Source organism: Mesoplodon bidens (assembly GCF_964165515.1).
Source record: "Mesoplodon bidens genome assembly, chromosome: 1".
Lineage (NCBI taxonomy): Eukaryota > Metazoa > Chordata > Mammalia > Artiodactyla > Ziphiidae > Mesoplodon > Mesoplodon bidens.
The window spans coordinates 199,628,862-199,700,950 of record NC_138176.1 but is presented as its reverse complement, the minus strand read 5'-3'; positions in this window follow the sequence as shown (position 1 = coordinate 199,700,950).

The window sequence follows — 72,089 nt, the reverse complement described above, 5'->3', positions numbered from 1 at the left end:
CTCCAGATTGGACCTCTCCTTAACTCCAGATTAGAATACTGTATACAACTCTCCATTTGCCATTTTTGTCCCGATGATAAGATATATTTCAAACCCAATGTACTTAAAATGACTCTCCTGATTTCCCCTCTCACTACAGTCTTTTACATCTCAATGAATGTCAAGTTCAGTCTTCTGGGCGCTCAGGCCAAACTCCTTGGAGATGTATTCTCTCCCGCACCAAAATTTCAATCTAAAAGCAAATCATCTTGGTTCTAGATGCAAAACATATCAGGAATCTGACCATTTCTCTGCATTGTTACTGCTACCATTCTAGTCAAAAGCACCTTCATCTCTCCTGTAGATTATTGCAACAGCCTCCATACTGGTTTCCCTACCTTCATCTTTGTCCCTTCAATATCTATTCTCAAAACAAGAGGCAGAGTGATTATCTCAATATGTATGAAACTCATACCATATCACACGCAGCTTAAAACCTCCCCATACCTTTCCACCCAACTCAGAGTAAATGCCAAAACCCTCTCACCAGCTACCTATGAGACCACTTCCCCTCCTACCAGCCCCTCACTCATTCTACAACACTTCACTGGCCTTACTGCTGTTCTTACACAAGTACATTGCTGTACTCTCCAAACTCAAGGAATTGCCCTTGCTCCAACCTCTGCCTAGAATTCTCTTCCCCCAGATATTTCCCTACTTCTTTCTCAAGAGAGTCTTTACTCAGCCATCACTATTTCAGGAAACCTTCCTGACAATTCTGCTTAAAATTGCAACACATCCTATTAGCATTCTCTGTCTCCTTCACTGCCTCATTTTACTCATAATATTTTTCTTCTGATATACTACACAATTTATTGGTCTCATGTATCGTCTCTGATCACCCACCAGAATGTCAGCTTACTGAAGGCAGGGATTATTGACTCTATAACACAAAGATTCATTTCCAACTCTTGAAAAGCATTTAATATATAGCTGTTGAATAAAGTATGAATATTTTAGGATGATAAAAGATTATCAAGCTGAATACTATATAAAAAGAGTAGGAGGGAGGAGAAAGGGTGAAAAGGGGATTGACTATCCCAAAGCAACAGTATAAAAGAGGAAGCCCCAAACCATCCTGTAGTTGCAAGTTCTGAAAGGGAATCTATGGTGCCACCTCAAATGTGTGCCCCATATGTGAATAGTAGAAATATTTCCAGCAAAGTGTTCATTTTGGGTAACCTAATTATATTTTAAATTTATTTCCTCATCAGGTTAATACAGAGCATGATGGCTGTTTTGTACAAATTTTACAGCTTCATAAGCTGAAGCACATATAAAGGCTGCATGTCTTATCTAGAATCCCAAAGCAAGTCAATGATTGAGCCAGAAAAATTAATTATGACATCCACATTCCTCGACACTATTTGAAATTACTAAGTGTTACTTTATAAGACAAATAGATTTTTAAAATATAGAGCATTTTGTAGTCATATAGTATTTTCCTTAGAGAATAATGGCATAAGGTTTTTGATATTATTACTTCTACACTGTGACTCACAGGCAGAAAGAAAATTATTCTTAGCTAGGCCAAGAGAAGAATCTGTGTTCATGCCAAATTGCAGCCATTTACAAGGATGGATTCACATGTAACATATGGTCCAAGTCCTATTGATTTTGCTTATGACTATTAAGTTTCCAAAGTGTTAGATGTTAAAACATCTTGTTCCCATTTGTGCTAGCTTAGTTATTCCAATTAACATTGATAGGAGTTCTAGGATGCATTCAGAATACGTGGTATTTCATAGAATTTTATTACCAATTACTTTATGGCCACTTATGATATTTCCAGTCATATTTACTAAGATGTAACACAAGCATATTTCCCTGAGAAAAATTTCAAGTGATCATCAAAGGGCTGTGGCATATTTTAAATAGAATTACTATTGTGACATGATTAACTTTTCATTTGTGAGTGTTAAAAGCATCATCAGTCATTTCTCTTATGTTTAGACCAGGATATCACTACAGTATATCACCTAAATGAAGGCTAAGGAGCAGAACAATAAGATGTAAATACCCCACCTTTTATGGCTCGCCGTCTTTGAAATGTATACCCAAAAGGGATGTCCGGCTTCTGGGCTTTAAATTAATTTATTCAACTATTTCAGAGGCTGTCAATGGAGGTAATAATTTCTCTTATGTTAACCAGTTCATTGTTAAGGTTTTTACAAAGTGCATCTATATAGTCTGAAAATTAGTTCTTCAGTAGCTGAGGTGGTCTTTGCACTTTGCATGTACATAATATACAAATGCTGCAGTTCTACAGTCCTGGCAGTTATGAAAACATCGCAAATATAAAATAACGAGGCTAGAGGAAAGCTAGCCAGTTGCTGCTTTGTCTGACTTTCCTTCCTGCAGAGTGTGAAAAATGGGGCTCACAGGTACCTGTAGGTCCAGAAAGTAGTTTCCTCTTATTTCCTGGAAAGTCCAAATTATTTTCTATCCATTCTGCCTTCTCTAGTGTCAAAGCAGGGGAACAAACCTTTATTTTCTCTCTATTTTTTTCACTCTGACTCACACATTCCACTTTCTTTTGGAGTCATAATTCACTAGGTTAGGACATATAGTAAGTATGTAACCTTTTGACTTTTACATCTTCTCTTTGACTTGTTTCTTAATATTTTCTTTTGTTTTCACTGCTGTCAAAAGGGAAGGATCAATAAAACCCGCAACAAATAAGCCATAAAGAAGCAAACCACACTATTTATTGGACTAGACTTATTCTAACACAGCATATCAGCTGAATGTTAAAAATGTTCAATTGTCTGTATCAGAGCAAAGTGAATTACTAACAGACTCATTTATCCTGCAAAGAAACTTGAAACCCTCATGTGTATGTCTATTCCCATTTATATGTGTATACCTCTGTGTGTGTTTATGTTCGGTGTGTGTGTGTGTGTGTTTGTGTGTGTAGACAATGGGCTATCAATTTTAAACATTTTAGGCTTTATAAACATGTATTATTTTAACTAAAATGCATCAGAACCACGTCTCATTCATTTTTGATCTTGTATTCTGACAAAAGTTCACCAAATTTAGCAATTAACTAGAAACAATATATAGCTTTCCATCTTTTCCCATTCTCTTTCATTAAATTCAGCTGAGATTAGATAAAATCTTCTATCTTATATTTTCCTTCAAGTTCTCTGAACACAGGTTTGTGTTTACATAGTGTGGCTGTTTCTGCTTGGGTTTCTCCATTCTCCATAATGAAGATGAAAAACCAAAGATGTTATCTTGTGTTTCTAAACTATTAAAAGTTTTAATTTACCTTGACACCTAAAATGAACTATTTCCTACTTCATTAGTTTATTCATTTCCATATTCATTGTTTCATTCAACATTTATTGAGTGCCTACTTAAGGCATTAGCCTCGAGTTTACAGTTTAGTGAGAAAAAGTAACACATAAATAAAATACATTGTGATAAAGGCCATAAGAAAGGTATGAATAGGTGCTATGTGAATACAAAGGAATGAAATAATTCTGCCTGGGGAATTAAAGAAAGCTGTACATGTGGTAATATAAATTGAATTTTAAGATATAGAGATTTCATAGGCTGCTTTCCCTGTCTCAAATGGGGTGTAGGAATGCCTTTATACTTCAAAATTACCTGGAGGCATTCAAGATCACGACTCCTAAGAAAATTGCAAATTGATCTATGAGTGGAATGTATAATGTAGACAGAAGGGTATGGCAGGAAATAAACCTACTAAGAACTAAGGAAATTTATTAAGGAAGTTTTATGACATATTAAAGCTTTTAACTTTACTATGTTGCTAATTAGGAATTTATGAATGATAGTGGCCTGATTAAACAGGAATTGTTCAAAAGAGTAACCTTGTGGTATTAAGTCAGATGAACCAGTTAGGAGGGCCTCCAGACACCATTTTTTCAGGATGAAGATGAGTCTTAACAAAAAAAATTGGTTCTAATGTTGGCACCAGTTGGAGTTATTTTAGAAAATGGCATTCACAGTGACCTAGAAATACGACTTAAATTGGAGAGTCCAGAGAGTGTTAGAGTTTAGGGGGAACATATCAATTATTTATTTACACTCTACTTTATATCCCAAAAGGTTTTTATAATGGCTTAGAGAAATATAAACATTTCAATAAGATTATAAAAGATAAAAAATTCAGTGTAAAGAATAAAGGAAAGTCAAAATGTGGGGTAAAATCAGAGAGAATAAACCATGTATATCCAGGCAATGAGACTACACATCCTTTTCAGTACATTCTATTTAAACATTAATCAATCCACTTTTATTGTTCATCTTTGGAGAAAACAATTCTAATAAAAACAAATGTGTTTAAACTCCATAGATTTAAAAACAAACATATGAAGGACTGGGTAGTAAGATAAATAACTGGAGAGTAGAAGTTCAGGATAGATAACAATGAAGTGAAACTTAAGAAAAGGAAGTAAAATATTTATTAAGTACCACTTGGTTGCAGGCACCATTATAAGAACATGCACATGAGCATTACAATTCTCAGGTGCCTTGGATTCATTCTCTATATTTCTTTCCATGGCTATATTACAGTGGGGTAAGTGTGGATACGTGGAATCTAAAAAAAACAATAGAAATGAACTTATTTACAAAACAAAAGTAGACCCACAGGCATAGAAAACACACTTTTGGTTACCAAAGAGGACAGGGGTGTGGGCAGGGATAAATTGGGAGACTGGGATTAACATATACACACTAGTATATATAAAATAGATAACCAACAAGGACCTACTGTATATCACAGGGAACTCTACTCAGTGTCTTGTAATAGCTTATAAGGGAAAAGAATCTAAACAAGAATAGATACAACATTGTAAATCAACTATATTTCAATGATTTTTTTTAAAAAAAAGCAAAGGAAGGGCTTCCCTGGTGGCGCAGTGATTGAGAGTACGCCTGCCGATGCAGGGGACACGGGTTCGTGCACCGGTCTGGGAAGATCTCACATGCCACGGAGCGGCTGGGCCAGTGAGCCATGGCCGCTGAGCCTGTGCGTCCGGAGCCTGTGCTCCTCAACGGGAGAGGCCACAACAGTGAGAGGCCCGTGTACCGCAAAAAAAAAAAAAAAAAGCAAAGGAAGTGTGGATAATTTTTATCTTCTAAGTTGTCTGTGTTTATGTTAAATATACTAAGCCTATTTTAAATCCATATTATTTTTAATGAAATAATAAACCATAAAATGCTAAATTTGAAAGGAATCAGAATCATAGTCTCACATACCTCTTTTACATCTGGGGAATCAGAATCTCAAAGATGAGAAATAGTGTGTGCAAAGTCTTACTGCTTGTTAGTGCTGAGCTTACCAAACCTGAAACCTCAATCTCAGCATTAAGCTAAGTACTATGAGCTGATCACACTTGGATTCCTCTGGCTTTGGTAGAAGGAGTTATATAGTAATTTTTGCCTAGCATGATTTTCCACTTGAAATTCAAACATATAAGAACAGATGAGTGTCTACTACTCCATCAATATACAGTTTGCGAATACAGTGCTCATACTGAGCACAATTTGAAAGAGCAGTAATACTCTTCCAGGAATATAAGGTGAAATAAGGTAGAAAAGAGCGAGAATAAAGGATTTTTCAACAGAATGTGGGAGAGATAAGGGAAACTAAGGAAACATAAACTTAGGCCTACTTTCCCATTTAAGTTAGAAAAGAGATCGTTGGAATATGTGTCAGTCACTTTGTCATATGTACTATAACATGATTTATTTTACATGAACAAGATGAAGGCTGTTGTTGTATATCAGGGAGAGATGCCAGTGTAGCTCTGAACAGTAGATCAGAGAGAGTTTATTCAGCATTTTCCAACTAAAAAGCCCATCCTACTCTGAGACCACAGTGAAGAAGGGTCAAACACCAGGAAGCCATTGGATATTTGAATACACAAAATCGCCTTACCCAAAAAGTCTGGTATTAAACATCTTCAGTAATTCACAGCAAAGTCAAACCCATTTACAAACAATAATATGGGTCGTGTGAAGTTTCTATCACAGAGAAGATGATGATAAACTATACAATATCTACTAGTATGATTATAAGATACAGAAATGTAATTGATATATTTTATGAACTGTGTTTATTGCTTTATTTTTTGTGAAAGCAAAACAATTGTTTTCAGGATTTCATAGGTGCCCTAAATCCTATCCTTTCTCTCTTTCCCAATCCACTCAACCCCTCCCCCATGTTAAAATTGAACCAAAAATTGTCCTGACCCTGCACAATGAACAGCATGAAATGAGAACTCAAAATGAATCCCCCAATTTTGGATGGAATGCTAAGGATATTATGGTTATCACCTTTCATTCAACCCTCACTTATTTCAGATTTTGATCTTCATTTAAAATATGCATCTCCTCAATGGTGAGAGGGCCGCGTACTGAAAAAAAAAAATGCATCTCCTGAATTCTTCTTATGCCTTCTGAATAAATGAATATGTGATCAGAACAAACAAATGCATATTTTCCTCTCCTGTCAACTAATAACTGGCTATCAGAATTGGGTGAATTCGGGTCTCTGTTAAGATACTATCCTATGCTCAAAACATCAGCTGAATTTGGGTTTTTGATACAGAGTTCTATATTAAGTTAGAAATATCTACTAGAAAACCAACCAAGAAATCAGGAGGGACCATCATAAATGAATGACAGGTTACAATACATAGATTCCAAATCAGTTCAAAATAGGACTAAGGAGCATTGAGAAAATGGTAATAAAAGTAACAAGAGGGGCTTCCCTGGTAGCGCAGTGGTTGAGAGTCCGCCTGCCGATGCAGGGGACACGGATTCGTGCCTCGGTCCGGGAGGATCCCACATGCCGCAGAGCGGCTGGGCCCGTGAGCCATGGCCGCTGAGCCTGCGCATCCAGAGCCTGTGCTCTGCAACGGGAGAGGCCACGGCAGTGAGAGATCTGCGTACCAAAAAAAAAAAAAAAAAAGTAACAAGAGAAATTACTCCTACTTCAACCATATTACTATTTTATTCTAAAACTTAGTAGTTTGTTCTGCCTTCTTGAGATTTTCCTGATTCTCAAATTTTCAGCCACCAGAGAGCAAGTCTACAAATCAATCAGGAAGTTCAAACTCTGAAATCAGTAAGATCACACTTCTAAAGCATGTTTCAACTTTGCAAAGGAGATAGTGACATAGCCTATGACCCTATGGCTAGCCTAAAGTGAAAAAAAAAAAGGGCTTTTTCTTTATTCTGAGAATTTCCACCTTTATGATGGCTGTAGAAACCTTAGCAAAGCATATGACCATTAAATTTAAGTTTCTCTGCAGACTTACTAAATTTCAGAACTGAATGGGACTTGAAAAGTCGTCCCATGGCTAATTCATTCTCATTTTACACAAGAGAAGGTTATACATTTGAATTTCTATTTCCATTTCTCTGAGTATAAAATTAAAGGAAATGGGCACTCTTATTGAATGATATCTTAATTCGAATGACACCTCTTTAGCTTCAAAAGCAGGGCTAATATCCATTTGTTCATCTTTAGAAAAGTTGTAACTATAGAGCATTAAGGAGCACTTTGTTTTGTTTTTGTTTTCCTGTAAATTTATTTATTTATTTACTTATTTACTTATTTACTTATTTATCTTTGGCTGCGTTGAGTCCTCGTTGCTGTGCGCGGGCTTTCTCTAGTTGAGGCGAGCAGGGGCTACTCACCACTGCAGTGCATGGGCTTCTCATTGTAGTGGCTTCTCTTGTGGCAGAGCATGGGCTCTAGGTGTGCGGGCTTCAGTAGTTGTGGCTCATATACTCTAGAGCGCAGGCTCAGTAGTTGAGCATGAGCTTAGTTGCTCCGCTGCATGTGGGATCTTCCCGGACCGGGGCATGAACCCGTGTCCCCTGCATTAGCAGGCGGACTCTTCTTAGCCAAGAAGCACCTTAGGAGATACAATGGATAGGCAGGTAGACTGCCTATTTCCTCTTCATTTGTTTGTTCTGGTGGGTTTTGGCCTTGCTCCTTCATCTGCTGTGCATTTCTGTTTCTTCTCATTTTGCTTAATTTACCATGTTTGGGGTCTGCTTTTCACAGGCTGCCGGTTCATAGTTCCCATTGTTTTTGGTGTCTGCCCCCAGTGGCTAAGTTTGCTTCAGTGGGTTTTGTAGGTTTCCTGGTGGAGTGGACTGGTTCCTGTGTTCTGGTGGATTCGGCTGGATCTTGTCTTTCTGGTGGGAAGGACTGCATCCAGTGGTGTGGTTTGGGGTGTCTGTGACCTTATTATGGTTTTAGGCAGCCTCTCTGCTAATGAGTGAGGTTGTGTTTCTGTCTTGCTAGTTGTTTTGCATAGCGTGTCCAGCACTGTAGCTTGCTGGTCGTTGAGTTGGGCTTGGTCTTCACTTTGAGATGGAGATCTCTGGGAGAGCCTTCACCACTTGATATTACATGGAGCCGGGAGGTCTCTGGTGCACCTGTCCTAAATTTGGCTCTCCTGCCTCAGTGGCACAAGCCTGACACCCAGCCGGAGCAACAAGACCCTTTCAGCTACATGGCTCGGAAGAAAAGGGAGAAAAAACGAAAGAAAGAAAGAAAAAAATAAAATAAAATAAATTATTAGAATCAGAAATTTTAAAAATTATTAACAATAAAAAAATTTTAATTAATAATTTAAAAAAGGGATAAAGAAAGAATGAAGAGAGCAACCGAGCCAAAAAACAAATCCAGCAATGATAACAAGTGCTAAAAACTATACTAAAAGAAAAAAAAATTGGACAGACTGAGACCTAGGACAAATGGTAAAAACAATGCTATAGAAACAAAATCACACAAAGAAGCATACACATACACACTCACAGAAAGTGAAGAAGTATATATATATTTATATATTTTAAAAAAGGAGGAGAGCAACCAAATTAATGATCAAATCTACCAATGGTAATAAACTCTGGATACTAAACTAACATAAAACCAGTAACAAATTAGATGCAGAAAGCAAACCCCAAGTCTACCATTGCCCCCAAAGTTCACCGCCTCAATTTTGGGCTGATTCGTTGTCTATTCAGGTATTCCACAGATGCAGGGTCCATCAAGTTGATTGTGGAGATTTAATCCACTGTTTCTGAGGCTGCTGGGAGAAATTTCCCTTTCTCTTCTTTGTTCACACAGCTGCTGGTGTTCACCTTTGGATTTGGCCCTGGCTCTGTGACTCTGCGTGTATGTCGCCTGAAGGTGTCTGTTTTTTGCTCAGACAGGATGGGGTTAAAGGAGCAGCTGATTAGGGGGTTCTGGCTCACTCAGGTTGTAGGGAGGGAGGGGTACAGAATGTGAGGCGAGCCTGTGCCAGCAGAGGCCAGCATGACATTGCAACAGCCTGGGACATGCCGTGTGTTCTCCCAGAGAAGTTGTCCCTGGATCACAGGACCCTGTCAGTGCTGGACTGCACAGGTTCCCAGGAGGGGAGGTGTGGATAGTGACCTGTGCTTGCACACAGGCTTCCAGTGGCGGCAGCAGCAGCCTTAGTGTTTCATACCCATCTCTGGTGTTTGTGCTGATAGCCACAGCTCGCACCCTTCTCTGGAGCTCATTTAGATGATGCTCTGAATCTCCTCTCATAATGCACCCCAAAACAATTGTCTCTTGCCTCAGGCAGGTCCAGACTTTTTCCTGGACACCCTCCTAGCTAGCTGTTGTGCACTAGCCCCCTTCAGGCTGTGTTCACACAGCCAACCCCAGTCCTCTCCCTGGGATCTGACCTCCAAAGACGGAGTTTCAGCTCCGAGCTCCCACCCATCCTGGCGGGTGAGCAGACAAGCCTCTCAGGCTGCTGAGTGCTGTTCGGCACCGATCCTCTGTGTGGGAATCTCTCCACTTTGCCCTCTATCCAGACTTCTTGTCTTTGGGGAGGTCTGAGGTCTTCTGCCAGCGTTCAGTAGGTGTTCTGTAGGAGTTGTTCCACATGCAGATGTATTTCTGATGTATCTGTGGGGAGGAAGGTGATCTCCATGTCTTACTCTTCCACCATCTTGAAGGTCTCCACCTGTGTCTTTTTGAATTATGGTTTTCTCTGGGTATATCCCCAGTAGTGGGATTGCTGGGTCATAAGATAATTCTATTTTTAGTTTTAGTTCCATACTGTTCTCCATAGTGGCTGTATCAATTTACATTCCCACCAACAGTGCAAGAGGGTTCCCTTTTCTCCATACCCTCTCCAGCATTCGTTATTTGTAGGCTTTCTGATGATGCCCATTCTAACTGGTGTGGGGTGATACCCCATTGTGGTTTTGATTTGCATTTCTCTAACAATTAGTGATGTTGAGCATCTTTTCATGTGCTTCTTTGCCATCTGTATGTCTTCTTTGGAGAAATGTCTATTTAGGTTCTGCCTACTTTTTGATTGGGTTGTTTGTTTTTTTAATATTGAGCTGCATGAGCTGTTTATATATTTTGGAGATTAATCCTTTGTCTGTTGATTCATTTGCAAATATCTTCTCCCATTCTGAGGGTTGTCTTTTCGTGTTGTTTGTAGTTTCCTTTGCTTTGCAAAAGCTTTTAAGTTTCATTAGGTCCCATTTATTTATTTTTGTTTTTATTTCCATTACTCCAGAAGGCCTTTTATCCACTAGTCTGTAGTTTTGCAAGCGGTAGACAAAACAGCTAGGGTCAGTAAAAATGTAACAATATTTTTTAAGGGGAGCATTAGCAAGAACTATGAGAATTACTGTCAGTACTGACCACTAAGTGGAGTAGCCATAACTATTTTTAATTTTGCAATTGGTGCTGTTGTTGAATACTGCCCAATCCAAAGGATACCATCAACTTCCAGCTTAGCTAAACCATCAGTGAATCAGGTCCAGACAGTCAGCAGAACCTCTGTGAATCTGAGACAGCAGCTTTGCTTCAGAAAGCAAAGTGGGGGTAAAGTTTCCACTAAAGGATTAGCTGCCACTTTTTCATATAAAGCATATATATATATATAATGGAATATTATTCAGCCATGAGAAAAAAAGGAAATCCTGTTATTTGTAACAACATGGATACATCTTGAGGACATTATGTTAAGCGATGATTTAATATGTGTATCTGTGTCCCTTTTTTGGTGTCTTGTAATAACTTTATTTATCTTTTTATAATTTCTATATTTTTTTAGTGCAAGCTATGTACTACATATTGTAATACACAATCCAACAATGATGACAATGAAATAAAACCCCTTTTCCTGAAGATAAGGCACACGTACAATAATTACAAAATAATAATAAAAAGCTATCAGGGCAAATTATTTCCAAAAGCAAGAGAAGAATAAGTAGAATTATTGATAAGAGCATATACATTGATCAGGGCATATACATTCCATACATATTCTGCAGCTTTATAAGTGTATATATTCAATGACATATTATTCTTTTATGCCTTTTTTCAAAAACAATAGTGTAAAATAGGCAGATATCCAGAACAAAAATATTTTTCTTTGGCATCACATTTTAGTCAATAATTCGTATATGAGTAAGTATTATCTTTTGGCCATATCCATTAACAAAAAGAAATGCAATGTTGACAGACTCTCTGTAGCATGATTTCTTTTATCTGTGTTTGGGAGCATCATGCCTTACTCCCTTGTGCTTATAAGAAAAATTCAAATGAATACTAGAACGAAACTCAACTACTGTTCTTTGGGGGAATCACAAAATTAACTTATAGCATGAGTACTTCTCTCTCCAATAAAGGATTGGAGTCCTAATTTCATTACTGAAATGGAACTTTCTTTTTCCAGCTGGCAGGGAAGATACATTACAGGAAAACAGTGAAGCCTGTTTCTGTTCTTGCTGTTGTCATTTGACAGTAATAAAGATGAATATAAAATTGCAAATATGGTATAAATATTAGATGGGAAATAATGATGTTACCATAATTCAAATTATCTTTCATTATTTTCAATTCACTAATTTTTTATAGTCCATGCTTGAAATAGCATTATGCAATCTACAATATACACTAATGGAAACTGTGTCAGCAGTTAGCATTCTATTAACTAGTCTAACTTTCAGAGGTTTCATTTTAGCTACCACAATCTTTTTGTATCAATACTTTTCCTATGAGCTCTTAATTGTGTGCTCAGTGCGGTTTATGAGTTCTATTACTCTTATTTTGGGGGGGTCATAGGGCAGACAAAAGAGAAAGATTGTGCTTTTTGATATTTGTTTGTTTTCTGTTACCAATATTTGACATCATTACACTAGTCTGCAGTGTGTTGAAGCTAAGGATAAGAAGTTATTTTAACATAATTTAAAAATTAATTTCTTTTACTTTTTTGATAACAGAGTATTTAATTCTCAGTGGCCCTGAATTTACTATAACTCTCAATATAAGGTAAGGTGAGACTTGCTTTCCATAAATCTTTGCTTTTCTTGCTTTCTCTTCTGTCATTGCTTTAAGAATGGAAATTAAACACAGATCAACTTAATGCTATTCAGTGAGATACCTAGTCACCTAAGTAATGTTACACAAGTCAAAGATAAAGGTATTTCTAAGATCACTCAAAACAGATATGTTTTCTTAGGAAAACATACTTTGCCAGAGTCTCTTTTTATTTGTACCTCAAATTAGCTTATATATAAAAAATGTAAATCACAATATTGATAAAGTTTCCCCAACATGTTGAACCCTTTTGTGTCACACTACAAAGTTAATAAAAAAAAAAGACAACCAAAACACCAACAAAACAATGTCCTATTTAAAATAATACACATGTTATCATCCAATCTTCACAAGGTATGGGAGAATCCAACCTATTCCGTAATCAAGATGTCAACCCTTTTTCAAATGATCCACAAACCCTACCTCTGCTCAGGACATATTTTAGGATCCTTAAACTAATAATTTCATTGTTCCGCATCTGATCAATGTTACCTGTGATTATACCAAGACTCAATTTCTAGTTACTATGTCCCCTTATTCTTACCCCTGTGACTCCATCCTTACAGATATTAGCTTTACAGATATTTAGATTGTTGCTTTTTAACGACCAGATCTTTCATTTATTTATTAATCCTGTTATTTCTTCTATTTCTTAAATCATGTATTCTTTTTGTTCCTTTTATTTTACAAGCTTATACCACTTTTCTAGTTGGATAGCTCTCATTTAATGGAAAATGACCCACAGAATGCACATGAAGAACAAGTCATTTATCCCTATGAGAAGTTCCTCTGAGTAACCAGAGATAGCCTCCTTTTGAAGAGATCTCTACGGTCATCTGATAGCTACATGATCTACTGGATTCATTTCCTTCATCACTTGAATGTCTCTTATGATCCACTCTTAATGCAGGTTACTCTGTTTTAGGGAGAAGGCAAGTTTCACTTGCCTGTATCCTGTACAACAAGTGTATCTCAGGGATGCACATCTTGCCCTTGGAAAGAAGCTATTGTTAAAGTTGCTTGGCCCTCTCAAGAAGGGTCTACCACAGTCACTGAAGTCAGACTGATAGCGCATCCAGTGTGGACTTAGGGTTCCCATTTCAGTTAACTAATTGGTTCTGGTTTTTGTTTTTGGAGGGACTATTTGAGGGCAGCAGTCCAACATGATGTTTTTCTACCTCATGGCATTATTTTACCCTACAGAATGGCTGAGCAGCAACTGTGGGAATGGAGCGGGGAAGACATCCAAAAGTGTTAACGAATGTTTGCATAGAAGGTCGAGGAACTCCATCATAAATTGTTGCTAGTAGATTTCTTGGTGAGGTTAATGGGAATAGTCAGAACAGTCTGAAAGGGACATGGCAGACTCAACAGTGATTTAAATTTATAGTGTTTGCAACAGTCGAAGAGAAGTGCACCAAGGTATCTTCCTTCATGAGGAAGGCTCCAGGGGTGACAATGGAAGAGATAACAAGTCGTTCTTTCCTCACCTGTACTTTTAAGGGTCTGAGATCTTCCCTCCCCAGGCACCAACATTGTTGTTATCTCACTGCTGTGACAAAATTCAGGTGTACAATTCTGGTAGCTATAAATTCAACTTTTTCCCAATCATCTCTTGCTCAAACCCAGATTTTTCATTAGATATCGGTTTTAAGAAGATGATCATGTTTAGATAACATATAGAAACCCATTATGTCCTTCACTTTGGCTCATATGTTCCACTGTAGAAAGAATTGGCAAGTAATATATTCAACCAAATGGTCATTACCCATATGATATGTGACATGCCAGTCTAACAAGAGAATCTTTGTGGCTGAATCAGAATCAAGTTTGAATTCACTAGACCCTCTTGTGACCAGGCTTCCACTCAGAAGATGTACCAACCAGGCCATCCTGGGGTTGCTATTAGGGGTAAAAGAGAAGTATGATATCCAGGAATGGTCACAGAGAATTCGCAGACTCTCAGAATAGGTCTGTATGACCCTACCCCTTTTATGCTGATCATTGCCAGGAAGTAGCTGAGAGGAGGTAAGTTCTTTTTGAGGATAGTCACACTGAGTGACCAAATAGACTTATTAAGAAGGAAGTCGAGTTAGAAATCTTTTTGAGTCAATTTTTAACAACAATTAACAGTATCAGATGATAAGGATTATTGAAAGTCCATTGAATAGTTTGGTTACCCTTTTCTAGGTTGCAGATGGTCCAGAAATCTGGAAGCATGACACAAATTAGTTTTAAGGGCCACAATGATATAAGAGTCAGCTAGATCAGACTAGAAGCACTGTAAGCTGAAAACAAAACAAAACAAAATAAACAAACAAAACAACAACAACAGCAAAAAAAACAGCATCAAAACAGTGGAGAGGAACAACTGATAACCAAGAGGGTGGTCAAAGATTCATGTAGTCAAACTCAGAGTTAGGCAGAGACAATGCCCTGTGCCATATGGCCTCCCTCAGCTAGAGACAAACAGGTCACATGCTGGCAAGAGTCACAGGTATGCATTCAGTGGTAGCCTCTGCATCAGGAATGGGGAGTCTTCTATGTGCTCTTTCTGTTATGGCTGCAGATGTATTGCCATGTCCAGCATAATGATGGATCTAGGTAGCATCAGTGACACTCTGGGTGGTGCAGCCTTAATAAGCAAGTTGATTCCAGTCAGCTTCATCAGAAAACAGACCCTTACCATGGGCATTTATATGAGTAATTCAGTTAATCAGCAATCATTATTTGTTTCCTCAGTACAGAGCCCCAAAACAGGTGTCTTTTATCCACTAGTCTGTAGTTTTGCAAGCAGCAGACAAAACAGCTAGGATCAGTAAAAATGTAACATCATTTATTAAGGGGAGCATTAGCCAGAACTATGAGAATAACTGTCAGTACTGCCCACTAAGTGGAATGGCCATGACCATTTTCAATTCTGCAATTGGTGCTATTGTTGAATACTGCCCAATCCAAAGGACACCATCATCTTCCATCTTCAATAAACCATCAGTGAATCAGGTCTAGTCAGCAGAACCTCAGTGAATCTGAGACAGCAGCTTTGCTTCAGAAAGCAAAGTGGGGGATGAAGTTTCCACTAAAGGCTTAGCTGCCACTTTTTCATGTAAAGCAAAGATATGTCTAGGGCCAGGCCGGCTGCCCTCTGGAATATGTCATTGCCATTTGACGACCAAGGCTTTTTAGACTCTTCCCACCTTGTTAGTCATTGAGTTGCCCCCCCTCAGTGTATTATCTGATCAGAGAGTTATAAGGTCCTCATTGATCAGGCATTCAGTTTTAACAAGATCCTAGAAGCAAGATAATAGCTAAGCTTTGTCAGGGAGGCAACAAGTCCAGAACTCCAAGAGGCACCTCTACATGGAGGTAACTTTCCTTTGACAACCTCCAACTAGAAAAATCATCAATCTCAGAGACTCATGGTTCAGAGGAGTGATTGGAGCTGGAGAGCCCCGAGGGTCTTCCCACTTCTCTGTATCCACTTCTTCCCAGTTGGGAGAACTCACTTTGGCTCTTATGGGACAGGGAAGTACAAGTATATAACACTTTGTTTCCTACTGTATATTCAGGTGCAGGTACAGCAACAGTACACTGAATCAGCCCAAAGAGCTCCACTCACAAGGTCACATTACCTTCCCTTCTTACTTTTTTCCACCTTCTTTCCTGCCCAAATCCCATCTGTTGAATCTTGGCGTTCTTTCTCTTCACTGAACTGGACAGAATGATGACGTGGTTATTAATGTGCTAGATAACAGAGTACTAAAAGATTGAATACCCTCATATACACGAAATGCTCCAGTATACTCAAATAAGTGCAGATGGACTTCATTTTTCCTTGGGGATAAGGAGACATGGTGATTAAGGGTAGTTAATTCAGGGCGATTAACCACCCTTAATCATCTTTCTCCTAGCAACTGAGGTCAAGGTAGAGGAATGACTTGGAAGTGAGAAATGGAAACAGCATTTTTGAGAGCACTTTCAAACTGTCTGAGTGTAATGGTGAGAGACACAGGCTAGGCAACTGATTAGATATGGTGCCGAAAGAGTGGTTGTTATTTTGTTTAAGATGGAAAGAACTGTAACATTGAATAGTTTAGTCATTAAGCATAGTCAGGGACATTTAGTTCCTCCTCAAGGGCTATAGATGATATTCTGAGCCACAACCTGTGAGCCATCTTGTAGATACTGAAACCCCACCGAGATGGAAGTACTTAGCTGCCTGATGACCAGACTATAGCCATGACATAAGCTGCTGTAATTCCGAGAACTGGCCTCAAGGAAATGGGAGCAAACCGACCCTGGAACTGAAGATTAACTGTACTTGAAACAATCAAGAGGACAGATCAGACCGCTGCAGGACCAATTTCAAGATGACTGTCAGACCTGACTGTGATGTTTCTGCATGTAGTCCCCTCCCTCTGTCTATAAAAGCTCTTGCCCCCTGGTTGTCAGGAAAGGGGAGTCGGCCTTTGGACAGGCGTCTGCCCTCCCCCTCCCCCACCCCAGTTGCCAGCATCCAAAATAAAGCAAACTTTCCTTTCCACCAACGTTGCATCTTTAGTGGCTTTTCAGTGGCTAGCAGCCAGACCCCACTTTCCGTTAGAAGATAATACAAAGAGACTAACAATACAAGGTTTATTCCACTACGGTATAATGGTACACTGGGGATTCTGGCATAGAGTAGATTCTAGAGTCAAAGAACAAGTAAATAAATAACAGATAATTAAATTATCTCACATGCATTATCTATTTATATGACATGAAAAATATGTAGTTCTCTAGTAGAATTCAATTTTTACTTTTACTTATTTTAAAGTAGAAAGTTGCTACATGTTTTTGACTAGACAGATGCTTTAAAGCATCCAAATTTAAGCATTAATTTACATCTAGATGTTTCTTTACTAGAGCAACTACTTAAAAATAAAATTAAAGATCTTGCCAGCATTAAAACCCACTTAAACAATCTACAGATAGCTCATGAAAGTCCCAAAATAAATTTTTCCACTAACCAACAAAAAAAAAAGAGAGAGAGAGAGAGAGAAGGGGAAGGACAGAAGGGAGGGAGGGGGAAGGAAGGGAAGAAAAAGAAAGGAAGAAAGTTTATGAAAATTCTTTAATTTGAAACATTCTCATCTGCAATCATTTCATTTATTCATATCAACTCCAAAAGATAAGCAAACTAAGTGAAGATTAAAATATAAAAAGAAATATGGATTGATTGATTGATCTATTTATTTATAATACCTGACTTAGAGTAGGAGAAATACATGAATGTAAAAGATAGTAAAATCCTCTCGTTATTTCTCCTGCTTTGGCAAAATTGGTATGACAGAAGAGAACAAAGAAAAAATTGTGTACATAGCATGAATTTTGGCTTTATGAAATAAAAGTCTATTAGCTTATAGGTGTAATGTCAGAAATAGCTGTCTAGGTGTATTCAAGAGAACTGAACTATGTTCACATAAAAAGAAATGGTGAATGACATTTTTCTAAATGTGAAACCATGCAGAACCCTGCTTTTTAATACCGGGAAATCTGCAAGGGGAGTGCTGAGATCAATGTCATTATCCAGAAGGCATTACTGAAATAGATTTTAAATCATTTGATGTAAATGCTTGCTGAGTTTGCCGTTACAGCAGCTCTATCCTTTTGACTGATTGAGGGCCTTTAACAGCTCAAGTTTTACTGAGACTGCCAACATACTCATGTTGGGATCTTAAAATCAGACAGATGTTTGATGTTTAATTTAACTAATATGACACACCATGAGTCAACAAAGCACATTTTGTGTTAATGCCAAAAAAAAAAAAGAAAGAAAGAAAAAGGTGAGGGACAAATACATGCAGAGTTAATCTTCCTGTTTCAGCAGACAAACCTTTGCTCTTAGACTGATTGACATGAATTCTGATTTGAAAACCCTGTGACATTTTTCCTGCCCCTTGATAGAAGTAGTCTTGATTCCGTCAGAGCATTTAGAACCAGAACCCAATGAATAAATTAACAGTGCATAAAATCCTCAAGTAAAGTGTAAGGAGCAATGAGGTGAATTGTTTTTTTTCTCATAGATAGTCCCTGTTTTCCATGATTTCTTGAATAATTCCTATTCTTTATGACAATTCTTTTTCCACAGCTCTCTAAGACATACAATAATACACCTTATTAGCTTGTCTTTAAATTTACTGTCCTCCTGAAGAAAGACAGATTTGACCAAAAACAAATATTCATATTTTCAGTATTGTATCTAATATTTTTAAAAATCTATTTAATACCACCTAGTAGAAGATATTTCTCCTTCTCAGAAAAAATGGTGGCTATATATATATATTGTTCAAGAAATATGACTAACACTATTAGCTTCTCCAATGAATATCATTCCCTTAACATCATTTTGAGGGAAAAAGCTGGAGATTATTTTTTCAAAGTGTTTTTGCTAAACCACCTATCTCAATGTCTTAGGCCTTTTAAGTTTTATAGTTAATAATAATAATAGGGGTTAATAATAGTAGAATAGTGGTTGTAATGGTGGGTAAATAATTAGAAGAAGGAGAAGGTATTTGGAAGCCATGATAGAGTCATATACTGTAACATTCAGTGTACTTTTACTAATATATTTTTACTTTCATGACTTTATGACAAAGATAGAAGAATTATCATATTTTCATTTCATGAATAAGGAAACTTAAGGTCCAGAAAATTTTGGTGACTTTTTTAAACAATATTTCACTATTAAGTGATTCAAATCTAGGTCATCAGACTCCAAATCTAGTCATATGCACACTAGAGTTATGAATTTTCACTGGTCAGAAATATTAATTAACCATTCCTAATGATACTTTGATTTTATCAAGAGCATTTTCATACCAATATTAACAAGCTGGTTATGCTGATTTAAATTTCTCCGTTTACATTTTTTTTTTTTTTTTTTGCGGTACGCGGGCCTCTCACTGTTGTGGCCTCTCCCGTTGCGGAGCGCAGGCTCCGGACGCGCAGGCTCAGCGGCCATGGCTCACGGGTCCAGCCGCTCCGCGGCATGTGGACTCCTCCCGGACCGGGGCATGAACCCGTATCCCCTGCATCGGCAGGTGGACTCTCAACCACTGCACCACCAGGGAAGCCCTTTAACTCCATATTTTGAGTCATTGACTTTAAGCTCCTATATTTTAGAATTGTCTATTACACAGAAATAGGTAATGGAACAATAAGATTGGCCTATGATTGACTCTGTGCCTAAGCACCATTTCTGCAGACAGATTCCAGTTATTATTTTCAAATTTAAAAGCAAAGCGTTTTTTTCACGTACTCTTTGTGGAATTCTGACCCTTCATGATGGGAGAAAGGATCTATCTTCTTAACTGGCCCCAAGGGTAGAATTTGGAAACTAGTTAATTTTTAGAGAAATCATGTTTTTAAAGTAAGCAATTACTTATTATTTAAGTTAACAGATGCTTTATTTTTAACATCTATAGCTAATTATACAGTTTTAAATTATGGCCTTGGGTAATAGCTGTTTTATGCAATCAGAGTTGGAATCTCTGCCAGGTCACTTACAGTCTGCATGAAATAGAGAATTAACTTTTAGCCTTGTTTTCTCATCTCTGAAATGAGTATTATCATGGCCCATTACTCATAAGGTTTTAGTGAATCTTAAATGAGAGCATATATGTAAAGCATGTACCATGTTGCTTAGTACATGATAAGTATTGATTAAATGTTAGTTATTGTTCATCTCTAACATATTAATAACTAAGGAAATTTCAAAAACATATAATTAAAATATCTTCCAGTATATAAATATGAGGTATAAGAACAGGGTTTACCATTGTTTATCTGTTAGAATATTTGTCAATGATTTCTGGGAGCTGGTCAATTATTGTAAGTTACTGAGTGTGTGTGTGTGAAAGGAAGGTTGTGTCTCTGATGCACAAGGTTTTACCAAAGCCCTTTTATCAAATGTAGAGTGTTGGATAACAAACATAGAGTATGTCATGTCATAGAGTGTTAAGGCTCTGCAACATTACTGACACAGGAAAGAAATGTTGGCAGTCACGTTTCAGTCACAGTCAAGTTTATGACTACTTGCAACTTATTTCATTGAAATGGGGATTTAAGATCAAATTATTTGCCAGAATTAGGGGTAAACAAATTTCCTAGAGTAGTTCTTTTATGATTAAATTATTTAGTGTAAGAAATGTGTTGATTGAATGTAAGAGCCTCATTTTTAAATTTAACTGTCCAGAAAACATTGATTTTGTATCAGTACTAGGAAATATTTTACTGTCATTCAAACATAATTGAAGGGACTTTATCCTAAATACAAAAATATGTATTTAAAAAATTCTTATGCCAGATGCTTTTTGTATTAAAGTGTGCCTTCCATTCACATTTATATTCACTGAAATTTTACTTTTTTGAATTATTAAGAAGAATTAAGGGCTTCCCTGGTGGCGCAGTGGTTGAGAGTCCGCCTGCCGATGCAGGGGACACGGGTTCATGCCCCGGTCCGGGAAGATCCCACATGCCACGGAGCGGCTGGGCCCGTGAGCCATGGCCGCTGAGCCTGCGTGTCCAGAGCCTGTGCTCCGCAACGGGAGAGGCCACAACAGTGAGAGGCCCACGTACCACAAAAAAAAAAAAAAAAGCCCTTTTAAAAGGTCTTCCCTGGTGGCGCAGTGGTTGGGGATCTGCCTGGTAATGCAGGGGACACGGGTTCGAGCCCTGGTCTGGAAGGATCCCGCGTGCCGCAGAGCGACTGGGCCCGTGAGCCACAACTACTGAGCCTGCGCGTCTGGAGCCTGTGGTCCACAACGGGAGAGGCCGCGATAGTGAGAGGCCCGTGCACCGCGATGAAGAGTGGCCCCTGCTTGCCACAACTAGAGAAAGCCCTCGCACAGAAATGAAGACCCAACACAGCCAAAAATAAATAAATAAACAAACAAATAAATAAAAAGCCAAGCATTAAAAAAAAAGAAGAATTAATATTAGGTATAAATGGCTTACTTCCATGTACATGATTTAAGCCAAGTCATATAGTTTTCAGTGCCTTTCTCTGTCCACCTTAATTTATATATAATGACACTTTATATTTGCTTTTATTTTTTCCTACTCTGAACCGAGTGGAAGAAACAGTATTCTGGACAGTAAGGTAGTTACACATACAGGTATTGGACAATAGCAAATATTGAGAAGGCCATTATTGCAATAAACTCCTAACTTGTCTCTCTGCTTTCCTTCTTGGCTCTTCAGTCAATTCTCCACACAATAGTCAATGTGATCTTGTAAAAACAAAAGTGAGGTCTTGCCACTGATATGACCCATCCAAATAGCTTCCCATCTGACTCAGAGTAGAAGCCAAAGTCATCACAGTGGCCTAAGGCCCTACATTAGCTGCCACCCACCTTCTGCACCGTTACTTTTCTATTTTCATCTCCTACTATTGTTTCGCAGACTCACTGCACTCTAGCTACACTGGCCTCTTAGTTTTTCATTTAATTCACCAGACACACTCTCTCTTCACTGCCTTTGCACTTGCTGGTCTCTCTACCTGAAAGGCTTTTCTTCATTCACTCATTCAGTTTCTCATTTAATTATGTTTATCACTTTTTTATGAGATAAGAACTTTCTAGGAGCTGGGAATATAACAATGAACAAAACATTAAAAAATCACTGTCTTTGCGGAGCTTATATTTAATGGGGTCAGTAAAAAAGATAAAGATATATTTATATTTAAGGAAATGTAAATACTGAGGAAAAAAATAAAGAAGGAATGGAGAGCAGAAAATACAGTGGATGAGAAGAACATGGAGAAATGTGAGGCAGAGTGATCAACTTCTACAGGTGACTTAAATGTTAGAATTTCAGTAAAACCTTCTCCAACTATATTATTTAATATTGTAAAAGTGCCTCCCTGACAAAATCTTTTAATACCTGTTCCCTGAATTCTGTTTTGCTATAGCCACTCTTACTATCTAACATAGTGTACATTTTAGTTATTTATTTTGTTCATTTTCTGACTCTAGATACTAGAATAGAACCTCTATATTAAGGGATTTTTTTACTATTTTGTTCACCTTTGTATACCCACAATCTAGAACCATGCCTAGCATAGTAGGCACTCAATAAATACTTGCTGTGTGAATGAATGACCAAAGTAAAGAAATACTATGATAATAATTGAAAAGCGGAATGACAACATCAGACCACCTAGGCCAACAGAGTTGAGGGCAGTAAGTGAAAACAATAAGAGTAAGTCCCCACACATGAACGAGTTCCATTCCCAGAACGAGTTCGTAAGTCCAATTTGCTCATAAGTCGAACAAAGTTAGCCTAGGTACCCAACTAACCAATCAGCTATATAGTACTGTACTGAAATAGGTTTATAATACTTTTCACACAAATAATACACAAAAAACAAACAAGCACAAAAAATAAGAAAACATTTTTAATCTTCCAGTATATTACCTTGAAAAGTACAGTAGTACCAGCTACATCACCGCTGCTTTAATGCTTGCTTCCAGACATCCTGGGCTTGAAATAAAGATACTGTACTACTGTATTCTATACAGTACTGCACAGTAAAGTACACAAAAGCACAACTACTTGTCAAGGATGCACACATGTGACAAAGTCCGCCAGACATATGAACTAACTTACGTGATTGGACATGCAAATGCACGTTCACATCTTTGAAAGTTCACAACTTGAAGGTTCTTATGTAGGGGACATACTGTAATATGGAAAGTTGACACAATGGTAAAAGTGAAGCTAAGAGCAGAGTATCCTGGGTATAGTTCTGCCCATGGAAAGCCAAGCCCAGACCATCAGAGAAGGGATCCATGGCTCACTGTGCATGAATTGCCCTCTCTCCCTCTCTTTTTACCCACCATGCTCTGAAGTTCTTTTCCCTATTGTATTCCAGGAATACCTATAGTAAACAAACACTTCAGTGACTTAAAATACTAAAGAGTTATTTGCATCTCTTACCTTTGGCACACCTGCAATAGGCATAATTAACACACAGCCATAACAATTAGAATGCATGTAGAACAGTGTGCATGGTCTTTCCCAAAGTCTTCCTAGTTCATATTGCAGAGGTAGTGTTCCACGAAAGGTGACAGAGATATTGAGTTACATTTTAATGGAGATTCAGTTTTCATATGTCTTGAAAGGAAGACATATGTCAAATCAGGGACCAAAATTTATATTTCTGTGCCCTTTAAGTACTCGCTTTTTATTTCATTGTTCCCTTAAAATTTATGTAAAGTGCTATACAACCAGGGCATTTTCACATATATAAGTAAGTCTAGAAACATTTTAGATTAACATTTAAAGTTATAGATATATGGAGAGTTTAATTTTAAATATTTAGTATCTTAAGACTATCATAGTTATTCTAAAAATTGATTGAAAATATTATTTTTCCATATGTAAAATAACTTAAACATTCTCAAACATATCAGAATAACATTTGTGCAACAGTGTTCACTCAGAAAAGACTTATTAAGCATTTAATATGTTTAAAGAACCAAAATACATTAGGAGTTTGGGATTAACTTATACACACTACTATATATAAAATAGATAACCAACAAGGACCTGCTGTATAGTACAGGGAACTGTACTCAATATTCTGTAATAACCTATATGGGAAAAGAATCTGAAAAAGAATGGATATATGTATATGTGTAACTGAATCACTTTGCACCTGAAACTAACATGACATTGTAAAACAACTATACTCCAATAAAAATTAAATTAAATTGAAAGAAACAAAATACATTCAGAATTCTCTGAGAACAAAAATAATTTTCAAATTTTTTTTCATTTTAGAAAAATACATATATGTGAGATGTTGAGGCAAACCACACTGTGCTTCACTGTTTGTTATCAACTCAGCATCACAACTACTTTTTTACATGGTTTCCCTCTATACAGCCCAGAGGAGACACCAGGAGTTACATTCTCCAGGATTTTTTTCTTTATGTGGTTCCAGGTTGGAGCCTATCAAAAAGAGACATGAGATTTGGAAAACAATAAGAGTAGAAGAAGTCAGTCTGTATTCAAACCCTTCATCCTTAAATACAAAGTGACTTTTGTTTCCCTGACTGAATCCTAACTAAAATATTTATTTATTTATTTATATTTATAAACCTACAGGTATTTCTAAGGGAAGAAAATCTTTTAGCACTAAATTCTATGTTTACCTGTTGTGATGTTACATTCTAATAACAGTTTATATAGCAATAGAATATTAAATAAAATATTAACAAAAATGCCATTAATTCTTAAGCTCCAATCAGATATAATGAAGTTAAATATATTGAAAGTCCTCACAAATGAAATTGGGAGAGCTATGATTAAACTTTCCCCCCCGCTCTCAATAAGAATAAAACTGGACAAAATACATGTGACAGGTGTGTCTGGCACTAGAAACCAAGCGATGCATAATAAGTGTTGTTCTTGAGAGAAAGGAAATTCAGGAGATTAGGGTTGTTAGGCCTGTTTTCTGGGGCTTTCTGCCACAGGTATTTTCTATAGCCCAAAGAAGTGGAACTCAAATAAAGCAAGTCGACTCACTGAGCTGAAAAGATAGATATTAGTACTCAGACAACTAAGGAGGCTGAAATTCACAAAGAAGCATGCCAATAAAAGGCTAGAAGAAGGAGAGGCCAGGACACTGGGAGGTCTTCCTCACAGAGAGTTTTTGACCAAGGGCTGGGCTGTGCAAGTTCTTTGTCAAGACTAATATGTAACTATGTGAGGTGATGTATATTAACTAAATTTATTGTGGTGATCATTACACTATATATATATATAAATCATTATGTTGTACACCTTTAACTTATACAATTTTATATTCCAATTATACCTCAATAAAACTGAGGAAAACATTACAAAGTAAAGACTATTTGAATGGCAAGACTTGACAAGACTATAGAACTGATAGCTAATAAGAGGTAGCAAAAGAGAGACTATACAATGCAGGGTATTTAGAAACTTTGCAGTGAATCTCAAGCACTTGGCTGAGACCCCCAAAATGACCATGCCTTACGAGTAACCTAAAGTAATAGCCATACCCTATTACTAGAGACAAAACTGAAAAAAAATAAAAATAAAATAAAGTGCAGGCACACAGATAAAGAAGAAGAGGAAGAAGAAGAAGAAAAAGAAGTGGCCATGGGCCTCCCTGGTGGCGCAGTGGTTGAGAGTCCGCCTGCCGATGCAGGGGATACGGGTTCGTGCCCCGGTCTGGGAGGATCCCATATGCCGCGGAGCGGCTGGGCCCGTGAGCCATGACCGCTGGGCCTGCGCGTCCGGAGCCTGTGCTCCGCAACGGGAGAGGCCACAGCAGTGAGAGGCCCACATACCGCAAAAAGAAAAAAAAAAAAAAAAAAAAAAAAAAAAGAAGTGGCCAAGACTGACAAGATTAAATAGATCCACCAGTAATTTAACTGCTTTCCAGGAAAAAAAGGTTTTTTTTTTTAAACCATCACTTAAATAGATCACTTAAATAGAGGACCTCTATTTAATCCAGACTCATCACAATAAGTCATGCATAATATCCATCATATAATTTAAGATCACTAGGTATATAAACAAGCAGGGCAGTGTGATGTGTAATCAAGGAAATGAGCAGCAATAGGTAGAAACAGATGATGCAGCACAATTAACAGACAAGGACTATAAAAGAGCTTGTATAAATATGTTCAAGGATTTAAAGTAAAAGATGGTTGTAATGATTGAATAAAAGAAGAATCTCAGAAGAGAAATGTAATCCATCAAAAAGAATCAAATAGAAATTATAGAGCTGAAAAGTACCTTAGCTGAAGTAATACACTGATTTTGTAGTCTTAAGAACAGATTGGAGGGGCTTCCCTGGTGGCGCAGTGGTTAAGAGTCCACCTGCCGATGCAGGGGACACGGGTTCGTGCCCCGGTCCAGGAAGATCCCACATGCCGCGGAGCGGCTGGGCCCGTGAGCCATGGCCGCTGAGCCTGCGCGTCCGGAGCCTGTGCTCCACAACGGGAGAGACCACAGCAGGGAAAGGCCCGTGTACCAAAAAAAAAAAAAAAAAAAAAAATTAATGCAGATATAAATTAGATATAAATGAACACTATCAAATACTAAAACTACGCTGAAGACCAGTATAATAAATACAATATGATACTAAGCAAAAGAAAAACTCAAGTTCAACTCTCAGAAACAGCCCTGTTTATAAGCAAACTTGATAGATTTTTACAATGATATACACCTCAGTAGGGAAAGATGAGCTCTGTAGTAAACGAAGTTGCAAAATCTTACTAATACTGAAAAAGTAAAGTTGCATTGCTCCCATCAAAATGCAGATTAACACAAGAAAGCCTTATCTCTACATGAGTGAATTTTGCAGAAATTAGGATTGCATATAATACCACACTTGACTGTAAGGGATGGAGGACTTTCATAGACTAATGGTGGAAACTGTTGCAGCCACTTTGAAAGTAATCTGGCAGTAAGCAAACAAACAAACAAGCAAAAAACCCAAACCAGAATGAGAACCATGTGTAGATTAAAGTATAATGTCACAATATCATTAGTGCAAATTAAAGTACAGTGAAACAACACAAATATTACTGTATATTTTATAAGTTCACACACATGCACACATACACACAGGTAATAAATCATAAATGTGAGAACCTGTGGGGAATGGAGAAAAGAATTGAGAGCAGGCGATTAAGGGAAAATAAAAATAAAATAGTACTTGCAATGATAATGATAAAATTATATCATAAACTGCATATTATAATGCTACTTAGTAGCATGAAGCCTCTGACATTTAAAAAAAGAGGAAATGAGAGAAGAAAGTTCAAGTTATATCCTATTCAAACACACAAGAACACTTTAATCAGCTCTTATCTTTTGGCTCTGCATAAGTCAGTTTCAATTTTTTATCATTTTAAAAATATTATCAATTTATCAGATTTACATAGGTCTGGAGAGTTTTAGATAGTATGTATTCTACAGTGTCTAGAAGGTCTGTGATGCTTATGGGAAATTTCAGTATGATTTTGCCACCAGTTCTTCTCTCCTCTTGGTGAAAATAATAAAATAATTACCTATATGGTTATCAAACTATTTAAGAACACCAAAACTCCTATTGACTTCCCAATCAATAATTAAAATATTTTAAATTTCTACTAAACACAACAGCTATACCGTGTTTTTAAGTTAAATCATACAAATCAGCTGCAACATTTAAAATTATTCACACATTGACGGTAATAACGTTTATGGGGTTAACTGTCTTGACTTTGAACTGCCATCTGCAGAAATTTATAACCTAAACTGGAGGCAACAGTCCATACCAGAAGGGCCTTTTGTTATGTAATAGAGCCCTTCACTTCCAAAGAGCAAAGAACATCAACAATGTCAAATACAGTCTAGAAGCAATTGGAATGTATATCTTATAGAAGTTGAGTACCTCAGAGTGGTTTCCTGTTTGTCTCTGACAAATAACTGTTATAAATGAACTGCTTGATAACACTAAGTGGTAGCTCTTGTCCTCTAAAAATATTAGATTTCTTATAGCCTTTTTCATTTTGACCAATTATATTCTTTTTACTCTTAGTCTTGAAAACAGTTACTATATGACATCAGAAAGGTTTCAGGCTATTTAGAAGACTAGATTTACCCAAAGCTACAGAATATTTAGTAACAATGGAACTTTGTTGGATACTAAATTGACTATTCCCAGTACAGTCTAAATTTCTTAAATTATTGATGGAGAAATAACCATAATGGAATGTGTCATCACAACTGTCTTTAAATCTCCCTTCACTTTTATTCCATCTTAGTTGGGCACTTCATAAATATCATAAATATCAATAATGATGATTAAGCACTTTCAAAAAATGTTAGCTTTCTCCCTTCCTTATATTGTGAATTTTCTTTTCTTTTTCTTATTTTCACTTTCCACTTTGGTGCTTACATTTCTATAGTCCTATATCATCATATTCACCACTCACTTTTCTAATTTTTTCCTGTTTTCCAGAATTATGTTTTATTAAAATCATACTTCATATTAGAGAATGAAAAACTCATCAATTTAACACATCTGTAATTAACTACCTAACTTAGGATGCCAAGAGCTTGATTTATAAAGAACTCTTTACTCTGTATTGCAGGAAAAGTCTGATCAGTTCATAATAATAGTCTTGCAGCAAGAAGTTATAAACCTTTATTAATTTACAAAACATCTGGACCCACTCTTTTACTAAACAATATTCCATCAAAGCAAAACAAGATATAGTCTGAGTCATGAACTATATAGTGTATCTCCAAGAGAGCAGATGGCATATTCAGGGCTATACTGCTTGAACTCAGCTATTCCAAGACCACTTATAGCCAAGGTCTGCGTGACAAGGTCAAGCTCTTGAAAATGTGGGAACTTGGGGAAGCAGAGGGGATAGGAAGTGGAATTTTTCATAAAAGGCTGACATTTCACTAATAGATCATCAATCCTTACAAGAATCAAATTAAAAAAGAGAACTAAATCAAGAAGAGTTAGCAGATCAGAGCTTGAGTGTAGATCAGAAGCCATATTCAACTATCTTTTTTTCATCTTTTCATGGAAATACTTTTAGAATTTAATACTATTATTATTGAATAAAAATTTCTGTACATCATAACAATAAGGAATACTAGATAATAGGATTTGTTTTACTGATACATGACAAATTCATGATTGAATATTCACTTAAAATCATTTTACATGAATTTCTGTACCTATCTTATCCTCGGTAGATCTTTTACGAATTCATTTCTGAAATACACATATCAACGTAAACGGCAGTTATTAACAATTCAAAAATAGTAATAACATGGACTTTGTGTCACATACTGTATGTATTCCAACACAGTGTGTGTTCATCTGAAGATACTGATTTAACTGTTTACTAGAACAAGGATACAGCCAAATGAGTCTTATCATTTTAATTTCACATAATATGCCTCTCCCAATCATGTATAATAATTCTAAATAAACATTATTTTTATCCTTTATTTATACCTAACATGTTTCATGTTTAAAAAATTAAATTACACTAATTTATTTGACTTTGACCCTTTCAAAAGTGCAATGAATATAAATGAGGAGACTTGAGGCTTCCATATGATGTGATAGATTAAATAACGTGTTTATTTCTGTTGCATCTCAAAACTGCACTGATAATACCGTAAAGGAATAAAAGAAATATAAACCAGCAAAACCAAAGATGAGAGTCCAAAATAGGGCAGTGGAAAAGATATATCAACAAAACTTGAAAGCTCAAAAGTGGGTGTAAGAGTGGAGAAGGGCATAGTTGACTAAGGAAAGCAGACCCCTAAATATCTCTGAACTTAGTCTTGTAGATGCTAATAAGAAAGAGTTGGAGGACTGTTTGAAAGTCTCCCTAGGTAGCAGTTAGATGCCTGAGAAACCTTCACCCCTCCAGTGCAGCCAGGCAGTTCGATCCTTCACCACCGTGACAGAAGACTAGAGCTTTACTCTCTAGAGACCTTGAAGTAGACAGACTTAACAAGACAAGTTGAAATATGGAGTTAGTTAGATGGAATGCTGTACTCAGAGGTGTGAGATTAAGTGTAAATTGACCTCCTGAACATTGAAAACCATAATCTACCTTAATAAGTTGGCTCCAAGGATGCTGGGAGCCTCATTTACAACTGCACAGGCAGGAAATTGGGTGAATCCTCTCTAGGAAAACTGACTTGCCTCAAAGAAAAGATCTACAGATGCTGACATCTGGGATTACTCCATCAAACTGGCAGACTCTCTACTGCTATTGCTGTAATAAAGTCTGTAGGACTACAAATCACAAATAACCTCATAAACAGAATTTCCAAAAAGCATTTTAGTGCTTCAAGTTTAAGATAAACAGAAAAGAGGATAACACATATTTGGGAAAAAAAGGTTTGTCATTCTGGAAAGGGAGCAAAATAAAATAAAGGAACTCAGAGGAAATAGAAATAATCTAGGAAGTGATAGAAAAGTAACCAAGTAAGATTTGCAAATAAGAGAAGATAAGTTATACATAAGATGAAGACATTGCTTGCTTGTTTGTTTGTTTGTTTTCAATAAGAATATTCAAAACCAAAAAATGAGTTCTTGGAATATATTGGACTCATAAAATAAATACAAATTCAATCAAAGTTATGGAATTTAAAAGTTGAGGAAAATTTCCCAGATATTAGAAACGAAAAAGACAAAGAGGTGGGAAATTGGAGAGAAAAGATTGTTAAAAAAAAATAGAGGACCTGTTAAGGATATTTAAGTAATAAATTAGGCAAGGAATTTTATTTAGTAATAAAAGGGACAAGGAAATGTGACGAAGAAAACAGAGGAGAGGATTCTTGAGAGGTCTAGTCATAGGCTGTGAATCCCATCTCCTCACCTTGAGAAAGTAGTGGGCTTGCGCCTTCTCCAGCTTAGAGAAAACAGCTTCAACCTTTGTGCAAGAGAAGTTGCTGAGCTGGTGGACTGCACTCCCAGAGTTTGTCAAGACATGTGATGCATGGCTGTTTATTGCAGACCAGCCATGGGCCATGCACAGGGATAGATATCCTATGTCCTGTGGACTGGATCACTGGAAAGCTGAGGTTCCCCTAGAAGGAGGTGACTTGTTGGTTTTCCAGGAACTGATCTGCAGGTGGGAGAACTTTGATCAGGATAGATATCAAAAGAGTCTTTTCAATGACCTCAAAAGAGAACAGGTCAGTGCAACTATTGTCTTGCTATAATATATTATAGTTCATGTTTATTTATTATTTATTATTAATTATTAATTATTATATTATCTTTAAGTTTTATTTATTATTAATTCACTCTTCTACTATCATTCCCACCCTAAGATCAAGGGTTACTATCAAATAAGACAGAAAAAGCTTAGAAGTCCAAGGGGGAAGGGAAGAGATCAAAGAATCCAAACAAACCTCCCCATGGAGGCATGAAACTACACAAGCTGCCAGCCTACAACAAACCCAAGCAGGAGGAGGACAGCATGCATGTCTCAACATTAAATGAAATTTAGAAGTTTTACTATTATTTAGAATAAGCCTATTAACTATTGAATGTAGACTTTTATTTTACATTTATTTTTTATTGAAGTAACATTCATTTATAACATTATATGTTTCATACGTACGACATTATATTTCTACTTCTGTGTACACTACAGTGTGCTCACCACCAAAAATTCAGTTTCCACCCATCACCACAGAGTGGATCCCCTTTACCCATTTTGCCCTCCCACCCCACTGTCCCTGACCCCTCTGGTAATCACTACTCTGTTCTCTGTATCTATGGTTTGTTCTTGTTTAGATTGGTTGGGTTTCTTCATTTATTTGGGGTTTTTTTGCTTTGTTTTTTAGATTCCACATATGAGTAAAATCATATGGTATTCATCTTTCTCTGTCTGACTTATTTCACTTAACATAATGCCTCAAGGTCCATCCATGTTGTCACAAATGGCAAGATTTCATCTTTTATATGGCTGAATAATGTTCCATTGTATATCTGTATATACCACATCTTCTTTACCCATTTCTCCATTCTGAATAGAGATTTTTTAACATGAATTTGATTAAATAGTAATTGTCCTAAATTTTCTCTAAAAACATAAAGTTGGATCAGAACAAATTTATTGATATGGGCTCCTTAGGCAGAGATTTTGGACTTTGTGTTGCAGCTTGCAGAGTTAGAAAGGGCTCTAACAGGTTGTTTTGTTGGTTGGCTAAAATAAAACATGGACTAAAAGATGCAGACCGGATATGCCCAGTCCCCCTTGCTTAACGTAGAGGAAGGGGTTCAGAGGCTTAGGGAGACTGGAAGGTTAGACTGGATTTCTCACTTAAGACCTACTCACCCATACTGGGAAGGTTCAGAGGACATACTTTTCACCACTACTTTTTTGTTTGTTTTAATTTTATTTATTTATTAATTTATCTCTCTATCTTTGGCTGCATTGGGTCTTCACTGCTGTGCACGGGCTTTCCCTAGTTGCGGCGAGTGGGGGCTACTCTGTTGTGGTGCGTGGGCTTCTCATTGTGGTGGCCTCTCTTGTTGTGGAGCACGGTCTCTAAGTGTGTGGGTTTCAGTAGTTGTGGCATGCGGGCTTCAGTAGGTGTGGCTCGTGGGCTCTAGAGTGCAGGCTCAGTAGCTGTGGCGCATGGGCTTAGTTACTCTGCAGCATGTGGGACCCCAGGCTGAGGGGTGCTGCTGGCTGGTCCAGTCTAGCCATAGGGGCAGGGCAGCCTGGAGCCTTAAGGGGCCCGATCTCTGCTCAGAAATGTTATAGGAACAGGACTACTGTGCAGTCATTCCCGAAGGTGGGACCCACACCTCAGTGTGCCCTGCAGGTGGGACATTTGCCCCAGTGGCCCTGGAGAGCAGACCATCAAATCAAAGAGGATTATTATGGAACCTTAATGTCTAACAGAATTTGCGCTCTTGGGTTTTGGACTTGCTCAGGACCTGTTGCTCCTTTCTTCTCTCCTCTTTTTCCCATTTGGAACGTGAATATCCATCCTATGCCTATCCTAGCATTGCATTTTGGAAGCACATAATGTATTTGATTTCACTGGTTCACAGCTGGAGGGAAATCTGCCTCAGGACAAATCACACCTAAAGTCTCACCAATATCTGATGTAGATGGCACTTCAATAAGACATTGGACTTTACACTTTAAATTGATGGCTGGAATGAATTAAGACTTTGGGGCTATTGGGATGTAATGGATATATTTTGCATGTGAGAAGGACAAGAATTTTGGGTGGTCAAGGGGTAGGATGCCATAGACTGAACGTTCGTGGTCCCCTAAATTCACATGTTAAATCCTAATGCCCAGTGTGATAGCAGTAGGAGGTGGGGCCTTTAGGCGGTGACTAGCTTTTGAAGGTGAAGCCCTCATGTATAAGATTAGTGTCCTTATAAGAGAGGCTCCAGAGAGATCCCTTGTGCCTTCTCCCTCATGAAGACACAAAGAAAAGACAGCCATCCATGTACCAGGAGGCTGTTTCTCACCAGACACTAAATCTGCTGTGCCTTGGTCTTGAATGCCCAGCCTCCAGAACTCCAGAAATAAATGTTTAGTGTTTATAAACCACCTAGTCTCTGGTATTTTGTTATAGAAGCCAAAGCAGACTAAGACAAAGATCAAGGAAAATACTAGTTCTACTAAATAAACTTAAAGAAGCCAGAGGAGAGATTTTTTTATTCCTGTTGTTGTAACATGCCAGGAACTGTGCCAGTTCAATGAGACTAGTTAAGTGCAAAAGCTGGAAAACCAAGAAATAGAAGTGTGAGCATATTCTTTAGATATATGGAGGTACATTCCATAAGAGACGTAAGGAAAATTGGAAAGGGATTACCTTTAGAAATAAGAGACAGGCACTGGGAGACATGGGGATAGATACTGTTGATTTTCATTATTTTTTTATTATAAATAGTATTGAAATACAATATATGATACTATATTAATATATAGCATTATTTGTCTTTTAAAACTATGTACAATATTAATTTGATAAAAATGAGAGAAATTTAGAAAATAAATTTTTTAAAAGCATGGGAAGAGTTTTGATCCCAAGAAACTAGATGAAGCTCTAGGGTTCCATGTAAATTTATACTGAAGTAGCAAATTATTAGGTAGAATCTGTGACTGACATTCTACTAGACAAGGGAACTCAAATCTTAGCAAAGACACCAAAAATCTACAGAGCCTTAAGCAAGTCACAGTCTCTGTGGAATTCAGAATCAACATTTGCAAAAAAAGGAGTTGAACTAAATGTCTTGATTTTTTTCTATTCTAGTATGTAAAAGTTTTATAATTACTCTGCAGTGGTTGGTGCTTCTAGTAGACTAGCACTTAACTTGCCATTCTACCTCCTTATCCACCTTTGTTTTTCCTGATAAAACTTAGCATTATCTGAAGTATTTTATGTGTATGTGTGTGTATGTATATTTAGTATGTTTAATGTCTGCCTCTTTCCCAATGAAGATCTATAAGGACACAGAGTATTTACCACTGACTTATCACTGGACTGTATATCTTATCTATCACTGTACTGTATTGTAAGGAACTAGAATAATGCCTAACACATAGTAGGCATTCAATAAATTTTTTTGAATAAATAAATGTCAATAATTTCAAAACTGTGTGACAATACCACTGCATAGCACTCAATCTTCTTTGCTTGAAACATTGATAGCAATGCAAGAAGATATAAGATCGGGGCTTCCCTGGTGGCGCAGTGGTTGGGAGTCCGCCTGCCGATGCAGGGGACGCGGGATCGTGCCCTGGTCCGGGAGGATCCCACGTGCCGCGGAGCGGCTGGGCCCGTGAGCCATGGCCGCTGGGCCTGCGCGTCCGGAGCCTGTGCTCCGCAACAGGAGAGGCCGCGGCGGTGGGAGGCCCGCGCACCGCAAAAAAAAAAAAAAAAAAAAAAAGATATAAGATCATTTGTAACCAGATATTTGTAAGTAAACAGACTAGAAAAAGCAATGTATGCATGCTTACATCCCATTCATTGTACCCTCTAACATAATGTTAATAACTGAATTTGATAGCAAAATAGTTTTCTTCCCTTGACGTAACTCAGTCCTGTGTGCAATATTCTTACAAAACAATGTTCAATTTATACTCTGTTTTTTTGTTTCAGCTTCTCTTTCTTTGCTTTCAACTCCTCTGTGCCATAGAAGAATTTGGTAAGCAGCCCTGCTGAATGGCCAAAAGTTGAGCACTTGAGCTATTAAGTTTTAATTCCATTTCATACCACTTATTAAGCAATAGGGAAGACAACTTTTATTTCATTATGTTCTATCAGTTGATCATCAAATAATGCCCTGGATATCTTTGATGTTCTGTAAAAGAAACTCATATTCCTGAGTGAATACAGCTCAAAAAATCAAAAGTCTGTATTCTTGATTGTTAACATTCATGCTTGAATATCAGTTAAACAAAATTGACCACATCAGAATGAATTAAGGATAATCCTAGGTATGCCAGCTATCTATCCCTGGAGTTTTATGCAGCTCTGATCAAATTGTAAAGGGAAAAATCATGACTTGGAGATAAATTGCATGAATTCTCAGATCATTTCACGTGACCTTGGCCTTCGTTATTAATCAAAGACCTGAATCTTGCTCTTTGGGAGGCTTTTTTTTTCTTCAAATGTCATATATCTAGTTTGATTGAAATAAAACCACTCAAAGAAAAGTTGAAAGTAAGGATTTTTTTCCTAAAAAATTATTTATCCATTAAATAAAGTTAACCTTTCTTTCTTTCCTCTCTTACTTTCTTTCTTCCTTCATTCTTTGGGTAATTTAGTCCAGAAGCCGTTAGAGAGCTTTCGTTTCCGTTCTTCTTTTTGTCATACCCCTTCTCTAGTACTTGTTGGAGGTGGCCACAGGAGTTAGGCTCCCTTGCAAATGACAGCTGGGGGAGGTTAGGGGCAGCAGCTCTAAGGGGGTCTCTTAAATTGATTAATTTCACAGGTATTGAAAATCAAGCAAATGGAAGTCAGTTTTCTTACTGTCAGAAAAGGGAACTACAAACACGAGAAAAGCTGGAATGTATACTGTGGATGTAGGTTGGAATTGGAGGTATTGTGGTGAACTTAGGCATTGGTGTGAATTTAAAGTGAGAGGGAGAGAGAAACATGGATATAAATGTGTTTATACATGTGTTTGAATGTATGCATGTGTACATTTACATACACATATACCACATACACATCATTTTTTTTCCTAGTTCATTCAATTAGCCAACTGAGTGGTACTGGAAATAGTGAACTCAATGTCAGTAAACACACCTAGCTTATTATTTCTTGGTTTCTAAATACCATTCTGCACTAACAGAAATTAGGCTCAATAGAGGAATAGCTTATTCAGGGACCAGAGCAAGAAAAATACAGATAAACCTAGAAAATATTGATGTGCTAGAAAACAAGGGAGTCCTCAAAGGATGACAGGAAAATGTTAAAAATGACCCTGTAACCAGCTTAAAGCTACTCCACTGGCCAGATATGAGCATCAGAATAAAGAATGGTAGTGTTAGTTGGCATTTTATGTAAAGAATGATGTAATTAGAAAAACCACCATTTGGCAAAAATCATAGTAACAACTGTTTCAAGCAGGAATCCTCAATGGATGCTAAAACTAGTGGGCAAAAGTGTGATAAGAAAAACTAAATTTACATACTCTCATAGTGTCTTCCCACAAAATGCAAAGCAATTATTCATTATGAAGGGAGAATAGTAACTTTACCTAGGAGACATCACTTTAATCAAGTGACCAGAGCTAAAGTCACCAGGAATAAGAATGGGAGTATTGATATTATAACCACCTATTGAATAAAGTATAGTAAGAAGAAAACAACATCACTTAGGTGATATTCCTGCCAGATATAGGTATAAATAGGTACCTAGAGAATTCAATAAAACAAGCGTGGTTAAATGTCATCAACTGTGGAATCTGGTTTATGGGTATTCACCCTTTGACCTATCCTTCAACTTTCCTCTAAGTTTTAACTTATTTTAAAATAAAAAGTTAGAGAAAAAAGCAGAGCTAAAAATTCTCCTTTAGAAAATAGCAAAATAGTTTCATAAGGAAATCAGCTAATGACAGTTGCTTGGTAATATTGTGTTGGTGAACACAGTACAACTTTTGTCATTATTTCATTGCATTTCTAGAGAAAGTAAGTTTATGGGAGCTTTAATACAAATGGAATTTTGGCTGAAGTTATGGACATATATATATATATATATATATATATATATATATATATATAGAGAGAGAGAGAGAGAGAGAGAGAGAGAAAATTAGTAAAATGCTTACTGTCAGTAGGTCTACTGGGAGTGGCATCTGTGCCTTTACATTAATTCTCTTTACTCACTGCTATAATAAACCCTGCCTTGATATGGCTTACAAATGTAGCTGTGTTGGGCAGATTATTTTGTGTTTAGGTTCTCCACAGAAATCAGAAATTCAAATACCTTATAAAGTATAGATAGACATAATCTTTATATATTTCTGCCAACTGTTTGAAAAGCACAACTGAACAAACCCTTTACCTGCCCCTGTTGTTTCCATCATGCTGTGTCAATGGAAGAATAAGACTGCTGTACGAGGTTTCCCTTTTTACATATTAAAAAACAGTAATGAGGGCTTCCCTGGTGGTGCAGTGTTTGAGAGTCCGCCTGCCGAGGCAGGGGACGTGGGTTCGTGCCCCGGTCCGGGAAGATCCCTACATGCCGCGGAGTGGCTGGGCCCGTGAGCCATGGCCACTGAACCTGCACATCTGGAGCCTGTGCTCCGCAACGGGAGAGGCCACAACAGTGAGAGGCCCGCGTACTGCAAAAAAAAAAAAAAAAAAAGTAATGAAATACAGTTGAGTGTGTAATATGCACCAATCTTTTACCATATAAACATTATATAACAATTAATTTATAAAATGTTATTCTGAGACAGACTTTTGTCATATATCAACTCAAACAAATAATTATTGTAGCAATGATTAAATAGTCAAAATTAAGAAATCATCCAAAATGCATACCTGGTCAAATTATCATTGTATATCTATATAATAGAATTCTTTGCAGCTTTGAAAATCATGTTTTAAAAGGTAGATTAGTGATTTTAAAAAGCTCTCTATATATTACATGAAAAACGAGCAAAGGCAAATTAGACAAATATAGTCAGTATGGTCCCACAAATACACAAACACATAAATAAAACTCTAAAAGTTGCTTTCTTTGAGTGATGGAATTATGGGTAATTCTTATTTTCTCATTTGCGATTTTTGCATTTTCTGAATGTTCTGTTATGAATTTGTCTTGCTGCCAAAATCAGGGGAGTATGCTAGTTTCGTTTTGAAAATGAAACATAGATTTTAATGTGTTTCTTTTGTGTGAGCCCAGGTGTCATCACATTTCTTAGAAGGCTTTTATAGGCTGAAAGGAAATTGAGTTTTTATTTACTCTCCGAAGTAAAATCGACTCATTTTAGCTCCTATATTTGTATCAGGTTGGCTCGAATACCAGTAGAGGTTAATGGTTGATTTTTTATCTGTAGTTTTCTAAGACTGCCTCATTCTAGAAGCAAGAATCTGTGTGAAGCAGCCTTCCATTGTATGTCCCTACTCTACCAAAATCATTTAACTTCTTTAAAAAAAACCCTTCTGATTATGTCTTTCTTCACAAATATTTTCCATCAAAAATATTTGACTGACATTTAGCTCTTCTGTCCATTTACCAATTTCTATCTGACCTTAGAGTCAAAAGAAAGACCTTTGATTAAAATGACTTAAGTCTATCAATCCCTTTTTCAAGTACCTGAATCAACGGGGAACATAGTGGTTCCTTGGATTTCAAATTATTATTTCAGTAGCCCTAAATCTGTCTTAAATATGGAATAGGAATATCACATCTAATATTATTTAAAACATAGTTGTTACTTGAAGTTATATGATAATTCAATAAATTAAAATTTGGACACTAATAAGACAAACAAATGAAATTGCCCTGATTCCATAATATAAAATGTAATTATGGTGTCTTGAATCTTTCACTTATATAATAAGCTCTTATTGAATGGCTACTTTATGCATTATAGTCTCTGCCAGGGAGTACAAAGTATTTGGGAAAATTGAATTTCTTCTCTTTTGCTGGTTATAATAGGTGAAAGCCAAAACAGTGAAATGACTGCTTCTAAATTAAAGTGAAATAAGTCGTTCTTTTGAAGTAAAGATAAACATTAAGTAGCACAATAATGGATTATATTCAGTTTTTCAGAGGCAACGCTAATCATTTTTCAGGGTTGATCCTCCTTCCTCCAGAATCATGAGGACCTGCAGATTATCACAAAGTTAATCTTGATGGGGAACTGATAAAATGGAAAGAAAACGTATTGTGTGTGGTTGTTATACTGGTAGTGATTTATATACCCACGCCAAATATAATCACACTTTTCATAGCCTCCTAAGTCCTAGAAGCATTCTGTGGTCTACAATCCAAATAGATGAGGTTAATGAGTTGTGTGTTGGACCAATAAATAGGGAAAGAAAGAAAGGAAGAATTGTTAGTATGTCACCATTGTGAACCTATTACTGTCAGTGGAGAGTCTGAATTAACTGTAAGGTGACCTTGGCAATATATCCATTTCCGTCCTGGAACATAATATAATGATTACACTTCCATGTCATTATCGTAATGTTGCTTTGTCATTATTACAAAGAATCTGAACCATTTTTCAATCATCAGTAAGAGGTGGGGTTAAACATGAGAGGAAAAAGACTAAGAAATTTTCAAGGAAAATTTTTTTCCATTCAAGAAAAACAAATGTTTGCAAGAGCTCTGTGAATAATGCAAGAGGTTTCATAGCCCCATCTAGTGGTAAGGAGCTAATTTACTGCGCAGATTGCCTAGATCGGAAGCTCTTGTTTTAAGACACGTAGGATGAAGACACATATCACTGTGTTCCTAGCTAGTAGGATACAAGATAAGCGTGGCATGTTAAGTAGAAGTTGAATATTAAGCGAGTGCTTGCACACTTAGTAATTCTTAAAATCACAGAAACATTCATCTGCAGAACTAAACTCTTTTTTGGAGTTACTTTGTCTATTTTAGAGTTGACCTCTTGTTATGCAATTATTTCTAGTATTTACATAAACCTTAAGTGGCACTAGTAAAATGTTTGATAATAGGATCATATAAATAGCTCTTGATATTTCACATAATATTAGCAATGCCTCAGTCTTATAAGTGAAATAAAATTTCAGAGAATCTTTATAACTAATTTTGTATCTTGGTCGTATTGGAATATTTATGGTTATAACCCTTCCAGAGTTTTGAGATACAAATAAAATAGACGACATAAATCCAAGCTTAGTTCACACATATCCATCCTCACCCCAGCCTGAATATTCAAGTATTCCAATTTTTAATTTACTCATATACCATCTTTCAACTATGAAAATATTGTTCAAAAACTTGTTTGTAGTCAGGGAAGATTGAAAAAAAAAAACACATTGTATTACAGAAAGAAGAAATACCAGTGAGTACACAAAGTTTCTGTGAGTTTCTACTTAGGTAGCAATGTGGGCTGAAACATCTAGAGACCAGAAAGTAAATCCATCAAGAGCTACACGTCCTTCAGGAAGTTATTGGGCACCATGTCACTGATACAGCACCATGGAGTATAGAAAGCAGAATCGCTGTACAATGTACTAACCAGCTGTGAGGCTTCCACTGCTCAGGGATGCTACATGTGGCCTGTTAAGCAATTTTGCAGGCATCATCAATAAACTGTAATCAGCATGTAATGGTCCGACAAGATCACCAACAAGAAGGGCCTGGAAACCAGCCAGTCCATCAGCACTGACAGTTCACTGCAGTTTAGTCCTCCTGAGCTGTACCTGTTTAGAAAAATGGATGACAACAGGAGTACAAAGAGCCACTGTCGGGCAGGCGGAAGTGGAGAGAGGCCAGCAGGAAATGAAGGAAATTTACCCTGACGGCGAGCTGAACCCCTTGACCAGGGCTGCAGGGGCCAGCCAGACTGTGGGTTTAGGCAGTTCAGTAAGTAATTGTTTCTAATTCATGCAAAGCAGGTATATATAAAAGTCTTATGATTCACACACTGAGAACCATAATCATTTGCAGGATTTAAGCATACAATTAGAAATGATAGCTAAAATAGTCATAAATTAGTCTATTTGGGATTTGAAGATGTAAAACATTCCCTAACTTTTCACTATTGATAACGATTAGTAATTTTGGCCTTATGCACACTCCCAGAATATTTCCATGAGTTTTAGTCAAACATGGATTGAAACTCTTGACTCTCTAGTTACCAAGGCACAAATGTGAATTTATGAGTAACAAAAAAGGTTGTGCCAGTTACGCTGAAAATTGTAACTCTAAAGGTTAAAAACAGGAAAACAACCAAACAAACTATTCCTGCATTCTGTCCCTGTGTAGAAGACTGTCTCTGGGTGAAACTGGGGCTCCTCCCATGATCTCTTGTCTGTCTGTGACAATAAAATTTCTTTGATCACTCTTAGTCACAGAATAGTCATCATTGTCTAATAGAAATATTCAGTATTTGCCAATCATCATCAGAACCGAAATGCTTCTCGTTACTCAGCCTAGACCTGTGAATCCATTGGAGGAGGGGGCGTTGTGTTCAGAGGGAAGCAGAGCTGGCCTGACTGTGTTTTGGGCCCCTCTGGGGTTTTAGCGGGGGTTAGGTAGGGAATAAAGTTCAGAAACGTCCTCTCTTCCTCAGTGGCATGGATCTAATCTTGCAGTACTTTCTACTGGCCCTGCCATACTTAGATCTGATTCTTCCTTTCCAGTTAACTTGGGAACGTTCAAGAGCACTCCTGCCCTCCACTTTCTCTCCTCTCCCTCCCCACCCCTCTGCATCTTTGGGCCTCTGTAACATGCAGTTCCCTTAAAGCAAGGAAATCTTTTGTCTCGTCATCAAATTATGATTCCTCCCTTGCCCTCTTCTTCGGCCATGTGACCTGAAGCCTCCTTAAATTTGCTGTATTCACCAGTATCCTTTCAGGCAGACTTTCTTACCATAGCTCCAGGCCAGCTCACTCTTCCAAGTGACCTCTGAGCCATGGAAAATGAACAGCCTTTGCCTCCAGAAATTCTAGGAGTGTGTACAGTCCATTCTCAAGGCAGACCCATCTCCTCATCCGTCAGAGCAGCTAACAAGCCACAGTTTATCCTCTGTGCCCACAGACTCCATGGGAAACATACAAAGCTCCTTAGATATCTCTTTGGAACGCTAATCTCTAGATTTGAGCCAGGAGGCAATACAAACTGTCCCTTCATCATGACGGGGTCTGACTCACAACTCTCTCCAAAGAAATTCTTTCCACTCAAGTCCACTCTTGGTCCCCTAGTGCTTTTTATAGTCTGGTAGCTAAGGATTACAAACTGTTCCTAGCCACTTCCTTTGCCAGTTGTTCTTAAGTGATCTAGCAAACTTCCATTTGGAACATGTGGATGGTGACACCTCTTATCTTGGGACCTCTCTTAGTTGGTTTTACCTGTGACAAGGATCTGAGAGCACACAGAGCATGTCTAATTTAGGAGGTGATCCCAGTGGGAGCCAGTAAGCAAGTTTCTGCTCTGGGTACCTGGAGTCTACCTTGCAGGGCAACTCCAGGAGTTAGTGCAGAAAGGAGGCTAAATCCACCCCCACCAAGCATCGAGGAAACCAGGATGCTCACACTTGGCAAAAGAATGTCATACGTGAGGGCAGAGCAGGCTCTGAGCACAGAAAAACTGCTCAAAGAGATACCAGTGCTGTCATGTGGACTTTGGACCGTGTGGTCCAGAAACAATAGGAGAGCTGAAGACTTATGGACCAAACAGCAACTGCTACAGGGCCCAGTGACCTAAGACAGAACCAGTCTTGCTTTAGCATACAGTTAAACTGACAAATGATAACACTAAAACAGACATCAGGCTCTTCCAGGAAGACTGTCAAACTCCATTTTGTTCCTTTCACGATGTAAGTGGTGTCTATGGAGACCTCTAAGCGTGCTAAGTAACGCCAGCATTCTCTATGGAACCCTGAGCAGAGCTCCTGATCTGGAATCCTTGCAGGCTTCTGACCAGGATCTGCTCCAGAACTGACACATCTGTCTTCAGAGTTCCACTGGGAGCCTTGAGGCCAGAAAGCCAAAATGAAAATCTCTTGTCATTCTCTCTCTCACATTCTGGTCTAAGCAGTCTCTGAAGACCCGTCTCTGGGGTTTAAACCTTCTCCAGTTATGTCATCCACCCTTTCTTCAGAGCTCTCTTTCAGTCTCCTTGCTGTGACTGAAATCTGACCCTCCCCCAGGGACAGGACACCCTCTCCCGCCCTGGTCTACAGTGTGCTCTTAACTGCTTCCTGCAGATCCCTCAAACCTACCCCTTTGACTTAAAAGTCCTTCTTCTTCCTCATCCTCTGCCAGTCTGGTCATCTCCCCAGTCTCTCAGAGAATGTTGGCACATGGTTTGCATTCTGTATAAGTAACACATATGATGCCTGTTTCTCACAGCTCTCAGATGCCACTTCTCTTCCCTTCGCACCCATAGCTGTCAGCCCAAGACTACCCTCACCCAGAACCACGCCACCTCTGAAATCTTACCTTATAATACCTTTCTCTCGAATTATAATCCCTATTATTCCAGGGTTTTTTTTAGTCCTCATCACCTATAATGTCCTGTCCTTCAAGGGTCCTTTAACTTGTCATTTTCTCCTAATCTGAAAACTCCTTGTGTTCTCACTTTCTTCCCACTTAAGCTAACCTTTTGTCAATCCCCTCAATCCCCTTGTCCTAGTGTAACACTCAGCAAGTAACTCCCTGACCTTCATGGATCTGCCATTTTTTGCTTCTGTATCGGAGCTGCTTAAAATTGCTAAAATAAGAAGAAAGAGGAGGAGGAGAGGGGGGAGGAAGAAGGGAAGAAACAGGAGGGGAGAAAAGAAAAACACTTTACTTCATACTTCATACATGCACATTTTCTCCATTATTGGTTCTTCCTTGATGTTGTCTTCCATTTTCTACAAAACTCTCTCAGATCTCTGCTGTTCTCTTCAAACTCCCTAATCCAACACGTTCTCAGTCACTCTCAATCCATGATCATGAAGAGAAACTGGAAAATTCTGGGGAACATGTACACAGATTCACAGGATCCAACCCTCTATCACCCAAAGGTGATGCCTATCTTAACAAATGAAACTGTAAGATATGTAAAGCCTACAACGTAATGATTTGATATATGTTTCAAAAGAATATTTTTAAAGATAACTCTAGTTTTACAACGTCATCCTTCTGGTGCTCTAGAATTACATTGGATTCATGTGACATACATCTCTCTGTTGGACATTGTATAGGATGCTTAATGACTCACCCAGCATAACATTTCTGCAAGAACTAGGGCTTCCACTTATTGGTCCTTAATTATTTACTATCTTACATATTAATTGGCTGCTTTGGATATGCAGGTGTTTTCTCAGGAATTGCGTTGAAAATAAGGAGGACATCTTGTATTTGCATCTCCTTGTTAGAGCCTAATACGGTCCAAATTTCCTACTCTGATATAGGTTGTTTTCTCTCAACATACACTTTCTTACTGATCTGAAAGAAAAATTTCTCTCCAATTTTTCTCCTACTCCATATTCTGTTACAGTTATGAGTTTCTTATATTTGAAAAAAAAAAGGACGCAAGATAATTTTCTTGCATAAATGAATATATCCAACCATGAACCACTAAGTTAACATGTACACCTTATTTTGTTAGTGGCAGACACACTATGCATTATAATTCACTTTGTGGAGTTATCAGAGTACAGTACTTTTAAAAGCATAGTGAATATTTCAGTCTCTATATATCAGCCAAATTTAAATAAACTTAAATTCTTGAATTTTAGAATGAGTCTTTTGTATTTTGTTTTCATTTATTATTAACATCAGTAGAAAAGTGGCACAATTTAGGGAGGCTTTTCTTTTTCTTGAATCAGAAATGAAATTTCAGAGGCAAATGGCAGAAGCAAGAGTGGAAATTTGAAATATAAATTTAAATTGGAAATCTAAGTAGTTGTGGGAAACTTAGTAATAGGTTGAATTTTATGAAATGTGAAGGAAAAGGACTTCAAAGTTAACTTAAAATTTTTTGAGGCAAATATTAATATTAATATAAACAGGAATGATGCAAATCAGAATCTTTGGGGAAGAATAAGTCTAGTTTTAAATTCACTAAGCTCAAACAGTGATTCATCATGTTACAGAGATCTATGAGGAGAGAAATGGCACCCGAGCTTTCTTGGCAAATCAAAACCAAAATATCAAATGAATATCTTCATCATTAAAGCAAAGGTTGCAACCATGGAAAGGAAGAAGTCAGTGGAGAGAAGGCAGATATTAATACACTGTTATACAAAAATTATCATGTTTTTATTAAGCCAATATCTCTTTGAGTGGGATAGAGCAGAGGGCTTTATAGTCAGTATAAACAGTAAGAAGGGCCTCAATTCTTCAGTAAAGTTACTCAAAACATCAAATGAATGAATCTTTCTTAGAGACCCTTTCAAGTATGAGTTCAGTGAAAGGTAGAAATATTCAATAGTTCATAGTCAAAAATTTTTTCTCTTGCATTGGTAAAAGTTTGCATTTCTGCCAGTGTCCTTGTGCAGCTTATGGATGCTCCATTCTGCTCATTGACCCCGTCACTCTATGCCCACTTAACTAACTCTACTCTTCCTTCCTCCTCCTCAGCGGGTTAAAGTGTAACTTGCCCAAGATGCTCAATGTCACAATAATGTGAAAAGATGGGAGGACTTGTTAATGCACAGGCAGAGGGAGCAAAGTATAGCTAACACCATGAGTGCCACAAGGGAGCATATCAGGCATGGAAAAAGAAACCAACATCTTCAGTACCTGTCACACACCTGCACTACATCGTCTTTTCTACTTACAATGCTATTTACCTGACGGCCCCTGAGTTCTCTTTGGGAGCCACTGTGATTTCTCAAATGAATATGTGTTTCAGTCGGTGTGCTTATCTTGAGAACTCATTTTAATTACCCAGTAGACATGAATAATATCTTCCCAGCTCTTACTTTCTATTATGTCCTGTAAGTGAGGCTTTTGGTTCTTTTTAAAAATGCATCTTTGACCTACAGATGATGAGGCTGCTCAAGCAGTTGTGGCAATAGGCAGTATAGATTCTCTGCAGTGGGGAAATCAAATAGGCGGGTTTTCTAAAAATTACTCCTGTCTATGGCTTCCAAACATGAGTGCACAATGTGTTTAAGATGTTCATGAATTATATTCATAACCTATTCCAAACAAAACCCTTATAGGCTTGATGAGAATCCCCCTGGATACCACTTTGTATGTTTATAGGAAAATGCTTATTACTTAAAATAGTCCTTTAGGTCACTAAAAGGGACAAGAATGAAAGAAAAAAGATTTAATTGCAAACTACTTTTCTGTTCAGTGCTTCACATCATGGTATTATGCCCCTTTGGCTATGGGTAGCACATTCTTTCTTTTTTTTTTCCCCTCTCTTTTTATTTTTCCTCTTTTTTTTTTTTTTTGGCCACGTCACAAGGTATATGGGATCTTAGTTCCCCAACCAGGAATCGAACCCGTGCCCCCTGCAGTAGAAGCGCAGAGTCTTAACCACTGGACCGCCAGGGAAGTCCTGGGTAGCACATTCTTATTGAATAAAACTAATTGTGTTCCTCTTTGATTTCAAAGATCTAATGATTTATTTGGCCCATCAAATTTGAAAAGCTTTCTGTCAATATAGGAATAAATGCAAGTACGTAACAAATTACATTATGATATAGCCATAAGTTTAACTGAAAAGATGACTTTCTTCTAATTCAATTGCTGTTACAAATCCTTTTTCCTCCTACAACTGAAAAGAAATCTGCAATTGGTTAGTTCCTTTCTTCAAAGCCATTTTGTCTTGAGAAACCTCAAAAAAAATTTTAAGAAAACTTTGATTATTCCGTTAGACTTCTTTTCCCTTCCAAGATTGTATTTCTAGAACACAGAAGTCCATCTGAGAACTCTTTTCTTTTTTCATTTTGTAGCAAATAGAAATTTACCCTGCAACTCCCTACAGAAACCTGAGAGAAAAATCAATGATCACTTTGACAAGAACAATGCTACTTTCTTCTGAATGGGTCACCTAGCTCCTAGTAACCTATTCTCCCAGGACAGTTTATTTAGAAAATCAGGCCAATCATCCCTGAGCTTGCTCAATGCTATGGTACCAGTCATGCACAGTATACAAAAACTTTAAACTTCACAACTACTGGGAAGCTATTTCTTAGTGCACTTATTTCATGAATGAGAATCATTATATTCATCGTACAAAGAGCAGTAACTGCTGTGACCATTTCCCATTTAGACTTGCCTGTGAAGACTGAATCAGTAAATGGATGAGGCACATTGTCCTTTCTTAGGAGATGAGTCTCCGTAGGGTGTTGTTTGAGAACATGGTCTTTTAAGACAGACTAATGGGGTTTTGAATCCTGCTTCCACCACTTACTGACTTTGTATCTTTGTATTCTTGGACATTTTACTTAAATCTCTGAACTTCAATTTCACCATTTGAAAAGTGCAGATAAAAATACCAAAAAGGATGGTTTTGTTCATTTATTTAGATGACACTTATAAAACCTTTAGTATCAGGCCTGATACATGGTTAGTCCTCAGGAACATTGACTTACTTTTGTTGCTATCGTTATAGTCACCCACTTCATTTGAGAAAGAACCTATATATTTGTACTTTAAAAAATCTTCAAGGATACGGTTAAAATCTGAATGCATAACGGCCTCAATGCTATGATTATCTTTTAAAATGTTGAAACATTTACAGCCTCAATCTATAGCTCTAAAAGATCTTTGAAGTTCTTTATTGATTTAAAGGGGAAAAAAGAGACAATATTTGAGAACTGGGATAAGAGCTCAGAGTGTCAGGACTGGGTAAAGCAGAGGTTGGGCTTACCTTCTCCAGGTATATTGATTCTGTGATTGTTCATTACAGCACCAAACTGCCTCCTTAAGGACCCATCATGTACTTAAGCCTCAGCAGATGCTTTTTCTGACAGTGGGGAATAGTATGCATGGATACAGTCCTCTCCCCTTGGAGTTCTTTTTTTCTTTCTCTCTCAAAGTTATTTCCAGCTATGATAAGAGACTTGTGAACTGGCTGTTTCTTAGTAAATCTATGTCATTACAGCAATAGATAATAGGCAAGTAGGTACAAGAGTGGAAGAGGAATTACCCCATGATAGAACTGCTCTAAGTACTTTTCATGTAATGACTCCATAATCCTCATGACAACCCTATGAGATAGATACTATTGTTACCTCCGTTTGACAGAGGAGGGAACGTAGGCAACAGGGAACTTAGGTAACTCACCCAAGGTAATGGCTCATAAATGACAAACTCAGGTAGCATGGCTCCAGGGCATTCAAACAGGACACCGTGCTGTCTCAGTGAGAAAGACAAAGATGACAACTAATTTAGTGTAACATTGATTTTTTTTTAATTTTGCCTTGTAAATCAATTTAATAGATGAGATCATTGAAAACACATAAATTAAATGAGCTATCTAGAAGCTCAGAGCTCTTTAGAGATGAAGGCTGGATGACAACCCAGGTTTTCTTTCTATGAATGCTCTTTTTGTTCTTCTGAACCAGAGCCTAATAGTTGCAAGAAGAAATGGTAATGAGTCTGTAAGCTGCTTTGGTAACTACATTTTACCTGAAATGAGCATATTTGTTTACTTCTATAAATGAAGACTTTTGAAAGGCTAGAGTTAAAACCCCACCAAAAGGCACAAATTTAAAAGACAAATATAGATATTATAGTCGCTTAAGTAATATTTAAACAACTTCATTGAATTTCAATAAAGTATATCAAGATAAAAAACAGGAATATACATTTTGAAATAACCACTTACAAGGGCATCTCTTCAAGAAAAAAAAAGTAGTCTAATTTGCTCTAGTCTTACAGAAATATGGCTATTGTAACTTTAAACTATGCCATGCAATAGATATTTTCAAGCCTAGAACAAGCTGATAAAATAATCTGAACTATGGATTATTATTGGTTGATTAAATTCTGTTTCATAGATTCAAAATTGATAAAGCAATATTACCACAACATGTTATTAGATAGAAGAAAAACTAGCAATAATAAACTATTAGTGGGTTGAATATTACGCAGGGTTTATTAAAAAACATAAATCTAATTTCCCTGATGGGGCTCAAATGAGAGGTGTGATAAATATAATACATAAAAGTTGGCTCTTCCCTGTTTACAGCAAAGCATCAACTGTAGCATAATTAAAACGAGTATAGTGTTTAACAAACATTACAAATACTGTCAACAATCAGCTGTGAGATATGGGTCAGGTTACTTGATTTGGGGGTCATAGTTTCCTCATCATTCAGATTAAAGAGTTGTACAAGAGGATATCTTAGATTTCTTCCTGCTTCTAATAGTCTAGCCTCTACAGAAAGCTGGTTGATATAGCTGCAGCAATGTTAATCGATAGTGAACATTAGAAGGGTCCAACCACGTGAACTATATTATTTATGCCATGGTTCTAGTTTATGAGTTACATAGATAAAGAACCTCAGTCTACTCAGAAATTTGTTATTTCTTTATTTAGTCAACAAATATTGTTGCAAACCTACTATTACTTACCTGCTTGTGTTCAAAGGTCCAGGGACACAATGACGAGGGAGACACGGCGCCTCTCCTAAAGAAACACACAGACTTACTGGGATGGCACACACTGGATTTAAAAATGCCTGTTTCTCCACCTAAAGACTACCATAGTGCTCTTGCTATAGAAACAACAGATCCTTCAGAGTTGAAGTCCTAAGTGAGGAATATAAGGAGACCTTGACAATGAAGACAAGATTCGAGCTAAGTTTTTTTAGGCTAAACATGAGTTTACCAAGAGAGAAAGAGCACTAATGAGAGAGGAAAGAGTCTGTACACTGACACTAAATAAAAAATGGCCTGGTAAGCCTCAGGTTCAGGGTCAGAGGAAGAAGGAAAAAAAGGAGGAGAAGGGAGAACAGTATTCCTTTGAAAGAGATTATATAGTGAATATAACTAAGAAAATAGTCACATCCTCTTGGCCTGTCTGGGAAGAAGACACATGGGGAACAAAACAACTTTAAGAGCAGAACTGGTTCTCATTCAAATGTCTTGTCCTTACAGAGGGGTTGTTTTAAATGTCGCTCTGAGGGCTTCCCTGGTGGTGCAGTGGTTGAGAGTCCGCCTGCCGATGCAGGGGACATGGGTTCGTGCCCCGGTCCGGGAAGATCCCACATGCCGCGGAGCAGCTGGGCCTGTGAGCCATGGCCGCTGAGCCTGCGCGTCCGGAGCCTGTGCTCCGCAACGGGAGAGGCCACAACAGTGAGAGGCCCGCATACCGCAAAAACAAAAAAAAAAAAACAAAAACAAAAAAAAAAATGTCGCTCTGAGGCTGCCCAGTGGTCCAATCCCATGGCCAGGCCACAACCTATAGCCCATGAGTCTAGCAGGCTCACAGCCTTCCATATGCCCATACCAAAATGTCCCCGACTGCAGCAACCCCTGTCCCAGCATGAGGACAAAGGCAAGCAGGAGTGTGTATAGATAATACATCGATACCAGTAACACCACAGTCAGTCATGGGCGCCATCACAGTGGAGGCTCAGAGGGGCCCAAAGGGACCCACCCATAGTCAGACTTGGGCAAGGGTCCCAGTGGTGATGGCCTCAGACCCCAAACCAGACAAAATTATCTGTTTTCCCCTCATCTTGGTGCAGGGGTTTCAGGGACCACACACAGTCACTTGTCTGCTGGTATCTAGTAAGCCCAAGAAATGTGTTCTCCCGCACCTGCCCTCTGAACTCTAACCTTGGCATAGGGCCTCTGGTCACTCCTGGGGACTGATAGCCATCAGCTTAATGTTTACTATTAAGTGTTTATTTTCAAAAGCCAAGAGGTCTGGACAGAAGTGAGTGAAGCCCTCAGAGTTATCCGCAGGCCCCCAGAAAGGGTGGAGAGAACCCCCATTTCAGTTATAGGGGCCACCTGTCAGGATGTGGCCACCAATTCTGTGGGCAAAGGAGCCAGGTTGAGTGGCTGGCCAGAGGCAGACAGCTTTTTGGTCTGATGTCACAGGGCAAGTTGGTTTAGAGGAGCTCCTGCTTCCCCAGTGGGGGTGGTGGCCAGAAGGCAGTGGCTGCTGCTTGCATTCTGTTGTCTTGGCAGTTGTTGTTGTCAGGGTATTCTGAAGAGAGAGGGTCTGTAGTACTGTGTCCCATGCTGTGACCCTCTCCTTCACTAACTTTGGCAAAATTACCTCCAGAGGGGATCTAATTAAGTCTTTAAATTCTCTTAGGGACCACTGTGCAAAGCAATCACAAAGAGTTCTGCACTATTTTTCCCTTATGAAGTTCCAACAACTTTCTGAACTGCAGAGAGTGTACCAGTGCCAGGGACGTGCTTAGGGTTACTCAGCTCATGGGAACCCACCCACCATCTCCAGCCCCGCTGGAGGAGGCTGAAAGCAGTAGATGAGGAACTGCTTCCTGAGCTTTTTCTGAGCCCTTCTGTTGTATGCCTGATCTGACTCACTGGGCACGTTCAGCCAGAATCAAGACTAAAGAGAAGACCAAACGTTCCCCCCAGCATCAAAAAAAATGTATAAGTGCCCTAGCATCCTCCAAGAATGGCACACAGCTTCTGCCAGCACTTCCCAGGACCCTCTGGCAAAATGTCCACAGAACCCTCAAAGTCTTGCAGACAAACCACAAGCGTCCCTCTAGAATGCCCCGTGGACTCCTCTAGCAACCCACAAAGGTGCCCGTTGGGATTGTCAGCCTTTTTGGTCTTCCTGAACGGCCTTATGCTTAATCCCTTCACAAAGTCATTCATCAGAAGGGCGAGGTGATCTGGAAAGAGCTGAGCTTTGCAGTGTCAGAGTAGCCAATCAAAAACAACGAGCGAATACTGAAGTATCAGTAAAGCCTTTCATAGTTGTGATAGTGTAGGAGGTTAAAACCAGAGAAAATGCCAACTGTCCCCCTGCTCCATTTCCTCCCATGAAATAGCATCAATCAAGGGTCAGGGGGCTCAGCACAGAAGTACAGGTTGTCTCCCTGTTGAGGGAGGCTTAAACAAAAGACTCCTGCGTATTTCTGGTCCCAGAAGGAAAGCGGGAGGGGAAAGGCGGGAGTGGAAAAGTACTGAATATTGAGTGAGAATGGGGAAAATATCTTCTAGTTTCCCCAATAAGGAGAGGTCCAAATGTAGGCACCTGGGATAGGAATGCAGAGAGCATAAGAATGTGGCCCGCCAGGGGAGGCCTGTGTCCTCAACTGCAATGCATTGATTATAAACCAAGCTTCCTCTCTGAGGCCTGCCAGATCAGGACTGAAAAATCACACATAGGTTTTCTGGTCAGGAACCAGACTCTTCAATATGGTTTGCTAAGAAATCAAATTTTTATCCTATAGGTAATAGCAAACCAAGAGTTTTCAAGGTGAGAAATGCCATGGGCTGCTTTGATTTTGTTTGTCTTAATTGGAATTATGGAGCATAAGATGAAGTGGAGAAAAACAGTTAAGCAAAGAGAGACATTTGCAATAATCCAAACAAATTCAATTCTGAACCATGATTGTGATAAGACGATATATAGATGTATTTAGGTAAACAATTCAAGAATGATTTCAAGGACCTCCCTGGTGGCACAATGGTTAAGAATCCTCCTGCTAATGCAGGGGACACAGGTTCGAGCCCTGGTCCAGGAAGATCCTACATCCTGCGGGACAACTAAGCCCATGTGCCACAACTACTGAGCCTGCACTCTAGAGCCCACGAACCACAACTACTGAAGCCTGTGTGCCTAGAGCCCGTGCTCCACTACAAGAGAAGCCACCGTAATGAGAAAAGCCTACTCACTGCAATGAAGAGTAGCCCCCCGCTCGTTGCAACTAGAGAAAGCACATGCAGCAACGAAGATCCAATGCAGTCAAAAATAAATAAATAAATAGAATGAATTCAATAAGAATGAATCCAACAATTGGATATGGGAGATAAAAAAAAGGAGTGAATAAATAATTGCCCATACCAAGCATTTCAGCTTAGGCAATGGGGTGCTGGGGATCTTTAGTAAAGATGGAGAGTATCAGACCAGCGGGTTGGGAGAGAAATATATGATTGGGTGAAAGTTAGTGCAATGATTTCTAATCGTTTTGACAGCCAACTAAATATTCCGACTAAGGCCTGGTGTTCATATGAGAGTCAGAACCTATAAATTGATCTGGGAATTTACAGAAAGATGTTCACTGGCTATAACTGAGTACAAGACAAGCGTATGCCATGCTTATCTGAATACTTAGAAAAATCTAATTTTCAGCTTGAATTTTACAAATAGTCACATCATTCTTCATTTTAGCTATTGGGGTTCAGGGTGGGCCTCCTCCAAATATGCCACAAAATCATACTGATTACTTTGAATTAAAGTTACTTAAGAAATGGCCAACGCAAGAGGGACACTCTGACCCTCCTTTCTTTCTCCCTGAAAGCAGGAAATAAACCTCCCCTGTGAAAGGTGATCTCCCTGCTTCGAGAGGTGGAAGGACATCCTTACTGTCAGAGACAGGGAAATTGGGTGGAGAAGCCTGTATAAACAAACCATATTTGTTTTTAAATTTATTACCCCAAACCCAAACACTGTTTAGATTCTTCATTAATTGAGTGCCCAAAACCTAAGTTTCTTTGTCCTGTCAGTTCCTCACAAATGTATTGTTTCTTTGCTTAAAAAGTGTAAAAGCTGCCTGCTTTGGCCACTTCTTAGGTCTCATTTTTATAACACCTCCATGAGCATGAATGAAAATGTATTTATTTTTCTTCCATTAATGTGGGTTGTGTCAATTTTATGATTATTCCAGCCACAAGAACTCAAGAAGCATAGAGGGGGAAATTTCCCCCTTCCCATACTATGTGCACAACAACTTTAAAGAGAACGACCATCTAACTATGAAAATGGCTCTCGACAAGAATTGTGAATCATTATTATAACATATCTATAAAGTAATGGAAGAGATTTACTGTCCAGAGGTGGTAAATAGATGATAGATGGATAGATGTGTACATAGATGCATACAGTGTGCATATATATACACACATTTAATACTACATTCAGTATGCATTGCATATCATGGCATCAGCCTAACCACATACCAAAGACACAAAATTGATTCAAGAAAAAAATTAAGTGAGAGAAGAATTGTTTCCATGATTTACTTACATTTTACATTACTTTAACACAGAACTATACTTTCCAGAATTAGCCAATTACTCTGAACAAGCAGCAATGACTTACTTGGGTGGCCCGGTTCTAGGCTTATATACCCTTCCTCCTAATGCCAGATTTGTCTTTGCTTCTTACTTGGCTCAAATTCATCAGAATTTTCTTTTCTAACAATTATAACTATAACTTAATAATACCCATCTTAATTTGCTCAGTTTTCTTCTTTCTCAGTCATCAGTTTTTCTGTAAACCATGCTTTCTTCTTGTGGCATTTTTAGTCTTGTCAACCTTTGAACTTACATCTATCAGCACTTATACTTAGTGTTATGTGCTACCTGAGGGCAGAGATCTTGCCTTATTTACTTTGTATTTCCAAAAGCTGGGTCAAATAAGTGTGAATAAATGAATGCACGATCAACAAATTAAAAATAAACCAGGAGTTTTAGATTCTTAGCACAAGATACTGCTTCTTTATTTAAAAGTTGAATTGTTTTTATTAAAATAAAATCCATGTGCTGTCTTGCATTTGGTAACTTGGTCATACTTTTGGAGGATGGAATCCGAAAATTATTCCTTAATTCTGAAATTAATATACAGATACCAGATTTAGATTAACCTATATCTGAAAAGTGTTATCAAATAAAAATAATTAAAGAGATGCTTTGTATGTTTTTCTTTAAAAAAAAAGGGAAATGAAAGATATGGCCATTATATTTTTAAGAGTGAATAGGACTGAGATAAACTAAGAAGAGCAGGGCAATATGTGCTTTAGACTGTTGCTTCCGATTTCTGAAATAAATTTTATTCTTATAATCCAGGCATTAAAACTGTAACAAACTGAAACTGATTCTGCCTAAGCAAAACAAAATGGTATAAATAGTTCCCCTACCAAAAAATGTTTAAATTTTTCTTTCACCTTCACATTTATTAATGTTCCCATAAAATAGATTCTCAACCTTTGGGGGTATTGGTGTTTAATTTACCTTGGAAGCTTATGTATAAATATTCAAACAGTAAGAGAAAGAGAGGGCTTGTGGGATTTGGAAGTGTGGTAATACAGCCTTAACCTTACAATGGAGTTTCAGAAACTTTCTTCCTACAGCATTTCATGGTGGTTAACCATCAAGTAAAATTGACAGGTTGCCAACACTGTAAAAATCCTATACAAATATAGGTCATGGTATTCAGCCCCCAGTTATGTCTCTTGATAGCAATATTTCTGAGCTTTCAATTGGTTTAAACTCTGTTTTGGAATGTCAGCCTGGGTTGGCAGACACTTAGAAGAGCCTGACATAGAAAATCAAAGCTTAATAAGATGACTCAGAAAGCAACAAACCACAAGGGCCTCATTATTGCACCAAATATGTAACTCTCAATTCCTCACCAGAGGCCCTTACCTGATATGGTTTTGAACAATTTCCTGGGGTCGATAGGGCAATAAAAGACTCTGGGTCTATGTTCCTAAACCAAGTTTCCCATGGAATAGTAAAATGACCCCATTTATCATTTGGTCTGTTTGTCACCCACTTAGAATATACTATAATCTGACACACTTAGCCTACTACAAGAAACCCATTCTGTACTCCATCATGATGAATGACTCACCCTAGACTTCCCAAGCTTTCCTCTCTTGGATCAGAGTCACATGCATAGTTGCTCTCAAATGGATTTCAATTAATCCAGTGAGCGGGAGAAAATAACTATCAGTCAGTTTGGGGGGAAAAAATCAATTAACCAAGAATTTTAAGCATCTTTTAAGTGCTGATCTTGGTGTAAGGCAATGCTGAGAGAGAAAAATATAAGTTTTAGATACAGTCCCTGCCCTCCAGAAGCTTATAACCTAACCGAGGAGAAGCATAAAATAAAAAGCAAGGTAAGTGCTAAACTATATGATACACAAATAAGAGTTAAGCGAATGTGAGAAGAATAATAGTAAAACTACGAGACAGGCGATTCCCAGAACAGCAGGATTCCCTACAATTCCATCTCCTTTCCATTTTCCTGGCTTCCGTGTTATGCAGCACCATAGCATGTTTGTTTCAGAGACTGCCCGGTGGTTTCACATCTACTCACTGCTATTATTTCTAATATCTTAAAACTGAAGCACTTTGAAACCAAAAAGACTTACATTTGTTTAATTACATGTTGACAGGTTGTGGTTTTTGAAGTTAATTTTTTTCTTTATAAGTTTTAATTTAGAAATTTTGAATAAAAAGAAGTTTTAGTCAACAAACACTAAGACACCTTTAGAGAAAGTCCCAGGCAAAATGAAGGTGACAAAAGTCTGCTCTGCTACCTGGAAACAAGGCATATTAACAGACAGCTGAGACAAACGAGAAACATCATCTACTCTGACATAAGCCAGAATGGATCCAAACTGGCTGAAGACAGATGACACTCATTCAAAATGTTGAAAAGAAAATTCAGTCCACAAAGAGAAAATGCCTGTCGGGCCTTATAAATCCTGTTTCTAGAGCTTAAAAGGAAAGTAACTCAAATGGGATTTATAACATAGGTACGTACATACAACTCCTCAAGAGACTGCTTCTAAGAAAACTTTTTCAGCATTACACAGATGCAATTCCCAAACTACCAAAACTCAAGGCCATTATTTCAATTAGGATTTGATATTTAATTGAGAAACCAAAACACCAATAGAGGTCCTTGGAACTGAGTTGATTATAGCCAAAGGGATGGGCTATTCACTAATTCAGCCAGTGGTTCTTTGTGTGTGTGTCTGTGTGTGTAAACTTTTAATCATTCTGAAACTCCAGTTATAATCATCCAACAATGGGATTTAATTTTAAACAATGGCAGATATTCAGTTAATGGTTTCTTTGTTAAAATAGTGTGAAATTACACAGTAAATTTACATCATAGATTCTAGAACAGCATCACAATTTCAGTGACCTCTTATGATGAAGATAAAAAAGGCATTCGAAAAAAAGTTTAGATATAATTAGTATTATCATCATCATTATTATATTATTTTGGTACACTAATGTTGAGAATTGACGGACCTCCTACTAAATTGTTGCTCTTTTCCAAGGGGAAGGTGCAAATACTTAGGCACAAATGTTAAGCATATGGGTATTTTGAGAGGATCAGTATAACGAGGGGCTACAGAATGTAGGTAGACAATCCGGCTTCCTTCAGGACAGTGATCTGGGAACAAAACAACTGAAAACTTTCCTAGAAAGCTAAAATTTCCCAAGAGTCATGGAAGGGTCTCCTAGTTTGTCGATGTTAAACAAAGTTCTTCTGGAAGGAAGCAGAAGAGAAGGAGCTAACATTTAATGGCAGGAAACAAAAACAGAGCTGAGGCTAGAAGCGCTAGTTCAGATGTGAACACCTGACATTGGGGGAGACTAGGACTTTTGAGGTCTTATTCCCGCTAAACAAGACCTCAAGAAGTAGGGTAAATAGGTGGGTTTTCCAAATCCCCTAAGAAATTCCTGCCTCTATTAAAGTTGGTTCAAGTCAGTTACTGAATGCACCACTTTTTTTTTTCTTTACTGTAGGATGGTTATAGCCAGAATGTCTGTGACCACATGAAAATTAAACCCTATTAGCAAAAATGCTCCTTTCTGTTTGGGGGAGCAAAGTACAGAGGCCTCTGTGAAGCAAATATCTTTCTATTTTAGTTTGGGAAATTCAGCCATCATAAATCTCTATCTAGTTATCCAGAAAGTGAAGTTGGGGAAAAAAGTTAGGGCAGGGGGTGGGGTGGAACCCTCTTTTTAAAAGAGAAATAAGTCCAATAGAAAAAAACTTATGGTTACCAAAGGGGAAAGGTGGGTGAGGGATAAAATAGGAGTTTGGGAGTAACATAGACATACTACTAGATATAAAATAGAGAACAAGGACCTACTGTAGAGCACGGAACTATATTCAATCTTCTACTAGCCTATAAGGGAAAAGAATCTGAAATATATATATGGAAGAGATGAATAGGACAGGCATTTCCCATTTATAGTTTATCCTAGTGCTGGAAGTTTATGAACAGTAGTAAGCACTGTTTCCTAGAGCAGAGAATGTATGGCAGAAGACGTGGACTGTTTCCTGCTTTTGTTTTCAGTCTTATTTAAATCCTCTCAAAGCTGCATCTCTATCACACAAGGCATATGAGAGACTTCTGGACATTCTGGACATTCAGCAGGACCTCTGTCTGAGGTACCTAAGGGAAAAGTGGCCCAATGGGAAAAGTTCACCCCTGGAGCAGGTGGGCAAACTCTTTCCAGGAATGAGCCTTAGAACTGAGCTTAGAAATTATACTCTAACTAGGGCCCTCATGGAGTTTTTCCACACTTTCAAAGCAGGAGATTTGGGGATTAAGTCAAAGGAGACCTGAAAACTCTGGCTTTCCTGAGATTCCCCAGGTTTAGTCCTGAAATTCCTATGTCCCAGGAAATTCTTCAGCCCTGGGCAAACCGGGAAGGTTGGGTAAGGGTGTGTAATTTACCGAGTTCAACTTTGTGCCCGGATCCCCCACACCTATGATTTAAGCAGTGGTTTGTGAAACAGTTTTGAAAAAGGATGCAACACTTTTTTTTTTTTGCTATGAAATAACGTGGAGAAAGCAGTATTGCCCAACTAATTACTACTAAAATGATCCATAAAGAAAGAGCTGTCTTATTATGAGAAAAAATTGCCATAATTTTGTATTAGGGAGTGATAGAAAGTGAGCCTTGCTCCATGCTATACCCCTACTTTAGGGGCTTTAGAAGTTTCAATGTTTAGATTCTTCTCCTTTATAAAAGGATAAGAATTTGGATTAGAGTGTAGGTGGTGAGAGGAACAGGCAGCCAGCTAAAGGTTACAAAGCTGAAGGATGTGGCCCCTCTGTGAGCACCTACCCATCCCCAGTAAAAACTCCACTGATCAACGCTTGGTGAGATCTTTGTCCTTGTGAATCTGGAGAAGTGGCTGAGTGTGAAAGCTAGCCAGCTCTGTGGAAGTCAAGATCAAAGACAGAGGAACCTGGGGAAGATAGACTCACACCTGAGGACTAGAGTGTCAGCCTCCACAGGCCAGTGAATTTGTGCCACTCCAAGAAGCCTTTTGCTCAAACTGTCATCTTTCAGCGATCTATCTCCTTATAACCATATACAAAATAGCCACCACATATTCCCCTCAACTTCTGTCCTTTTACCCTGCTCTTATTATTCTTCCCGGCACTCTTCTCCACTTGACATATAGGGAGTTCAAAATATAATACCCAATCCTTATCCTCCCACGTTTAGATCAGATGGAAAATTAAAGCAAGGAAAAAGAGGATTAATTTCAAGACATCAACTTTAGTGCTGATAAAGCCAATAGTGGGTCCTCTGCTCACCACCCCAGCAGGCAGTTGGTTTGGATGTTTTGTGTAGCTTACCCGCCCCAATGGCTGCTGCATGGTGTTCTGCTGCAGGGCAAGGAAAAGAGCGAATGTCCACTGTGGAGAGAGGCCAGGAAAGTCACACGGGCTTAAGCTCACCCATGGAAATACAGAAATGGGAAGGAGGGTACAGCTCCCAAAACATTGTATATTCATTACTTGTTTAAAATGTAAGCTCCATGAGGAAAGACTTTGTTTTGTGAACTACTGAATCCCCAGTGTCTAGAACAGGGTCTGGCATTTGTTAGGTATTGGATAAATTTTAGTTGAATTAATAAATTCACTGGGGAGAGTCTAATTAATTCCAACCAAGGGGCAGTGAAGACCTCAGATGATATCAGGAAAATGTGAAGTTGACTTAATTAGGAAACGTTCAGGAGGCATTGTGACATGGTGATGTGCTACCCAGATCCTCCCTCAAGGAAAGACTAGCTCCCCAGCTGCAGGGAATGCTTTCAGCAGACAGCCTGCAGCCACTAGCTGCTTCACGGTCAGCCTCGGACCACCAGAATCACAGTTTTCCTAATGTGGCTTACATCTAGCAACTGAGCGAATTGGGAGTCTAAGAACCTGCTTATTCTGAGACACTGCAGATCTCCTCTGATGGACAGTAATTGCTCTGGAGCATCCCAATGGGTCGGCTGAGATTTTGTTAGCCTGCACCACGGTCCAACATTTCTCTCTGCCCAAGCCTTCCTCCCATCCCCTCCTCTCATAGGTGTCGAGGCTTAATGATAATTTTACATACCTAATTCAGTTCTCTGCATCTGCTTCTGAAGAGTACAACTAGTGACAGCAGGGTCATTCTGCAGAGAAATAGACATGTCGGTGTGGACCTTGAGGAGAGACGTCTCGGCATGGAGATACATTTTGGGGAGGGATTGCCATACATGGACACAAAAACCCTAAGAATCCATGCTGTCCTCTTGGGGAGAAGAAGTGTGGGAAGTGAGAATAGAAGTAAGAAATAGCAAGAGAGAATCTGAGGAAATACCAACATTTAAGGATGGAAGGAGAATCCACAATGTAACACACTGACCCAAGAAGATAGGATGGAAAAATATACACCATATTTGGTACTTAAATGACATTGGTATTCTTGAAGAGGGGGCATATTTTAGGCACTGCACTGTGAACTGAGTGAACAAGTAAAATGGACAGTTAAGGGTAACCTTTATTCTCAAGAACTTTGGAGGAAAGAGGAGATGGCTGCTACAGTGGGAACAAATAGGTGACAAGAGGGTTATTGAGCAAAGAAGAAACATAACAGTGAAAAGCAGATGCATCAGGAAGCAGAGATAGCAGCCAAGATTAAAAACAGCCACAGGAAAGAAAGTGACAGTCTCTGCCAAAAGTGACATGTAAGAGAAGAGCAGAATGTCGGCCGGGAGAATTGAAGGGGAAAAAAAACACAATTCTGTAAAGTAGACAAAATCAGTAACAACTTATAGAAAGAACCCTTTTAGGAAACAAGCACTGTTCCATCCTCTGGAATATACCTAAAACAGATGTTTTTTTCCTAAATGGAAAAAAACCCCAAAGAGCTATACAAATAGAGCATCATCAAGCCGTGGAAACACTAACCAGCTGCTGGTCTACTGGTATAGACACTACATCTAACAAAAAGGTGATATTTTGTGGAGAGGTCAAAGTGCACTGGAGATGCATCTGTGCGTCACCTCTAAATGTCACGATAGGCATCTGCTCCTTGATTTTTTCTTTCCCTTTTTCTTCTTTTTATTTTCTGTCGACAGAATTTTTAAAATATATATTTAGTTACATTTTATATAGAGCAGTACACAGTTTAAAGTTTTAATGTTTGGAGAACAATTTAACTTACCATTTTAAGCTGATCGAATCACATAATTCAATGCGTAATGCTTCAAAATGACCTGTTTCTTTAACGAGGTATGGAAATGTTAGCCAAGTATAGTAAAAATTTTGTATATTACCAAATGTGTGATCAATTTTAGTGTGGGACAGGTGGTGGGAAGAGGAGAAGAGACATATTTTAAATTCTTCAGGTGCTTTGTTTTTTCTTCAGTCCCACAGTTATAGAAAATATAAAACTCTTTTTCTCTGAAAATTGGATTCTTTTCAAAGAGTTCCTTGTACTCTTCCCTCTGTTGCCTAATACACCCAAATAAGCTGTTTTCTTAGGTAGCATCCAAAAGGTGTCCCCTCCAAGACTCCAGTCACCTGGCTACTCAGTCAAAACTAATTTAGGTGCTGCTGTGAAGAAAATTTGCAGATGGAATTGAGGTTACTAATCAGCCAAGTATAAAAATAGAGAAATTAATCTGGGTGGGCTCATTATAATCACTTGTGCCTTTAGGAGCATAAAGGGAAGGCAGAAGGGTCAAGTCAGACAAATGCCGCAGGAGAGGAAGTGGACAGAGAGATGAGGCAGAGGGAGTCAGAGAGAGAAAGTGTGAGAAGGACTTGATTCGTCATCATTGACTTTGAAGATGAAGGGGACCATGAGGTAAGGAACGCAGGAAACCGCTACAAACTGAGAACAAACACCACTGAAAGCTGCAAGGGAACCTCAGTCCTACAACCACAAGAAACTGAATTCTGTTGATAACCTGAACGAACCTGGGACAGGATTCTTCTTTAGAGCCACCAGAAAAGAATGCTGCCTGGCTGAAATCTTGATTCTGGCCTTGCGAGACCAAGCCAAGAAACAGCTGAGTGAGGCTGTGCCCAAATTCTGCCCTGTGGAGACTGAGATAATAAATGGGTGTTGTTTAAGCTGCTCAATTGGTGGTCATTTGTTACAGCAGCAATAGAAAATGAGTGCAGCTAATGACCAATTAAATAACATTGCAATTTTTACTCCCAATTAAGTCTTTCCTGCCCTGTAGGTGGAGTCTTCATTCAATAGTTCTTGATTTCAATCTCAGTTTGTCTAAACTTTATTATGCACCATGCATAATGCATTTAAATTGACAGGTGTTGTCTCTCCCTTCATTACATAAGAAAATCACTGTCTGTGCAGTGCAAAATAATGAAGTTCTATCACTGATACCATTGGAAGAACAATGATCTATGAATTGAAAACATTATTAAGTGGTAAATATAAATACCAGTTAAATGCAGCCCACCATAATCTGCATGGGATTAATTATGAGTTTATCAAGTACCTCTGGCATCACTTTAAATTCCTTGGAATCCACTAAAATAACCCAACTTAAATGGAACTAAAGTCTAAAGTATAATTTGTAAAAAGAGCAGAACTTATAATGAGAGTACAGCTTTTATCATTTAAGCAAAACTTTAATTTTTAAGGTTTTAAAACACTAAGTGGTTTTCTCACTCCTTGGCAACAGAGGTGAAACATTTTGCATGAACACATTGAAATAGAAGCATTACAGCTTGAGAATGATGTGTATAATACTTACATTCTGAATGCAAGGAGATTGTTCCATGACTGTTCAGTTCATTCCTGGGTTTCCTATCTACCTTTAGTCTTGATTCTAAATCCAGGATGCTACTAAGTATGATAATCTCTTAAGCATATTCCATTAATATCCTAGTGGCCACTAGGAGATGAAAATGCTTATGTTATTTCTTAACCATCTGGAAAGAAAAGAACAAATGATGTCTGACTCCATCTATTTGGAATTAATTGACTGTCTAATGAGCCATTCTATCTTTAAATATAGTTCACTTTGGGCTGATTGGCAAATAATTAACATGATTTTGTCTATAAATGTCAGCATTCTACATTCTCTCATATTCTTGTGTTTCATTCTAATATAACAACTTGCCTCAGCTACATTTTTTTTGCTGACTGGGAAAGTCACGGCCCAATGTTGCTTTTGCAGCACACTTAACTCTCTGATTTTGAATAAATATTAGTCATTCCAATGGGAGAGCATAATGACAATGCTAAATGCAACTGTAAATCAACTATACCTTCTTTGAGTAGTCAAAAAATAGCTAAGATGGTTCTTCCTTGGTGCCACGAGATAGACACTTGATTAAAACAGACATTCCTAATGAGCTTCAGATGAGCTGCCAAGTAAAGCACAAGGTCCTATTATAAGATATTATATCCTATTTGGATATGATGTGAATTTTCTTGAGTGAAGGGCCGTAGGATGTAATGAGAGCTGACATTGGCAAGGATTCAATTGTTAAAATACCTGATTTCTTAACTGTATATTTAAACAATAAGATGCTGCCAAAACACTGAATCACGAGGTTTAAAAGAAATCAGCTTGTTACATTCTTGGTCTTTACTTAGGAATCACAGGGCCCTGAAACAGTGTGGATAATGGTTAAAGACTTGGGCTAGGAAGCCAGTCCCATCCAGGTTTGAATCCGTTTCACCACTTTCATTAGCTGTATGATAATGGTCAGCTTATTCAAACCCTCTGGGCCTCAGTTTTCTTGTATTTAAACCAGGATGGTACCTACTGCTTAGGAATGTTATGAGGACTAGATAAGACATAGTGTATAAGACACATAGCACCAGACTTGGTACATAGTACCTGGAAAATGGTGTTTTTCAACACTGTGATCATTCTTACTACTATCATGCTTTTGTGATAGAAAGAGAATTTTTTTTAAGAGCTGAGTCACTTTTATATGACATACAGCAAGCCCTTTAGCCACTTGGAATATATCTTTCCATCTCTAAAAAATAGTAAAGCCACAAAGTTGACTGTGCAATTTAAGTGACATAATGTAACAGGTGCTCAGTGAATGTTAGTTTCCTTTTTTTCTCCTCTGGCCTTTTTTTTTTTTTATCAAGGTCCATCATTGATGCTAACGTGGTACTTGGTGGTGCATTTTCCCTATGAGGTAATGTAATTGCATTTTTCACAATAGAAATATTGGGACCCAATTCTTAATCAAGTAATGGTAATGCTAGTAATTTATGCTACTATGGTAGATTTCCTGACTCATATATTTGAGGGATCAGTCCTTTCAGAAATTCTTCCATGTCGCTTTCATGGATTTGTCTTTGGTAATTTATACACTTTCTCCAAAGAATTTTTGCCATTGGCTAATAGTCCTCTCCACTTACCCAACACCTCCTACCTTACCAGTCAACTTAAACATTCCTGTGAATCAGTCACTTAGGATATGTCAAGGAGGGAGAAATTTCCCTCTACTCTTCTAATTTCTTCTGGATGGTCTAAGAATTCAGTTCACATGAGACAGATTAACAGGAGGAAATCAAAGTTTAACACCATGTGTACATGGGAGAGACCCAGGAGAACTGAGTAACTCACCAAAATGACCAAAGCCCTCACCTTAAATACCATCCTCAGCTAAAGACAAAAGAGGATGTTGATGGGGGGAAGGGGGAGCCAGTTACGGGAGGTGACCAGGAAAAGCACAGTAAACAAGGGTATGGGTTGTTACACAGGTTTCATCATTGTCTTCCCCACTGAAAGGAGTTTCTACAGGTTTTGTCACCTGCTTCTTCCTGGTCCGTCAAGGGAGATACCTTTACAAATGGAGATTTCCCTTGTAAATGTAAATGTTCCTTACAAAAGTGTAACTCCTACTTGGCTTTCGGAGTTTTTCCCAAGCCTTCTGTTTCTTAGAAAATAACTAACTTAAAATAATTAATATGCCACAGAGACATATTTGGGGGTGGCAGATTCTGTGCCGCCACAGATTCTAATCCTACAGTTGTTTGACCTCCAGTTTAACTCCAGTGACTTTCAAACTCCATTACACACACACACCTCATCTGGTTTAAAACTAACTCATTCTATTTCTTCCCAAACCTACCCCTCCTGCCACGTGTTTCTTCTCCATTAATATCATCACGTAGTTGCCTGAGCCCAGAACTTTGGAGCCATCCTTAATTCTTTCACCACCATCCTTAGCATATCAAATGAATGACTGGACATTGTCAGACATTTATAAAAATTAGCTCCCAAATCTATTCTCTCCTTTTTATCACATTCGCTATTGTCTGAGGTTGAGCTTTATTATTTATTATTTGTGTTTTTTTTGTTTTTAACCTCAACTACATTTAAACTGGACTCACTACTTCAATGGTCAAATTCCTAAGAACCACCCTTCACATAATTAGAGAGTATAACTTTGGACCTTAAAACTCTTTAGCAAATGCCCATTAACTTTAGGATAAAATCAAAATATTGCACAGTATGCAAAGGCTTCACAACCACATCATAACCGTTTCACTTTCTGTTACTATCTCTCATGAATATCCTTTGCTCCTATCATGCTGAATCATTTCCTTTCTCAAATATCATTGCACTTAAAGCATCATTACTTGGTAACGTGTATAGTCTCTTCCTAGAGCATTAGCTCTTTAGAACAAGACCTCTCTGTCTCTGTCTCTGTGTGTCTCCAAACATTCATGATACATAAAGCATTTTTAGAGCAAATAAGTGAATTATTAAATGAATAGATTACTTTTAGTAGCCTATGGTGTTATACAATAATAAAAAGACAAGGTCTTTTGCTCTTCAACGTATTATTTTAGAGATTAGTAAGGATATACATTAATCTTTATTATAAAAGATGAAAACTGTCTACTGAAAAAAAATGCACAATGTGAGATCTGTGGGTTCAGTTTTATTTGGGGCTTACTGAAGACTATAACCCAGGAGATGGCCTCTCAGAGAGCTCTGAGGAACTGCTCCCAAGAGGTAGGAGGGGAAGTCAGTACATATTATATATGATCTTGGTGAAGCGGATACATGCAATCAAGCACACACCTCAGTAGAAGTTTGCTGCTAGTCACGAGGAACCAATGTCTCTGTTAATAATTTTAGTGCCTTTCTAGGTATGAGAAGATGCAAGAAATTGGGTTCATAAACTCTTCTCCCGAAAATATCTAACTATCTGAAGGCCTGTTCTGCCAGTTTTCCTAGAGCACAGAGGGCCTTATTACTGATCTCTGCCCTGAACTCCTTTCAGGGGGTGTTAAAGGTCAGCAACTGCAGCGGTTAATGACCTAATTCTTGTAAAGCCAGATGGCGACTGACATTCTTTAGTTTGCAAAAGTAATAAGCTCCAAATGATAGATATAGATAAATTGTCAGAAGCTTGAAAGGAGAAACTATTTACTCTTTTCCTGGAAGATAAAATGATGAGAGCAGAAAAGATTTTGGAATGAGATATTTGCATTCAGCCTTGAATGCGACATACACTTTGATCATTAAAAAAAAACAGGGGTGGATTTTTCTAGCATAACCCTGCTCCCCCCCACCCTCCCCTACTGTTTGAGGAGAGTGGATACTCTGTTGGGTAAATGAGGTATTGAAATTGTAAAAGAGAAGTGGGCTGTAAGGCAAGTTGGGTTCAGATTGTGGATTCCATTAAATTTTATGCTAAGGAATTTGAACACTTTTAGGTAGGCAGTTAAAATAGCTTTATGCCTCATTCTGACAAACATGGCAGTTTCTCTGAAAGAATCAATTAAATGACGTGGTTTAAAAATTGTATATTTTCACACTAATCGATAGCCTATCATTCTGTAATAAACATTTTGTCCCTTGAAATTCATCTTACTGCTTGTCTCTGACAGATAGGGGCTGTTTCAGGTGTCTCTTTCCTCCCAGACTTTCTGGGGACTTTTCTTCAGTTAAATTTTATGGGGTACAGAGGATTCAACCCCAGTAAGAGTTCTTTAAATTTCATACACAATTTTATTCCAAATACATTGACACCAAAAGCACCATCCAGCTTTGTTTGGGACTCAAAAAGTCTAAGTGGTTGTGTTAAAAATCAGAAAGATGTTTGTATTCTTCATGCCCTAATCCTTTCCACTAACTTGGATGAATTCAACCAGCTTATTAAACAACACTGCCACCTCCATGACATAAATATAATTCCTTTACAGCATGTCAGCTACATGTCTTAGGTGAACCTGTAGTGATTAAAATTTAATGCGTGTTCTGTCATTTTATTCATGTCTTCTTTCTGTTTAATCAGTCTGTTACATTTTGATGTTGAGTAAGTGAATAAGATGCTGCTTTATTAATATTTCCCAGTTCATCAAGAATTCTACGTGCAAAACGAATTCAGATTGCAAATCTAAAAGAAATACAAGACAGACTAACTGCTGGAAATGGGGCTCTAGGATGGGGGTCAGTGGGAGGAGGGGAGGGTTTTTAACTCATGTTCTACTAGAGCCAAGAAGCTTGGAACTTAATTTCCTGAATGATCGAACTATATTTATAACAATAACTAACATTTACTAATTCATATATACCTGAAACTAGTTATGTTCTTTAAATTCATTGTCTTTTTAACACTCATTAATTCTAAGATGTGGGCACTACTTTTAGACTAGCAACGAAGACTTGATTGTAGAGTGAGTTTTCCCAAGGATGCTCCATATTTATATCCCCCTATTGATGCATAGAGCCGAGGCCCCCAAGACCTTGTGGAAACCAGGTTAGAATTTGTATGATTCCTGCTTCTTATATCTTTTGCCTTTCTATCCTTGATTTTGAACCAAGATGCAAAAGCCTACAAAATATTAATATATTGTCTGAAAGCAGATGAGTTTTCAACAGACATCAGGCAGGCTACAAGGCAAACCTACCAAAACAATGATGGTTGCAGACTATAGCTTTAGCTACTATTGGAAGGAATTCCAAATGTTATCAGTTTGGAAATAAGATCAATGCTTCCATACTATCTGTTGAATTACATGTGGAAACTTTAACTCAAAGCCTTATATGACATTAAAGTGCAAGCATAGGCACAGGAAGAGGATGAATGGTAGACACAAAGTGACCCCATGCACATTTAATATAACTAGAGCAGGCTGAACGGAAGTCTGCAGTTTCCAGTACCTTCTGCAGCTGGGAACAGGTGTCTCTTTTCAGCACTCACTTTCCTTGACTCTGTTTCCCCTACAAAGCCATTTGGCAGATATATGTGTTGCAGCATCGAAAGGAGCTAAACCAATTTCTGAAGATTATACTGTATGAGGGGTTTCCAGATTATGACCATCACTGACTCAAGATTTGGGTGTTAAGATGCAGTAAAAGGTAGTACAGAAAGGAATTATTAAAGTAGGGTAAGTCTAATGGTTTTTGTTCTGTGATACAAAGAAGATTCTTTATCAAGTTCATTAGGCATGTGAATGATAGTTGTAGGATGTAGATCTAGGTTCATAAAACATAAAGATGTCTTTGTATTTATCAGTTATCTATCTGGAAACATCACATATCCAGATATGTAGGTGAAAGTCCTGTAAATTATGTTGTAATTCAATGATGCCAATATTTTTTCTGTATAAAGACATTTGCATCTCCAATAGCATACTGATATTTTTTCCTGGCACTTTTAAATGCAGAGATGCTAAAAATTACAATTACACTCTGAAAAAGAAATAGGAATAAATCAGAAGCAGTTCAAGAACGAGTCAAATTCAAGCTCCAAGCCACCTTTCACGTCACTTTTATTTCTATTTTAAACTCATTGTTCCTTCTTAGAGACACAGTCATTCACATAAATTAGCTATCTGATGAACCTGCAGTGTCACCAAGTGCAGTATGACCAACTCTTAGAAGAGTTCCTTGTGTGAAGTTTATCACTCAATGAAATATTTATATATTCAATTACCCGTGTGATGGGTTTAATTAAACCTTGCAAAACAACTAGAATATCTTGTCTTCTTTTGCCTTTTTGGTATTATTTATGGAAGTTATAAAAATATATCCTACCCCAGAAATATTGCATAAACACTTCACATATATTCAAGTTAAGGTGGTCCTAATAATGCAACTTATTGACTATATACATACATGTCCTAAAATTGCTTTCATAACCACCAATATAAAGTTAAGTAATATGTAGGCCTCCTTAATACTTTTCTGTCCTGGATAAATTTAATTTTGCCTGTCTCAAAGAAAAATGTTTTACTAAATTAAATTCATTGATTAAAAATGATCAAAGCAAGAATATAATTCAATTACATTTCTCAACTTTTAACCTACGCACTGCATTTATTTTCTTCTAACAAATGTTATCACTATAGTAGAAAAGTGTACCTCCAAATATTCAGTTTTCTCTTATACTCTTTAAAAACCTGTAAAGGTACAAGCCTGTTGAAACTGTAAGCCTTTGATGGATGCCAAAAGTCAGCTTTTATATTTTAAATCACTGATAAGTAACTATACATCTTCTTGTATATTATTTGAAACATTCATCTCTTCAGTGGTAAGAAACAAAAAGAAGGTAAGCAGTGGGTAAAAATGGATAGCAGAAGATTTGGAGATTTCAAAGCCTGAAATCTGTCTTCCTGACACAATTTTAAAACTCTCTTCCTCAATTACTACTTTAGAAAGTAAGAATACAGTCATTTTGAAACTAATATTTTGTGAAAACTTAAACAAAACATCTATAAAGTGATTTCTTTCTAAAGATAGTCTCATTTGCTAGAGGTGAAAACTTTTTGGCAGATTATTTTTATTGATGCCTCTATATATGGCCTTAAGATTAAATTCAGAGGCCCATACCTCTGGATTGTGTTACACAGGAATTACAAGGAAATCCTAGTGGTACTTCTAGTAATTTAACCTGTGAAAATGGTTCAAGATAAACTTGTGCTACAAAGCTGTAAATTCCTGAACTCTTAAATGCAGTGTCTTTCATCACTGAATTCTGGTGCCCAGATTCTCAATAAATTGTTAGTACTGTGTGTTTTTGTTGTTGTGGTCGTGTTGGTGGTCCTTACATAGAGTAACAACCATTAAGTACTAATTGCGTGCCAAGGACTAAAGATGTTTTTCTGTGTTTGTTTTGTTTGACCTCTCTAATAACAATACATTGTAATTAGATACTAGTATCCCCACTTTACTGATGTTGAAACTCAAAGAAAATAACTAAATTGCCCGAGTCACACAGTTTCTAAGCAGCATAGCACAAGTCAGCCTGCCTCCATAGGATGCTTTTTCCAATTCATCTTACTGAGTTGATGCATAAGCGCCACCCTAGTAATGTTCCAGTGTAGATGGGACAAAAAGAGTTTGTCATTCTGATTAAATGTAAAAAAAGAAAAAATTTGAAATAAGCACCAATAAGCCCTTAGAGCCATGCCTTAGTGAATCAAAGCCATCTACTCTATAGTAGACATGAATCTGATTAATTTCTCAGTAGCACAGTCTAAATCATGCCCTGTTGCTATAACAGAACTAATACAAGCCATGAGGATAAACAATAGCAGTCTTTAGTAAGGACAAGATGCGGTATTAACTGATTTTATGATGGCACTTTTCTGGAATCCATAGACATAGGTTAAAGGGAGGAAGTGGTGAGGTTTAGTAAATTAATAAAATCTAGCTCTACTGCGTTTCAGCCAAAGCTGAGTTTGTCACCCAATCTGGTGAGAGCCATTGTCACCCCTACGAAAAGCCACACACCAATCTCTTCCCACATTTGTTTTCACATGTGCACCCTCTAACTGACGATCTGTCAGCAACATCAAACTTACTCTGACAAGATCTGTGAATTTTATAAGAGACTTCAGAGATTTGCTTATTTTTCTGAGGAGACCAGCTTCAACTCTGCTGATAATGTGTTTTCTTTTGAAAATGAACAGACAGGCTGCTGGAATCATCCCAGAATCCACAGCAACTGACAGCTCCAACTTTTTAGGTCCACAGTGCCCACTATCCAGCAGGTTTAACTTCATGGCCAGCTCGGGCAAGTAACAAACAATTGCAGAAACAGTGACAATGCAGACGGAGGGCTGTGGGGAAAGGACTTGACAAAAATGAGAAAAATAGAATGAGGATTTAGCGGCAATAGTAACTGAAAAGAAAATAGGTTGAGAGGGAAATCTTAAAAGATATGACTGAGACAGGTCTAAATAGAGTTATACACAAAAACATTTCTTGAAGAAAGCCATTCAGAAAATCACATTTTAAGGTTTCTTTCACAAGAAGAAAGGAAACAATATTTCAGGACTGATCTTGTGGTCAAGCAGCAGAGCCTCAGAATCCTTCTGAGCATTTTAGTCCTGGAAACCATGATGCACTGAGCATGGTTAGTCCTCAAAGTACTAAAGTGCCACATTTCCTCTTTCCCATCGGGCTCACTCATGCCTGAAGTAGACCTACAATCACTTTGCTCCCTCCCTCCACATAACTAAAATATCCTTGTATGTGCACAGCTCTGAGACCTTAGCCACCAACATTCAATAGCAGATGTATAAAAGGTCAGATGTCAAATTATCTTTGTCCTGAGACATGACTTCATCAGTTCTGACCACAAATACTGTTGTCAAACCAACTTTGGGTCTGCTCACCCGACACGTAGCAAAGCTAATCTACTGACACTGGGCTGTGGTGAAGGAAAGTATGGCGTTTATTGAAGGGCCCAGCAAGGAGAGCAGGCAGCTCATGCTCAAAAGCCCCCCAACTCCCTGATGGTTTTCAGGGCAGGGGTTTTACA